Here is a 72,089-nt window from a genome sequence, read left to right as displayed (position 1 = left end):
AAGAGTGGAACTAGGGGTTCCATTGTAAACTAAAACAATGATAACTAATCTGAACAACAGTATACAAGGCATATTGACATTTGAGAGAGACATACAGCGAGGCATACAGTAATCACAGGTGTTGATTTTGGAGAGCTAGCTAAAACAGTCGGTGAGACAACAACAGCTAATCAGCTAGCACAACAACAGCAGGTAAAATGGCGTTGACTAGGCAGGGAGGGTCGGATTAACTACACACAGAGCCTGAGTGCGGCTGGGGCCGACAGATAAAACATAAACAAGCAGAATGGAGTACCGTGATTAATGGACAGTCCAGCATGCATCAGCTATGTAGCCAAGTGATCAGTGTCCAGGGGGCAGCGGTGGATGGGGCAGGGAAGCTAGACTGGCGAGTATTATCCAGGTTTAAAAACTGGCTGGCTGTGCAGAAGGTAAAAGCCGCTAGCAGTGGCTAACAATGACTAAATAGCTTGTAGCTAGTTAGCTGGTTAGCTTCTGGAGGTTCCGTATCACAATGGGTGAGGTAGGTTACCGGAAGGTTTAATCGAATTTAGAATCGAAAAGAGAATAAATATGGGTCCAGTGAGTGGTTGGGACGCGGCGATTCAGACAGTTAGCAGGCCTGTGCTAACAAGCTAACAGTTAGTAGGCCGGGGCTAAACAAGGTAGCAGTTAGCGGACCGGGGCTAAACAAGCTAGCAGTTAGCAGGCCGAATTAGCAAGCAAGCAGATAGCAAGGGCTAGAAAGTTAGCCTTTGGGGGACGTCGCGATGGGGTGAGTCTGTTTATGCCTCTTCATGCGGTGACATCGATAGACCGGTCTTGGGTCCGGATATTGCAGCCCAGGAGTATGCTTTGGTGGTAGCACAGGAGCTCTGGCCGGGCTAGCTTCAAGCTAAGTAGATGGAAACGCTAGCCAGGAGTAATCATCCGGGGTTGCGGTTAGCTAGTTAGCTAGTTGTGAAGATCCAGCTGAAAATGTTCCGTTTGCGGTGGGAATCCGGGGATAAAAATAATAGGTCTGTTATGCTCTGGTTAGAGTCGCGTTGTTCGAACTGGCGAGAGCTTTCCGAGCTAAAGGATTAGCTGATGACCGCTAGCAATGGTTTGCTGACTGATAGCTGGTAGTTAGCTGGCTAGCTTCAGTTGAGGGGTTCCGGATCCGAAGTAAATATAAATGCTTTAGAAAAAAAAAGCAGATCCACGCTACATTGGGTGAGGCGGGTTGCAGGAGAGTATTTAGATGTTGAGGTTTAGCAAAATGTTTTAAAATATATGCGAAGAAAAATATGTTAAAAAAAACGATATATACAAGGGACACGACACGACAACACGTCTGACTGATACGCCATCTTGGAAATCCGACGAGTTAGTTAGGATGATATCTATGAGGGTGCCCATGTTTACGGATTTGGGGTTGTACCTGGTAGGTTCATTGATCATTTGTGTGAGCTTGAGGGCATCAAGCTTAGACTGTAGAATGGCTGGGGTGTTAAGCATGTCCCAGCTTAGATCACCTAGCAGCACGAGCTCTGAAGATAGATGGGGGGCAATCAATTCACATATGGTGTCCAGGGCACCGCTGGGGGTAGAGGGTGGTCTATAGCAAGCGGCAAAGGTGAGAGACTTGTTTCTGGAAAGGTGAATTTTTAGAAGTAGAAGGTCCCCTTCATAGAGAACATCACAAAAGTTTTAGAACGTAGTTCCATTGTGGTCAGGGTGATAAACATTTGATGTGTCATAAAAACATATACAGCTGAAGTCAGAAGTTTACATACACCTTAGCCAAATACATGTAAACTCAGTTTTTCACAATTCCTAACATTTAATCCTAGTAAAAATTCGCTGTCTTAGGTCAGTTAGGATCACCACTTTATTTTAAGAATGTGAAATGTGAGAATAATAGTAGTGAGAATGATTTATTTCAGTTTGTATTCCTTTCATTAAATTTCCAGTGGGTCAGAAGTTTACATACACTCAATTAGTATTTGGTTCATTGTCTTTAAATATTTAAACTTGGGTCAAACGTTTCGGGTAGCCTTCCACAAGCTTCCCACAATAAGTTGGGTGAATTTCGGCCCTTTCCTCCTGACAGAGTTGGTGTAACTGAGTCAGATTTGTCGGCCACCTTGCTCTCACATGCTTTTTCAGTTCTGCCCACAAATATTCTATAGGATAAAGGTCAGGGCTTTGTGATGGCCACTCCAATACCTTGACTTTGTTGTCCTATTGTCTATTTGGAAGACCCATTTGCGACCAAGCTTTAACTTCCTGATTGATGTCTTGAGATGTTGCTCCAATATATCCACATAATTGTCCTTCCTCATGATGCAATCTATTTTGTGACGTGCACCAGTCCCTCCTGCAGCAAAACACCCCCACAACACGATGCTGCCACCCCCGTGCTTCATGGCTGGGATGGTGTTCTTCGGCTTGCAAGCCTCCCCCTTGTTCCTCCAAGCATAACAATGTTCATTATGGCCAAACAGTTCTATTTTTGTTTCATCAGACCAGAGGACATTTCTCCAAAAAAGTATGATCTTTGTCCCCATGTGCAGTTGCAAACCGTAGTCTGGCTTTTTATGGCGGTTTTGGAGCAGTGGCTTCTTCCTTGCTGAGTGGCCTTTCAGGTTATGTCGATATAGGACTCTTTTTACTGTGGATATAGATACTTTTGTACCTGTTTCCTACAGCATCTTCACAAGGTCCTTTGCTGTTGTTCTGGGATTGACTTGCACTTTTCGCACATTCATCTCAAAGCACATTCATCTCTAGGAGACAGAACGCGTCTCCTTCCTGAGCGTTATGACGGCTGGTCCCATGTTGTTTATACTTGTGTACCATTGTTTGTAGATAGAACGTGGTACCTTCAGGCATTTGGAAATTGCTCCCAAGGATGAACCAGACTTGTGGAGGTCTACACCAGACTTGTGGAGGTCTTGGCTGATTTCTTTTGATTTTCCCATGATGTCAAGCAAGGATTGCCTTGAAATACATCCACAGGTACACCTCCAATTGACCCAAATGATGTCAATTTGTCTATCAGAAGCTTCTAAAGCCATGATATTTTCTGCAATTTTCCAAGCTGTTTAAAGGCACAGTCAACTTAGTGTATGTAAACTTCTGTCCCACTGGAAATGTGATTCAGTGAAATAATCTGTCTGTAAACAATTGTTGGAAAAATGACTTGTATCATGCACAAAGTAGATGTCCTAACCGACTTGCCAAAACTATAGTTTGTTAACAAGATGTTTGTGGAGTGGTTGAAAAACAAGTTTTAATGACTCCAACCTAAGTGTTTGTGAACTTCCAACTTGAACTGTATAATTAACTGTAGGCCTAATTTAAGAAATTCTAAGTTAAAAAAATAACTTATTAGACAACTCGCACCACTGTAATTCCAATGTCTCCATGACCAATATCTCCTTCAGTTTTCTTCAACTCATAAAATTATGGCCCCTTTCTCAACAGTCCAAGTCTTTGTGTGAACTGCAATTAGGAACATGGCTTTGACCGATGCGTGCACTTATTGCACCCATTTCCTTTTCACTCAGTCAGACTGCACAAACTGTACAAACCGCACACACACCTTCTGTACACTAGGTCAGATTTGCCTGGCCTGCTTCTGATTCTCCCACACGTCTCACCCTCTCTGTATCTCCCTCTCCTCCCCTCTCTGGCCCAAGACTTCCTTCTCCCCTCGACTCACCCAATGTCTCCCCCTTTACCCTCTTGTCTTGTCTACTGCTTCCTCCTCCTTCTCCCCTCTCCCCAGTTTCCCATAATATGCCTTTCCCTCCTTCGTTCATTCTCTTCTATCTCCCTTTCTCTCTTTCCCTCCCATCCCTCCCTCATTCTCTCTCTCTCTCTCTCTCTCGCTCTCTCTCTCTCTCTCTCTCTCTCCACATAGTGGGCAGAGCTAATGGCTCCATGGAGACCAGGCAATGTCTCAATCATCATGTCGATATATCGGCTCAACATGTGATTCTGCCGTTCACTTGTCCTCAGTTCAGTACAGCATGCAGTCACATTCAGCCTGACGTAATGGCAGATGCGCGTGCAGGGGCCCAATGTGGACTAGACTGAGAATAGAACAATGCTTTTATTCTGCTTGGCTGTATCCACAGTCCTCCACTGCTTAGCCCCATTTCTCTCTTTCTCTCACTCCCTTGCTCCATCCCTCTTTCTCTCTCACTCTATCACTCTCATTATCTCTCTCTCCCCCTATCTCATCTTTCTCCCTCCCGCTCTCTCTCTCTTGCTCTCTCTTTTGGAGGGCCAGTGTGTTACTTTGTCTAATCATTGGAGGAGTGAAAAGGCCTGAGTTTTACAATGTGCTACTTGTAGTCCTCCTTTTCAGGAGGGAGGGAGGACAAAAGTGGATGTGGGGTTGACATACATTCAATGGCAGTTAACTGTAAGCAATGAGTTATTCAGCCTTCATAAGATTCATCATTGAGATGGTTGCCTTTGTGTGCCGGTTGAATACAGGGTGGGTTTAATTGTACCATCCCATACGGAAAAGTAATACATGTATATTGCTTGTGTTTTATATGGTGTGACGTACAGCAGGTCAGCCACCAGGGGGAGACTCGTCGAGGCCTGGTGACAGATGGTGTGCACATCACGAAGCGATGGCTCCATCTGCTGGACGTGCCAGGTCTCGACGGGTTCTCCGGCCAGGACTAATTGGGGCTGATTGGGAGTTGGTGAGTAATCAAGGGCTGCCAGAAGGGCAGCACACAGAGAGAGTATAGTTGGGGACGGTTAAAGAGGTAACAGGAGTGAGTGCAGTTTTGATCCCGACAGGATACAGCAAGACCTGGAGCCCAGAAGACGGTATCCCGGAGAGGGTCTCATGGGGGAGACCTATCCTTTACTTTTTGATGTATTATTTAAATTAACACCCTTGAATCCGAGCTAATTCTACTCTGTCCATGTCTGATCTGTGTAAACGTCTTGACCAAACCCCCTGGTCTGCCACAAGTGGTGGAGAATGCGGGCACAATGATAACGTGGTCAGATCAGGGTTGACGTTTACACAATATCAGCATGGACGAGTTGATAGCTCCGCACAACAGGAGGTTCAGGAACGAACGCTGGAGGAACAGCGACTACAAAACGTCCGCCTGATTGAGGAAATCAGGAAGCTGCAAGGAGGATCGTCTCCCGAATCACATCCCAGCCAGTTTTTAATCAAGCTAACGGAAGACAATGACATGGAAATCAAATCAAATGTTTATTTGTCACATACACATGGTTAGCAGATGTTAACGCGAGTGTAGCGAAATACTTGTGCTTCTAGTTCCGACCATGCAGTAATATCTAACAAGTAATCTAACCTAACAATTTCACAACAACTACCTTATACAAACAAGTGTAAAGGAATGAATAAGTAAGAATATGTACATAAAAATATATGAATGAGTGATGGCCGAACGGCATAGGCAAGATGCAGTAGACGGTATACAGTATATACACATGAGATGAGTAATGTAGGGTATGTAGACTTTATATAAAGTGGCATTGTTTAAAGTGGCTAGTGATACATTTATTTCATCAGTGGTAGGCTTGTAAACATTAAATAAAGTAGCATTTTTTAAAGTGGCTAGTGATACATTTTTTACATCAATTTTTCCGTTATTAAAGTGGCTAGAGTTGAGTCAGTATGTTGGCAGCAGCCACTCAATGTTAGTGATGGCTGTTTTTTTATTTTTATTATTATTTTCTTTAAATTATTTTTTAAATTGTACCCCTTTTTTCTCCCCAATTTCGTGGTATCCAATTGTTGTAGTAGCTACTATCTTGTCTCATTGCTGCAACTCCCGTACGGGCTCGGGAGAGACGAAGGTTGAATGTCATGCGTCCTCCGATACACAACCCATCAGCCGTACTGCTTCTTAACACAGCGCGCATCCAACCCGGAAGCCAGCCGCACCAATGTGAGGCTACACCGTGCACCTGGCAACCTTGGCTAGCGCGCACTGCGCCCGGCCCGCCACAGGAGTCGCTGGTGCGCGATGAGACAAGGAGATCCCTACCGACCAATCCCTCCCTAACCCGGACGACGCTAGGCCAATTGTGCGTCGCCCCACGGACCTCCCGGTCGCGGCCGGTTACGACAGAGCCTGGGCGCGAACCCAGGGACTCTGATGGCACAGCTGGCGCTGCAGTACAGCGCCCTTAACCACTGCGCCACCCGGGAGGCTAGTGATGGCTGTTTAACAGTCTGATGGCCTTGAGATAGAAGCTGTTTTTCAGTCTCTTGGTCCCCGCTTTGATGCACCGGTACTGACCTCGCCTTCTGGATGGTAGCAGGTGAACAGGCAGTGGCTCGGGTGGTTGTTGTCCTTGATTATCTTTTTGGTCTTCCTGTGACATCAGGTGCTGTAGGTGTCCTGGAGGGCAGGTAGTTTGCCCTCGGTGATGCGTTGTGCAGACCTCACCACCCTCTTGAGAGCCTTACGGTTATGGGCGGAGCAGTTGCCATACCAGGCGGTGATACAGCCCGACAGGATGCTCTCGATTGTGCATCTGTAAAAGTGTGTGAGTGTTTTTGGTGACAAGCCAAGTTTCCTGAAGTCCATGATCATCTCCATTGTTTTGTTGACATTGAGTGTGAGGTTATTTTCCTGACACCACACTCTGCGGGCCCTCACCTCCTCCCTGTAGGCTGTCTCGTCGTTGTTGGTAATCAAGCCTACCACTTTAGTGTCGCCTGCAAACTTGATGATTGAGTCCTGGGTGAACAGGGAGTACAGGAGAGGGCTGAGAACGCACCCTTGTGGGGCCCCAGTGTTGAGGATCAGCGGGGTGGAGATGTTGTTACCTACCCTCACCACCTGGGTGTGGCCCATCAGGAAGTCCAGGACCCAGTTGCACAGGGCGGGGTCGGGACCCAGGATCTTGAGCTTGATGACGTGTTTGGAGGGTACTATGCTGTTAAATGCTGAGCTGTAATCGATGAACAGCATTCTTACATAGGTATTCCTCTTGCCCAGATGGGTTAGGGAAGTGTGATTGTGATTTTGTCGTCTGTGGACCTATTGGGGCGGTAAGCAAATTGGAGTGGGTCTAGGGTGTCAGGTAGGGTGGAGGTGATATGGTCCTTGACTAGTCTCTCAAAGCACTTCACAATGACGGAAGTGAGTGCTACGGGGCGGTAGTCATTTAGCTCAGTTACCTTAGCTTCCTTGGTAACAGGAATGATGGTGGCCCTCTTGAAGCATGTGGGAACAGCAGACTGGGATAAGGATGGATTGAATATGTCCATAAACACACCAGCCAGCTGGTCTGCGCATGCTCTGAGGACGCGGCTGGGGATGCCTTCTGGGCCTGCAGCCTTGCGAGGGTTAACACGTTTAAATGTTTTACCCCTGTTGGTTGCAGTGCAGGAGAGCCCACAGGTTTTGGTAGCAGGTTTTTCTTTTGTAGTCCATGATTGACTGTAGACCCTACCACATACCTCTCGTGTCTGAGCCGTTGAATTGCAACTCTACTTGTCTCTATACTGATGCTTAGCTTGTTTGATTGCCTTGCGGAGGGAATAGCTACACTGTTTGTATTTGGTCATGTTTCCGGTCACCTTGCCCTGATTAAAAGCAGTGATTCGCACTTTCAGTTTTGCCCGAATGCTGCCATCAATCCACAGTTTCTGGTTGGGGGAATGTTTTAATAGATGCTGTGGGTACAACATCACCGATGCACTTGGTAATAAACTCGCTCACCGAATCAGCGTATTCAACAATCTTGTTGTTCGACGCTATGCGGAACATATCCCAGTCCACGTGATCGAAGCAATCATGAAGCGTGGAATCCGATTGGTTGGACAAGCGTTGAACAGACCTGTGCATGGGTGCTTCCTGTTTTAGTTTCTGTCTATAGGCTGGGAGCAACAAAATGGAGTCGTGGTCAGCTTTCCGAAAGGAGGGCGGGGGAGGGCCTTATATGCGTTGCGGAAGTTAGAATAACAATGATCCAGGGTTTTGCCAGCCCGGGTCGCGCAATCAATATGCTGATAGAATTTATGGAGCCTTGTTCTCAAATGAGCCTTGTTAAAATTCCCGGCTATAATAAATGCAGCCTCAGGATATGTGGTTTCCAGTTTACATCGAGTCGAATGAAGTTCTTTCAGGGCCGTCGATGTGTCTGCTTGGGGGGGAATATACACGACTGTGATTATTATCGAAGATAATTATTTTGGTAGATAATGCGGTAGGCATTTGATTGTGAGGAATTCTAAATCAGGTGAACAAAAGGAATTGAGTTCCTCTATGTTGTTATGATCACATCACGTATTGTTAAACATAAGGCATACACCCCCGCCCACACCAGAGAGATCCTTGTTTCTTTCGACGCGATGCATGAAGAAACCAGGTGGCTGTACCGACTCCGATAGCGTGAGCCATGTTTCCATGAAACAAAGAACATTACAGTCTCTGATGTCTCTCTGGAAGGCAACCCTTGCTCGGGTTTTGGTCTACCTTGTTGTCAAGAGAATGGGCATTGGCAAGTAGTATGCTCGGGAGCGGTGCTTGATGCTCCCGTCTACGGAGCATGACCAGAAGACCGCTCCGTCTGCCCCTTCTGCCGGCTGGGATCCAATCCATTGTCCTGGGTGGTGGGTCAAACAGAGGATCCACTTCGGGAAAGTCGTATTCCTGGTGGTAATGTTGGTGAGTTGACGTTGCTCTTATATCCAATAGTTCTTCCTGACTGTATGTAATTAAACCTAAGATTACCTGGGGTAACAATGTAAGAAATAACACACAAACAAACAAAATACTGCATAGTTTCCTAGGAACGCGAAGCGAGGCGAGGCGGCCATCTCTGTCGGCGCCGGAAGAAGCTAAAAGATACCTCTGTATGTTTGAACGGACAGCACTACGAGAACGATGGCCAAGGCCGAAGTAGGCCAGTCTGCTGGTCCCGTTCTTCTCTCGGAATGCCCAAAAGGGATATTGGGATCTTAACGACGAACAAGCGGCTAACTACGACAGACTCAAACAGGAGATACTCAGCCGCAACTGGTACAGCCTGGCCCATCGGGCTTCAACGGTTCCACGACTGAAGGTTTGTACCCGATGCATCCCCCCGAGCCCAGATGAGCGACCTACTGCGTATCACCAGGTCATGGCTCCTAACCGAACGTAGCCACCCTCTCTATCCTCGACAAAGTGGTCCTGGATCACTTCTTCTGGTCACTACCTCATAACATGAAGAGAGCAGCGAGTTTATGCGCACCACAGACCTTGGAGGGACTCCTGGAAGCAGTGGAGGCGCATCAGAACACTCAGGCCCTGCTGAGTCGGCGACCTGTTCGAGGGGATGGAAGGACAGCCCCACCGCTGTATCCCCTGAACCGACAGTCGGCAGGGCTAAAGGAGCGCAAACCCATGGCGAGACGGCTGGGGTAGGGTCAACCCTGTTGGGTGCACCACAAATCAATGGCACCCATGGTCCCGGAAAAGGTTTACGGACACGACACGGAAGCGCTATTAGACTCCGGAAGTATGGTTATGCTCGTAACCATGAGCCTGCTGAACCAGGAGACCGAACGGGGTAAGGAGATGTCCATTTCCTGTGTTCACGGTGACACAAAGCGGTATCCATCCATATGGACCAACATCGTGATGCCACAAGGGAGCTGGCAGATGATGGTGGGTGCAGTACCAGTGTTGCCGGTACATCTCCTAGTGGGACGGGATTGTCCGCTGTTCGCGGCCCTATGTGGGCATGAGTTGAGGAAAAAGATACGAGCCGGCCGAAGAAGAGAGCAGGGATGAGTCATCATCTGTGCGGCCCGGAAGCAACCGGTTAACCTACCTGTATCTATGGAGTCGGAGATGGCGCCAATTCAGTCTTTACTGTTTTAAGCCATTCCCACTTGTCCCTTTGTTGCTCCCGGTAAGCGCTTCATGACAGCAACTGTGGAGGGAAAACAACAAATATGGCATATATATTACATAGTACATTCAGGGGTTGGGTTTGGGGTCATGAATAAAACAAATAGAAAAGGAAAAACCTTCATGTAAAAAGCTTATCATATTCAGTTTAATAAGATATCCTTGACCATTAATGCCCTATTTGCAATGATTGATTTGTAAATTAAATTAAGGGTTAGTTCACGTTTTTACACCTTATAGTCAGTCAGATGGTTCCTTACCCTGAAAGTAGTCCATGGGCCAGGGAAAACTGTAATCCATGATTCAGAGTTGATTAAGTAGCCACTATTAACTTGAGGGGATTTGGCCACAAATATTTGACGACTAGCCCCCATCACCCCCATCGTTTCTTTGTTAGCCATCTGATTATAAGGTGTAAAAAAATGAACTATCCCTTTAACATCTTCAATTAATTGAATTGAAATTGATCCCAACCCTACTATGGCGTATACATTTTTTTATGGGATATTGTGAGATTTAGGTTGTTTTTCTACTTACCCAGAGTCAGATGAACTCATTAATACAATTTTTATGTCTCTGCGTGCAGTTTGGAGATTTTTGAAGTTAGTATATTGTTAGTTTAGCACAATTGTTGGAAGTCTCATGGCATAGTAGCTAGCAGATCACAACGATGTATCTGTCTCAATGGCACTGCCCATGCGCTCACAGACGCCATAATGACACAGATACAACGCTGCAATCTCTATTCGACAACAGGACAGAGAATGAGGAGGTGGATAGAATCTAATTTCTTATGGTTATCAGTAAAATGTATGAACTGGTAAAATATTGATTACTATGTATAGCTTTGTAAAACGATAAATTACCAACCTCCCAGCTTTGGAGTAGTTCAGGTGGATATATAGCGATTGTCCCATAGAATTAGAATCAGTAGAATGGACATTCCCATCCGAAACAGTGTTGGTTTGAGTGAACAGCAAGTAGCTTCTTTTCGCAAGTGATGTATCTCCGACAACACCTGTTATCCTTGTATGTGCATTCTGAGTTGGAGACCACCCAAGAATGATCCAACATGATTAGATCTTCTTCGAACTTGGAGCCCACATTCCATTGAGCCTATTTAAGCTACTCCCTCATCCCTAAGGCCGAGCCCATCCTAGCCATGATCTAGACAAAAAGCAGCTGCCCTTCCTCCCAGGAAAGGTCTGCCCTCTCAAAGACTTCTCCATCACGCTTGACAACTCCGTCCTCCAGACGCTCTTTGGGACAGTATCGTTCGAGCCTGGGTAAATTTCGATCTGCAAAATATAAATGATTCACTCAGATGCTGTAAAAAAAAGTAGAAAGTACTGTTAATACAGTAAGAGAGGATACAGTAGACGGCATCCGTCAAACGAGTGAGTTATGACCTATTTTATGGGTCACTTGGTTACGCCCATATATGTACATCCTCTCCTTCGGTTCCCACGGTATGAGTGAGTGCTTATGCCCGTATATGTACATCCTGTCCTTCCGTTCTCACGCTCTCGAGTGAGTGTTTATTTAACCAGATAGTGCATCTGTTTATGTTAAAGCTTAAAGCTGTCATGATGATTGGTGTGTAGTGACCTCGTTGAACTGTGGAATGTGTTTGAACATTTCAAAGAGTATGGCGGGGGGGCTTAGGTCCTGGCTGTTGTATATGAAAACAGTAATGTCTGGGGGTATTGGACAGCCACATTATAAGCGCTGTGAATACTACAAGCGACAAACCCCAGAACACTAAATACGAAATTAAATTAAACCCAGAACACTAAAGAGGGAATTCAACATGTCTCGTAGACAAATTGTAGGTGTACTGTGTTTCTCGTATCAAGAACACAATGACAAAACCATCGAAGACATTCTTTGGGAAGCCCCTGATTTTTTTATGGAGTGCTGGATACCCAAGGAAATATGAGTAGATGTACTTTAGCTCGTCTGGTATGCTCATGTCACTGGGCAGCTTGCGGCTGTGCTTCTCTTTGTAGTCTGTAATAGTTTGCAAGCCCTGCCACATCCGATGAGTGTCGGAGCCGGTGTAGTACGATTCAATCTTAGTCCTGTACTGACGCTTTGCCTATTTGATGGTTCGTTGGAGGATATAGCGGGATTTCTTGTAAGCTTCCGGGTTAGAGTCCCGCTCCTTGAAAGTGGCAGCTCTACCCTTTAGCTCAATGCAAATGTTGCCTGTAATCCATGACTTCTGTGCTTCCATATTTGTGGCAACAGTTTGGGGAAGGCCCTTTTCTGTTTCAGCATGACAATGCCTCCATGCACAAAGCGACGTTCATACAGAAATAGTTTGACGAGATCGGTGTGGAAGAACTTGACTGGCCTGCACAGAGCCCTGACCTCAACCCCATCGAAATCCTTATGGATGAATTGGAATTCCGACTGCCAGCCAGGCCTAATCGCCCAACATCTGTGCCAGACCTCACTAAGCTCTTACGGCTGAATGGAAGCATGGCCCCACAGCAATGTTCCAACAACTAGTGGAAAGCCTTCCCAGAAGGCTGGAGGCTGTTATAGGAGCAAAACTCAATTTTAATGCCCATGATTTTGGAATGAGATGTTCGACGTGGAGGTGTCCACATACTTTTGATCATGTAGTGTATGACCATTCTTGTCTATCAAAAAGCTTTTCCTGCATCGAGAGATAATACATCCAAAGGAGCTGTTGTTTCTGATGAAGAGTCTTAGATATGTAATATTGAACGGATAATTGTTGAACAAATCCACTTTGGGTTGTAAGTCTCGAGACGAGACAACCTTTTGGAAAACAGTTTAATTTCTGTGTTTATAACTGTGAGAACACTGGGTGGCATCCTTACCTTAATTTTATAAAAGTGAAATCAGTGCCGTATTTACATCTCCCAAATTAACCTTTGTGAACGGCTGTGTTAATCATTAAGAGCCATAGTGGACCTTTGATCCCGGGCTGTATCACAACCGGTGTAATCCGGCAGCGCACAATTTGCCCAGCATTGTCCGGGTTAGGGGAGGGTTTGGCCGGGGTAGGCCGTCATTGTAAAATAAGAATTTGTTCTTAACTGACTTACAAGGGTTAAATAAGGGTTAAATAGAATAGAAAGTGTACTCTGGCATAAGGGTCATGAGTTTGCCAGGCATCAATGCGGTTGTAATCAGAGAGTAGATGTTGGAAAGCCTTAGTTGCCTGTGGATTGTAGTTGGTCTTATTAGATTTGTCCCGCATGTCCAAAACGACATTCATGTCTGTCCCAAAACCCAGTTGGAATTCAGTTCACTCTAAAAAAAAACATGCTGTTAAGAGAATCAAAAAACATAGGAACATGAATTCTGAGCATACACATTAAAGGCACTTTTCTTTCCATTTTGGATACATCTAAGGAGAGTGATTTTGCCTTCTAGGTCTTAGCCTTTAGTAAGGATGGTGATTTTGAGTTTCTTATGTATTGTTATGATTATACCCTTTTTTTGTTTGGAGCTGATGAAAAAGCAGACAATTTGTACAAATGGTTCTCAATTGTATGTGCGTCCTTTTGGAGCAGGTGTGTTTCTTGGAACTTTGCTATATCAACTTGATATAGAAAAGCCATCAATATGGCTTCTTGCTAAAAAATCAAGACAGCTGTAACGTTTGATATGACTATTAAAGCCTTTCAAGTTCCATGAGAGAATACCTAGTTTTGCCATAAAATGTCATTGTTATCGTGATCCGTCCAGTGCGCAATGTTAATCAGCAGCATGGGACCCAGCTTCTCCTGCCCGAGAAGATTTCTCATGAAGGAAGTTGGGTTGCTCGCCTCCACACCAGTTTCAAGTCCTGTCACACACACATTGAATTTACGGGAATGATTTTCATGTGATTTCATTTTCTCTTTTAAGAGTTTGATTATTTCCCCTTCCAATTTAGCTTGCGCTGTTTGCAGGTCGTGGAATCATACCTCTGTCACATTGGCTGTCTTCTCAAGACTTTCCACTTTAGTTGAATAGGTATCCACTTTCACAGTGAGCACGAATCGAGGGTGGAGGTAATCTCCTCACAAACAATCTCTTGTATAGTCTGGTGTTGAGAGTCGCCGTTTTCCCACAGTGGAATTGTGGACGGACAAATTCTAGCTGCTGAAGCAAAATAGACCTGCTAGTTATTTTTTGTCACACAACGAATGTGCCACACCTTAAAATGATGGTTAGTATTGACAAGTTTTAGGAAATAAGTCTGTTAATTCAGAGTCATTTGCAAAAGATGGCCATGATAAGGCCACATATTGCAATGCTTGCCACTGGAACCGGAACCACATTTTTCCTTCCTCATTATTATTTCATTTATTATTATTGTATTTAGCATTTTTCAAGTCTTTTTGTGTTCCCCTTAAAAAAAAATCCCACAATGACATCACATTCAGCAAGTGTCATAATTGTTTTTTAATGATAATTGTTTTTTCATGATGTTAGTCTGTTTGTATCACTCATACATTTCCACATTGTTAGGCTAAATTACAGATGAAATATATAAAATAAAATAAAAAGTAAAATACGTTTAATATAGAAGTTAAAATCCTCTTCAAGTTCAACCATTATGCTAGCTCAATTTCAATCACCCACAGAGCTATGGCTAATTTAGGCTCCCAAATGTCCACCTTGTTAGGTTCCACCCTGTTAGGATTATGCATCTAACAGTGGTGAAGAATTATTGGATGTATTTCTTTGGTGCCTGAGCTTGATCAATATTTTTTTCTGAAAATCAAAGATGTACTTTTTCTGATAGAATGCATTTTTAAATGTTTAAATATACTTTTTTCCCCAAATGTTATGAGGTCCAAAAGGCACTGGAAAGTAGGAATGACCCAGCAGTTGTCTTTTCTTGCAAGTGTTTATTCTAAGAACAGCCACACACCAACCATGCAAGCAAGGGCTATTAATCTTGAGCTGACAGCTGTTTTGCATTGTTTTGCTATGGCTGTATTTATCAATCTAGCAAGAAAGCAAAAGAGCTCGCCAGCTTGTAGTCCTAAAACCTGGAAATTAGTTTCATATTGTCAGAGTGGGCGCAACTGGTCAAAGGAAGTCAGGTGCAGGAGAGCAGAGATGAGTGAACAGGCACACTTTAATCAGGCAGAGGAAAACAGCTGGACGCAACTGCGTCACAACACTCCGGCCCAAGGAAAGAGCAATAGCACACAAATCACCCAAATAGGTACAAAATAACAAAACCACGGGTTACAACATTACCCAGCGCAAAACCAGCCTGTAGCGCCACACACGCAACAAACGAACAATACCACACACAGACATGGGGGGGAACAGAGGTGTGTGGGAAAACAAGACAAAACAAATGGAAAATGACAGGTGGAGCGGCGATGGCTAGGAGACCGGTGACGTCAACCGCCAAACGCCGCCCGAACAGGTCTTCGGCGGAAGTCGTGACACATATAGTTCATTCAGCCATCCCTGTGGGAAAATTTAATGGCAAAAGAATGGGGTTTTGGAATAAACTCAGAAAAATCAAGTCCGAGATTAACACAGGCTTAGGAGATCTTGTATGTTTTGTTTTGTTTGAGATAATAGCAATCAGTTAACATGACCTTTATGAATTATGAAGCCTTTATGTGCTTGAAGTGCTTTTTTTAATAACATCAATTATTCAAAATTCACAAAACGTGACATTAGCTGATGAAGATTGTCTCATAGAACAAAACGTAATATATATCCTAAGCCTGCATTTACCACAGACCTTATTTTGGGCTTTTTTTTAATCCAAAAACACTACACAAATGCCTTTCATTTTCTCCATAGGCTTTGTCCAACTAACTATGGCGGAGTTAGTGTCTACACTATTTTTCAACCCATATGATCTCATACATAATAAAAGTATAATAAACCATATTCAAATATGATGATAACATAGTCAACTAACGACGTGAGTGAATAAGCCTTTTCATACTTTATAATATGTCGATATATAGTTACAATCAGTTTTAGGAACATCTACCAAAAATATTTCAACTCCTTTATTGCTTTACCCAAATATTAACATTAGGGATAGTCAAAATATGTGAAATATGTGAACGTCCAAATCAACATTTTGGTCATTTGAACAGCATGTGTCCATCCGAGGGGAGATGTGAAAGGAGATGGGCTGTGAAAAGAGTCCTTTATCTCGGTGCTACTGACGTGCTTTGTGTCTTTCTCCAGGGCCTGATTGATGCAGGGGTTTACAGGGGTCTATGATTTCTTAATCCAGCCCCATCTGTTTCAGAAGTAAAAACAAGTTTTTGACTTAAACAGAATATTACTTATTTACTTATTCTTTATCGTACAGCTATGAAAGTTATATATTTAAAACCACCAGCTCAAAAGAGTTCCTGAGTGGCGCAGTGGTCTAAGGCACTGCATCTCAGTGCTAGAGGTGTCACCACAGACCTGGTTTAATTCCAGGCTGTATCACAACCGGCCGTGATTGGGGGTCCCATAGGTCGGTGCACAATTGGCCCATCATTGTCCATGTTAGGGCTTGGCCGGGGTAGGCTATCATTGTACATGAGCTTTTGTTCTTAACTGACTTGCCTAGTTAAATAAAGGTAAAAAAAATAGGAATCCAGCGATGTCTGTGTCACGATCAAGTCCACTGAGAGCAGCTTTTCTAAGGACCGCCCCTTTGACGTGACATAGCAATGAGCTGAATTGTTTGTATTGTAATGATGCAACCAACCACTGGATAGAGCCAAAGAGGCATATATTCAGAGAAGCCTCAGTCTTTTTTTGTTCTGACTATTAAATGGTGGGAGATTAATAAAATAAGTAATGTAAACATATTATCAGTAATTACCAGTGCCAAAAATGGGCACTGTAGTCTTCCGAGGGGCTATTAAAAGGCGTCTGGGTCGACCCATCAGTCTTGTCATGTCATCTCTCTCTCTTCCCCCCTCCTTTTATCTCTCTGCCTCCCTCTCAGCTGATAGAGCTTATTGAGGCCAAATAGGTTTAGGAGCATCGCTATGGCAACAGGGAGTCGTAAGAGGCTTCACCAAGCACCTCATCAGGAGCTGTGATCCACTTTTTCCCTTTGAGACAGTGCCCCCAACATCCTGGAACAAGAAACAACAGGCCAGGCCTCCCGGGGGGAGAGAGAAAAGGGTGGGGGTTACTGTATAAGACCGATTAAGAGTGTGTGTGCTCAGATAATCCCCCTCCTGCTTGTGAAGTATCAGAGTCCCGTGCGACCAACAGAAATACGTCTTTCACCAACATCTCTCTCTCTCTACATCTGTCTTTTGGTCCAAGGACTTATCATATATTCACTGCACTGTGAATTCACTTCCTGCTATAGGTCCCGAGACTAACAAGGGTTCAGGTAAGCAGAGTTTATTCATTCAATGCTTTGTTTTAGTTCAAGGGGAAATTTTTAGTAGCACTATGGCCTACAATACTGTGTGTCAAGTGAGATTTCTGGTAGTCAGGGTGTTAAAAGTGGGAAATATAGTCACATAAATGTATTTGTTGGATGAATTTCCTGTCTGAGATAGAAGCACTATACATTAGACGAGAACATCTTTAACCTTAAATCTAATAACATCTACCTACAATTGCATGACAATTAAATAACAGGCAAGCCAATTAACTAGAAAATGTCATGTGTTTGAGCTAATTAGTACATTATTAGCCGTGTTTATAGCTGGTGCTGACATGCAACCTGTGTCCGGATCATGTTCACATTCTGAGAATGCCCACATTTTCAGACGGGTGTAGACGATTAAAAGAGGCATTGTCAACCGATTTTGATCAGATCTTATGAGTGTAAAGATCAGGACTAATGAGGCATGTAAGCAACGGGTAGATATGTTCTATGTGTTCTATTTCTATGCTTCTCATTTGTATGTTTCACTTTTTAGTATTTTACTTTTGGTTTTGTACACCAGCTTCAAACAACTGAAAATACAATATTTGTCATTATGGAAAATATATTTCACAGCAGTTTAGATGGTACAATGATTCTCTACGCAGTGATTACTTGTTTTGTCACACATTAAAATAAGGAGAACTATTCAAATTTTAGCAACTAGGAAATGGCAGAACAATTTCTGTATATTTTCCTTCAAATATAATTATTTGAGATTAATATTTCTGTCCCCACTACAACAAGAAAAATACTTATACATTTTATTGAAATACTGTAAAATTCCATTCATTCCTATGGAGGACTGCTCCTACTGGGGAGTGCCAATATGGTCAACCGGTGGCTTCAAAGCCTCTCAATGACCAATACATAGCATCAGTAATCCAGGGTTAATATATAGATTTGACTTAGTTACAGTTCATATAAGTAAATCAGTGAATTGAAATAAATTCATTAGGCCCTGATCTATGGATTGTACATACATATGGGAATACAGATATGCATCTGTTGGTCACACATACCTTAAAAAGAAAGTAGGTAGCTGCGTGGATCAGAAAACCAGTCATCTGGTGTGACCACCATTTGCCTCATGCAGCGCGACACATCTCCTTCACAAAGAGTTGATCAGGCTGTTGATTGTGGCCGTTGGTATGTTGTCCCACACTTCAATGGCTGTGCGAAGTTCCTGGTTATTGTTGGATAACATGCTGTTGGATAACATGCTGTCGTACATGTCGTACATCCAAAAAATGCTCAACGGGTGACATGTCTGGTGTGTATGCAGGCCATGGAAGAACTGGGGCATTTTCACCTTCCAGGAATTATGTATAGATCCTTGCGACATGGGGCCGGGCATGAATGGCACGACAAATCTCGTCACAGTAGATCTGTGCATTCAAATTGCCATCGATAAAATGCAATTGTATTTGTTGTCTGTCCATAGCTTATGGCTGCCCATACCATAACCCCACGGCCACCACTCTGTTCACAATGTTGACATCAGCAAACCACTCGCCCACACGAAAATGTCTGGGATATTTTATTTCAGCTCATGAAATATGGGACCAACACTTTACATGTTGCGTTTATATTTTTGTTCAGTGTACATAATTGGATTTATCTCATGACGTCTCTTTCCGTCCAATACGCCCCTGAAGCATATGTTTATAAACACACTCTTAATCTACATGATTTACAATACAAAACCAACACAAACATACAAAATATACATTGATATCAAAATCTCCCCCCAAAACTAGAAGAAAAAATCAAGCCAACACAGTGCACATACTTTTTTTGAAGTGGCACTGATGGCCAAATTCATTATCTTTCGATTAATTATGCGTATAACAAACAATACCTTATGTATTTTCATTGTACAAATGTATAACCCGACCTTCTCAGTTTTAATGGACATGGCAACCCTGAAGAGTTTTACATGAATTGGAAGTAAGCAACTTTGGTTGTGATTGATCCATGAAGTAGTGCACTATGTAGGGAACAGGGTGCCATTTGGAACACAAACACAATGATAGTGGATGTGAAGGGATATTATGGGCTTTGGCTTGTACAGACACCTGAATAACATGAGTGTGTGTGTGTGAGAGAGACAACTATTTCTGTGCTGTTCCCCTTTGGGGATATTTTTTTTAATCTGTGATAACAGCCTGTCTGGGGGAGACAGCCTCCAAAACTGTTGTAAAAAAAACCCGCCATTAGCTAACGAGGTACACACAGTACCTGTACCTCCCATGGGTTACATTGATGTGACCACAACCTAGGCTCAACAGACTATCTAGACATTCACCCAATCCATCCAGCGATATCAACAAATTACTAACAAACCTCACTTATACAAAATATAAGATTATAAAATGGATTAAGATTAAAATGATGCAATGTATTTTAGTAAAGTGCAATTTCCATTTAGTTTACCTGGTTTATCAAAGATACAGTATAGTGAGAAAAACATCATTGCACAAAAGCAACCCTTTCAGACAAACAATCCATACCACAACCTAGCAAACACAGTATACTTTTCTTTTGGTGCGGAGGCAAAGAATTACAGTGCATTCGGTAAGTATTCAAGCCCCTTGACTTTGTCAAAATGTTGTTACGTTACAGCCTTATTCTAAATTGGAAAAAAAAATGTTTTAACCTCATCAATCTACACACAATACTTCATAAATGACAAAGCAAAAACAGATTTTTAGACATTTTTGCTAATATATAAAAAAAAATAAAAAAAAACGGAAATATCACATATACAGTGCCTTGCGAAAGTATTCGGCCCCCTTGAACTTTGCGACCTTTTGCCACATTTCAGGCTTCAAACATAAAGATATAAAACTGTATTTTTTTGTGAAGAATCAACAATAAGTGGGACACAATCATGAAGTGGAACAACATTTATTGGATATTTCAAACTTTTTTAACAAGTCAAAAACTGAAAAATTGGGCGTGCAAAATTATTCAGCCCCTTTACTTTCAGTGCAGCAAACTCTCTCCAGAAGTTCAGTGAGGATCTCTGAATGATCCAATGTTGACCTAAATGACTAATGATGATAAATACAATCCACCTGTGTGTAATCAAGTCTCCGTATAAATGCACCTGCACTGTGATAGTCTCAGAGGTCCGTTAAAAGCGCAGAGAGCATCATGAAGAACAAGGAACACACCAGGCAGGTCCGAGATACTGTTGTGAAGAAGTTTAAAGCCGGATTTGGATACAAAAATATTTCCCAAGCTTTAAACATCCCAAGGAGCACTGTGCAAGCGATAATATTGAAATGGAAGGAGTATCAGACCACTGCAAATCTACCAAGACCTGGCCGTCCCTCTAAACTTTCAGCTCATACAAGGAGAAGACTGATCAGAGATGCAGCCAAAAGGCCCATGATCACTTTGGATGAACTGCAGAGATCTACAGCTGAGGTGGGAGACACTGTCCATAGGACAACAATCAGTTGTATATTGCACAAATCTGGCCTTTATGGAAGAGTGGCAAGAAGAAAGCCATTTCTTAAAGATATTCATGAAAAGTGTCGTTTAAAGTTTGCCACAAGCCACCTGGGAGACACACCAAACATGTGGAAGAAGGTGCTCTGGTCAGATGAAACCAAAATGTAACTTTTTGGCAACAATGCAAAACGTTATGTTTGGCGTAAAAGCAACACAGCTGAACACACCATCCCCACTGTCAAACATGGTGGTGGCAGCATCATGGTTTGGGCCTGCTTTTCTTCAGCAGGGACAGGGAAGATGGTTAAAATTGATGGGAAGATGGATGGAGCCAAATACAGGACCATTCTGGAAGAAAACCTGATGGAGTCTACAAAAGACCTGAGACTGGGATGGAGATTTGTCTTCCAACAAGACAATGATCCAAAACATAAAGCAAAATCTACAATGGAATGGTTCAAAATTAAACATATCCAGGTGTTAGAATGGCCAAGTCAAAGTCCAGACCTGAATCCAATCGAGAATCTGTGGAAAGAACTGAAAACTGCTGTTCACAAATGCTCTCCATCCAACCTCACTGAGCTCGAGCTGTTTTGCAAGGAGGAATGGGAAAAAATGTCAGTCACTTGATGTGCAAAACTGATAGAGACATACCCCAAGCGACTTACAGCTGTTCTCGCAGCAAAAGGTGGCGCTACAAAGTATTAACTTAAGGGGGCTGAATAATTTTGCACGCCCAATTTTTGTTAAAAACGTTTGAAATATCCAATAAATGTCGTTCCACTTCATGATTGTGTCCCACTTGTTGTTGATTCTTCACAAAAAAATACAGTTTTATATCTTTATGTTTGAAGCCTGAAATGTGGCAAAAGGTCGCAAAGTTCAAGGGGGCCGAATACTTTCGCAAGGCACTGTACATAAGTATTCAAACTCTTTAGACAGTACTTTGTTTAAGCAGCTTTGGCAGCGATTACAGTCTCAAGTCTTCTTGAGTATGACGTTACAAGCTAGGCATACCTGTATTTGGGGAGTTTCTTCCATTTTTCTTTGCATATCCTCACAAGCTCTGTCAGGTTGGATGGGGAGCATCGCTGCACAGCTATTATCAGGTCTCCAGAGATGTTCGATCGGGTTCAAGTCCGGACTCTGGCTGGGCCACTCAAGGACATTCAGAGAAATGTCCCGAAGCCACTCCTGCATTGTCTTGGCTGTGTGCTTAGGGTCGTTGTCCTGTTGAAAGGTGAACCTTCGCCCCAGTCTGAGGTCCTGAACGCTCCAGAGCAGGTTTTCATCAAGGATCTCTGTACTTTGCTCCGTTCGCCTTTCCCTCAATTCTGACAAAGTCTCCTAGTCCCTGCTGCTGAAAAACATCCCCACGGCATGATGCTGCCACCAACATGCTTCACCATAGGGATGGTGCCAGGTTTCCTCCAGACATGGCGCTTGGCATTTGCACCTAAGCGTCCAATCTTGGTTTCATCAGACCAGACCATCTTGTTTCTCATGGTCTGAGAGTCCTTTAGGTGCCTTTTGGCAAACTCCATGCAGGCTGTCGTGTGCCTTTTACTTAGGAGTGGTTTCCGTCTGGCCACTCTACCATAAAGGCCTGATTGGTGGTTGATTGGTGCCTGATTGTCCTTCTGGAAGGTTCTACCATCTCCACAGAGGAACTCTGGAGCTCTGTCAGAGTGACCCGATTGCTCAGTTTGGCCGGCCGGACAGCTCTAGGAAGAGTCTTGGTAATTCCAAACTTCTTCCATTTAAGAATTGAATTTACCACAGGTGGACTCCAACCAAGTTGTAGAAACATCACAAGGATGATCAATGGAAACAGGATGCACCTGAGCACAATTTCAAGTCTTATAGCAAAGAGTCTGAATACTTATTTATATAAGGCATTTCTGTTTTCACTTTGTCATTATGGGGTATCGTGGGTAGATTGATGACATTTACATTTAAAAAAAAAATCTATTTCAGAATAAGGCTTGTAACGTATCAAAATGTGGAAAAATTCAAGGGGTCTGAATACTTCCCAAATGCACTGTATGCCATGTACTGAATTACACCATGTTCTCTTCTTACGCTCTGGTTCCTCCCATGCAAGCACATGGTAAAAGGGGGACAAGGCAACTGCGGTGATGGCCTCGTGGTTCGGTTGGAGCAGCGAGCCGGACTACCGGAGTCCACGGCGGGACCCATCTGACGTGGTCACAGACACCTTGATGCTGGAGCTCAGCTGGCAGCTGAAGGAGGCAGAGAGGATGCAGCGTGAGAGGGACAACGAGTATCGGCGCCTTCAGACAGGCGTGGACTACACCTGGCTGGTCAACACGCCACGCAACACCTACAATGTGTCGACTGGCGAGAGGCTGGGCCTGGAGGACCTGTGCTCCAAGGTGCATCCGTCCTACTGTGGAACCGTCATACTGAGGTGAAAAACCCTTGTCTTGACCTTATTTGTTTCTTTACTTAACCCCATAATCTACACTGGCCTTCTGGTCAAGTTATCTATCCAACCCTTGACCCCCATTGATTCGATGGTGTTCTCATGATCGATTACCCTCTTACTCCTGTTTGGGTTGCGTCAATTCGAATCTGGTATCAGGATAAATATGATAATGAGTCACCGATTGTATACTATGTATTTTTTATTAGCTAAGCAATAAGAGGTAAATGCAATTTTCATATATAGGGGCTCTCTGTCCCACCTCGCAGGTCAAACAGAGAACTGACTTGTTCTTGACAAAGATATTATAAATATACCCTGACAGAAATAGTTCCTGCTTCCGAGCCGGCCTGTCAGAGTAGAGACTGGGCGTGGTTTAAACTCACCCAGCCTATCGTTGATTGTTGTCGTACGAGCTGGTACCAGCCCCCGGGCGCTCCAGTTGATAGATGTAACTTGCTGTGAAGAATATCTATGCGCTCATGCTCGATACTGTTATCTCGCACCTGGCTCCTGTTATCTAACAAAAGACTGTTTGTTCTCGCAACACTACGTTCTGAATGTGCCCCCCCAACTCATTGCACAGTTCCTGTCTTCATGTTATTCTGTATTTTTCCATCATGAGAAAGGCCCATGGCCCTGAAACTGTTAGCAATGTTTCAAGTCAGCTATGTTGCATAACACATACATACATCCACACAAGCCAACAGCAGATAATATTCAATCACATATGTGGTAACGGGCTATAGTGCATAACACAGAATCCTCATACTCCCTGAACCAACCCTCTGACCAAGGTTGTGTTCAGTAGGGCATGCAATGGAAAACTAAAGTGAGCATTTCTTATTTAAACAACTCTAGGTAGTCCCTTCCTGTTTTAGTCCATTTGATGCCAAATGAACACTACCCTGCTCAGCACAAAGCAGTTCAAATTAGGAAAGGTGAAGCTATCGATTGGTTGTCTCAGGTGTCTCGCACTAATCGTTAGTTGGTGCTAGTTGATCTATTTGTGGAAAGGTGGTACTGACCTAGGTGTTATCCGAGGGCTCAGTCAGGTGATAATTGAATATTAACCACAGGTACTGGAAGAAAGCCCATTGGGGAATGAGAGGTGGTTTCAGGTAAATCAACTCCCACTGGTTATGTACGTGCAGAGGATCATTATTCCTGGACCATTGTGAAAAACATACGACGTGCAGTATAATGTACAGTAGCTGTTGAGGTAGAGTTCAGATATTTGATGGTGATTTTCCTTCTGTGGAGAGAAAATGTACCCACATTAATATTGAAAAGGCAGAGAGAGAGAGAGAGAGTGAGTTGGTGGAGGGAACAGAAAACACTGGAGGCCAATCTGCCAAATCAACAGGAGTAAAGGGCTGGTGGGGGCTGGTCTATTTAAAGGCATCCTAAGAACTTATCAGCCTTGTCTTGAGGGGAGTAAGTGGCTATAGTTGGCAAGCCTTCCTGTCTCTCCCCCTGCCCTGCTGTTCATGCAGACAGAGGGGCCATCGTTAGCTATCTACCTGCTATACTGGCTGATGGGCAAGGGACTTGAGAGCACTGATGTCACAAAATCATGGGGAAAAGCAGAGACGCTCTTTCCGACATACAGGTCTGCCAAAATAAAGGATGCAAAGTATGTGGAAGCAGCACATGCTTTCAATACACATGCTTTCAAAACAGGTGTGGTTTTCTGAGCTTATTAAGCAATTAACATCCCATCATGCTTATGGTCATGTATAAAAATGCCCAGTTGACCATAATGTTGGCTTCCATGGCTAGAAGAAGAGATCTCAATGACTTTGAAAGATGGGTCGCAAAGTAACATAAGGGGTTTAAAGGGTGTGTGTTTGTGTGTGTGCGTGTGTCTCAGTCACCAGATCTCAACCCAATTGAACAAATTATGGGAGATTCTGGAGCGGTGCCTGAGAAAGCGTTTTCCACCACCATCAACAAAACACCAAATTATGGAAATTTTCATGGAAGAATGGTGTCGCATCCCTCAATAGAGTTCCAGACACTTCTATGCCAAGGCGCATTAAAGCTTATCTGGCGGCTCGTGGTGGCCTGACGCCTTTTAACACCCTACTAAAATGTTGGTGTTTCCTTTATTTTGGCAGTTAACTATATAACAGGCTTTTTTGGATTAAATGTTTTTCTAGTGCATTAGTGATAGCACATGTTGTGGTGGTACAGTGAGAATGGTATAAGCTGGTGAGTGGAATTGCCCGCGCTCATCCCCTTCCCGCGAGTTTCAAATGTACGCTCCTTTGGATGCGCACACAGTTTTTCCTCTGAAACCATAACCAGGCAAAGTGAAACAAAGCTATTGATTATAGCGGGTGGCTAAAGGTCTCTTGGTTTGTACCATTTTAAAATCCACAGATGAAACATCATTCAATCCAGATGCATGTGTATTGGGGGTGGTTGAGACCTGAAGACTTGTGTTGGCTCCTTGTATCAATGCCTAGGCTTTAGCTCAGTGGGCTTAAAAAGTATTGTGGTGTGCAAGATACCCGGATTTGAACCCTGGCCAGCAACATGAAGACCTGCGTTGGCTCCCTGAGTTAATTCCTTGGCTGGAGCTCAGGGGGCTAACCTAACAGTCATGTAGTGCAAAGGAAACGTGTTCGAAACCTGACCAGTCACACATAACTGAGGGTTCAGGGTTTCAAAATTCCTGGAACTTTCATTCAATTCCCTGGTTTCCCCGAAATCGGGAGGGAATAAGCAGGAAATCCGTAATTGTCCATCCAGGATTTCAGGAAAACCAGGGAGTATATGGAGAGTTCCAGGAATTTTGCACCCCCAGCTGAGACTGATGTGACTTCTCCCTCTTTCCTTGTTCCCTACCTGACGTCCAGGTTCCGCCAGGTGGTGACTGAGAACGAGCCAGAGAAGCAGGAGGTGTCGGCCCTTTTCCGCTCTGTCATCCTCGAGGCCCTGGACCTCCTGAGGGAGGAGCAGGAGGCACAGCGGCTCTCGCGCCAGTGGAACAACAAGCGGGCCATGAGCATGTCTCTCATGAACTTCAAGTCACGCATCAAAATCAACCCCTTTGGCAGCACCGTGGGCCTGACCTCGACCAGGGGAAAGGGGGAGCTGAAGACGGTGTCGGAAGACGTGGAGAAGGCGCTGGAAGAGAGGGCTGACAGGGCCCAGAGGGTTAGGAGCATGCCTGACTTCAGACACAAAGGGCTTTACACTACCAAGGCCATCTGAGCTGGAGATCCACAAGACAGTGTTGTGGTTCAGTGGGGGACGGAGAGAAGCTAGTGAGATGTAGCCTATAATAGTCCCCCCAGAACCTGCCCAGTCTGCTTTGCACAATAATGGGGAGAAATAGGAGACATCTCTGCCATCCTCTCCTTTGGCAGTATGGGGTGATCCCTATTGAATGCTTTTGACTGGGGAGCTATGCTTAGAATACTTCACAATGAGATTGTCAGACACCTTATCTGCTGTACTGTACTATTGAAATCTTTGTCTTGTAAATTATACATTTTCAGTGCCTTTTCAACTTAATACTTGGTAACTATTTATCCTTAAAACGAATTAACCAATGAGACTTACATCAAAAGCAATTAACAAGAAGTTATGTGACATTTTTAGAACTGTAAAAGGGAAATAGTACTAAAAACAGCTTTAGACCGTTTTATAGCTAAAAATGAAAATGTATCACTGACTGCTCTATTACACTATGTTCAATATGAAATTGTATCGATCTTTTAATTCTTTAGTTGGAATACAGCACATCTTGATTCACGTCTGTGTTGTCAGTCTTACTTCATTGCTATTGACTTATTTCTGTGCAAATATTTTGAAAGCCCATCACCTTCTTATGGCATTTTCTCAAGAGAGAAGCAGAAAATCCACATTTTCTAAGTGGTAAGTATATAGGCACTGTTTTATTGCATAGCAACTAATATCCAGGAGCCTGTGCTATTTGCTGTGTCCAAGAAAATTGACAAATCCTAGATACAGGACAAACTGTCTCACAACAGTTTCACAATGGCAGCAATAATTCACACACAAAGGGAATGGATGTTTTGTATCGGACATTGCACATCACTACTGTAGAGTATAACAGCAGCAGTTTATTGCTGTTGAGAAAAGAGCTGTTGTATTGAGTGGACTGTCACAAGTCAAGTTGCCTTCACAAAGTATAACGCTCATCCAAAATACATTTGATTTACATGGGATGACATCCAGTTACGGGTCTCAGATTTGTACATTCTATAGATGACTCTGATATAAATATGTCTTAAACACCAACCATTAAAGAAATAAAACTCCAGGGGATACAGTCAAGAGTTAGCTGCAGGACAGTTTTGTCCGTTCTTTAAAACATAGATCATCAAACAATGCAATGCCAGACTGGTGTTTTATTTGACAGATTACACTACAATGAAGCTTACACAAATCTTTGTTCATCACATCTGGGTTCAAATAGTATTTGATTTCAAATACTTTGAGCCTGCCTGGAGAGAAAAATGGACAGAGTTGGCACTTTTCCTTTGTTCCATTGTGCCAGGCATGCTTAAAGGGGGAAATATGCAGTTCAAAACAATAACAAAGCAGACACCCTGCCATTGATTAGGTACATAGCTCAGCTATGGGGCTGGAGAAATTGGATAACAAACTCATGGACAGAGCTATGAAAACAAGGACTGACCATCCATGACAGCCAAATGATGGTTAAAACTATGTTTAAAGGCTATATAGTGTTTGTTTACATTTAAAACAAGCTTATATTTTGGGTCCTGGTGGGGTACGACAGTTAGAATATAACTTTTATAGATACCTTCGAGAATAAACGAGTATATCATTCATTTAAATCTAAAAATTGATTTAGCAACAGCAGATTGCCCCTTTGATCAATCCCAAAGAAAACAAATACAATTTGAACTCGGGTAGGTTGTTCATCACTAAGATCTTTGCGGATGACAGTATTCCACCACAGCAACACTATCTTGCTTAGCAAACATACAGACAAAAAGTCAGCGACTGGCTCCTTCAATATTATAGTAAAAATGACAGTTCTAAAAATCAAAACAGAGACATCGGTTACAAATAGTCTGCAGAAAGGCGCCGGCAACCAAGTGACAGCATAAAGTCAAATTCCGAGACATGGCTTTTACTGACATTTTCAAACAACCTGGGCCATATCCCCAATCTCTTCCTGTGATAATAAACCTAAAAATGTATTTTCTTTTGGAGCTTTATCACATGGGTTCCTTCCCTGAGTTCTGTTCTGGAAAAAAGTGGAAGATTCTGGAACGCAACTAACGGTGACGGTCCATGCATTACAACGTGGAGTTGAGGAATTCAAGCAGTTCTGCGCGATTCTTGTCTCTCTGTCGAAAAAATAAACACACACACAAAATCAGTCAAAAGTTGACACCTACTCATTCAAGGGTTTTTCTTTATTTTTACTGTTTTCTACATTGTAGAATAATAGGGAAGACATCAAAACTAGTAGTAACCAAAAAAAAGTGTTAATAAAACAAAATATATTTCATATTTTCCAAAGTAGCCACCCTTTGCCTTGACAGCTTTGCACACTCTTGGCATTCTCTCAACCAGCTTCATGAGGTAGTTACCTGGGATGCATTATAATTAACAGGTGTGCCTTGTTAAAAGTTAATTTGTGGAATTGCTTTCCTTCTTAATGCATTTGAGCCAATCAGCTGTGTTGTGACAAGGTAGGGGTGGTATACAGAAGATAGCCCTATCTGGTAAAAGACCAAGTCCATATTATGGCAAGAATAGCTCAAATAAGCAAAGAGAAACGACAGTCCATCATTACTTTAAAGACATGAAGGTCAGTCAATCAGGAAAATGTCAAGAACTTTGAAAGTTTCTTGATGTGCAGTCGCAAAATACATCAAGCACTGATGAAACTGGCTCTCACGAGGACCGCCACAGGAAAGGAAGACCCAGAGTTACCTTCTCTTCAGAGGATAAGTTCATTAGAGTTACCAGCCACAGAAATTAGAGCCCAAATAAATGCTTCAGAGTTCAAGTAACAGATATCTCAACATCAACTGTTTAGAGGAGGCTGCGTGAAATCAGGTCTTCATAGTCAAATTTCTGCAAAGAAAACACTACTAAAGGACACCAAGAAGAAAAGAGACTTGCTTGGGCCAAGAAACATGAGCAATGGACATTAGACCGGTGGGAATCTGTTCTTTGGTTTGATGAGTCCAAATTTGACATTTTTGGTTCCAACCGCCATGTCTTTGTGAGATGCTGAGTAGGTGAACGGATGATCTCCGCATGCGTGGTTCCCACCATCAAGCACTGTCTGATGTATTTAGAATTCAAGGTTAACCAGCATAACTACCACAGCATTCTGCAGCGATATGCCATCCAATTTGGTTTGCACTTAGTAGAACTATTGCTTGTTTTTATCACAACAATGACCCAACCCACCTCTAGGCTGTGTAAGGACTACCAAGAAGGAGTGTTGGAATGCTGCATCAGATGACCTGGCCTTCACAATCAACCAACCTCCACCCAATTGAGATGGTTTGGGATGAGTTGGACCGCAGAGTGAAGGAAAAGCAGCCAACAAGTGCTCAGCATATGTGGGAACTCCTTCAAGACAGTTGGAAAAGCATTCCAGGTGAAGCTGGTTGAGAGAATGCCAAGAGTGTACAAAGCTGAAGTCGAGGCAAAGGGTGGCTACTTTGAAAAATGTAAAATTGATTTGTTTAACACTTTTCTGCTTGCTACATGATTCCATATGTGTTATTTAATAGTTGAGGTCTTCACCATTATTCTACAATGTAGAACATTTTTAAAATAAAGAACACTTGAATGAGTAGGTGTCCAAACTTTTGACTGCTATGTATGTATGCATGTATGCATGCATACATGTATGCACACACACACACACGTTTAGAAGACTAGCACCAAGAGCGAGTCGACTTAGAATCAGTGAAATCAACTAAGGTCGATAAACAACCTTCACATACCACAATCATTGCAAGTAAAAACCGTCATGGAATACTCACCAGCTTGTCTTTCTTTGACTTCTTCAATTTCATTTTTATCTTCTTTCCTGAAATCATGCTGAACTTGCTTTTTCTCTTTCTCTCTTTTAAATACTGAAAGACAATTCATTTCAAAATGACAGCTTTCAGACAGCTTTAAACTACAGGTATGGCTGTAGCGCACTTCCTTTAGGAAAAATAGCCCCATAAACATTTTCTACCTTGGATATCTGAATAGGTCCAGGTCCAGCGCTTTCCTCCTCCGTCTTCATTTTCTTGTCCTTCTTCCGTTTAAGCTTTTTCTCCCTTTTCCCTTTCTTTTAAAACAGAGTGAAAACAGAGCATATTTGAAATAACTTAAAATTACCATTTGATATCTAACAAGGTACAGACTACACCAACAAAATAATTAGCTACTGAAAACTAATGAATATTTACCTTTTTGAGTTGTTTTTCCTTTTTCCTTTTCTTAGAATTCTTTCTGGACTTGCTGTGGGAATCTAGAAAGGAGATTGCAAAATCTAACTGAGACACTATCAGGCTTTAACTGCTTTTTGTATATTTATATAAATACAAATAAAAAAATACACAAAAATATTTCAGATACATTTGCGTCTTAACTACGGTACATGTACTGGCACACTCACCACTGCTGCTCGAACTACTCCTACTGCCAGACGAGGAGCGGGATGAGGATGATGAAGAGGATCCCGATGATGAGGATGAGCTGGATGAGGAGGAAGATGATCTACTGCGGCTTTTCCTTTTAATTTTTTCTTTCCCTTCAATAGAAAAATACAGAAGCACAGTGTGTGTTATCCATTATTTCAAGGTAGGCACACACACACATGTGATATCAGCTGATAAGTGATCACCACAGACCATTAAATTACCTGTACTTGTTGTTCTTCTGTCATCTCTTCCTATGGCGGTCTCAGTACTTCTTCGGTCATCTCTTCTTGTGGCAGTCTCAGTACTTCTTCGGTCATCTCTTCTTGTGGCAGTCTCAGTACTTCTTCCGTCATATCTTCTTCTGGAAGTCTCAGTACTTCTTTTGTCATCTCTTCTTCTGGCAGTCTCTGTACTTCTTTTGTCATCTCTTCTAATGTCATCTCTTCTTGTGGAGGACTCAGTACTTCTTCTATCATCTCTTCTTGTGCTGGACTGACTTCTCACTTTGTCTACTTCGGCAGACTAACAAAAATAAAGTACGTATGTAAGTCTGTTTGCATTGTGAGGCCAAACCTCTATCATAAGCTCGTCTTGAGTTTATAAACCCAGAGCAGTAGATCAGTAGGCTAAATTAGTTAGCCTAGCCGTTCATGCAGATTGGAGTTAGAATAAAGTTGGCGATAACTCTCTCCGGTTGTCACCCATCAGATCGACACTGGTGAATTTCGGTAAGGTGGCTTACTAATTGCGCTGACAAGTTAGCTAGCTAGCTAACGTTAGCGCTCATATATAATAGCAAGTTGCATATAACGTTAACGGAAGTGAAGAAGGCTAGGGAGCTAGCTCGCTAGGTACTTACCATGGTGGCTGTTGTTTCGACGAAAAAAAAAGAGGTGAATGCAATAAAAGTTGTTGATTCTCAAAGCTATATTCTCTATACTACTATTCAGAAATTAATAGCAATGCTTCATCGACGGTACTTATTTGTAAATGTAACGTTAAGGCTGTAAGAGTTGACTGGTGGGCTAGTTTGCTGACAACACCATGGAGCCATTTTACATCCCACAATGCACCGTTAATTTATTAAAGGAACACCACAATATTTTTAAACCTCGATGCGGACACGTTATTTTCGGTTTGATTGCTTGGCAGCAAGGTAATAATTCAAACAGAAAGAGAGAAAATGTCTGTCTCTAATAGGATACACGAGTCCTGAATACACAAAATAATTCAGTGACATATGTGATGCTCCTCATACAGAATAAACCTGACATCTCATAGTTTATAAAAAATTTCTTATTAAAAGAAACTCATAATAAAACATGCAATTTGGGAGCGCGTTCCATAGCTAGGCGAGGAGACGCAACAACCAATGGTTGCGTGCCAAGTCATCGGACGTGTCATCCACTGACAAATCGCGGTCTATGTGGTCAAAGGATGAAGAATCATTATGCCATGTTCAAAATAACTGAGAACTCGGAAATGTCAGACTTCCGACTTCAGTGGTGCGGTGTTCAAATCTACTGGGAATTCGGGAAAATATCAGGTCAAATCATGACGTCAGTGATCTTCAGGTTGGAAAGTCGGAGCTCTAGAAAGAGGCCAGAGATCCCGAGTTGGAATTCCGAGTTGGATGACTGTTCAAATCGATTTTTCTCAATCGGAGCTCCCTTTTTTGAGTTCCCAGCTGTTTTGAACACACTGAAGTCAGAAGTCGGAAATAGCCGAGTTCCCAGTTCCGAGTTATCAGTTGTTTTGAACGATGCATTAGTTCACGACAACTGGAAACTATGAAAAAAACGAGCTCCGACTGGGAAATTCGTTTTGAATGGTCATCCGACTCTCTGGCATCTTTCTAGAGCTCCGATTGTCTTGATAGCACAATTAGTGTCTTGGCCCTTGAAAATGTACAACACGCCTTCTACGTTCTGATTGTGAAAAGAATGTTGATGGTGATAATGCAATGGAATCATGTCAAAGAACACAGACAGAGTCACTCTTATATTGTATAAAACCATATTCATAAATTACAGTATAAATATTTATACATTAACAAAAATGTAATACATATTAATTTTCTGTAACTTAAAAAAAAAAAAGTCATATCAAGCATTTAAAAAAAAAAAATATTGCCTGCTGGTGTTCTAAGCATTACATCTAAATCACACATAGGCTACTACATCAGCCAAATGTACTACTTATCTAGCTAGCTACACTACATGGCCAAAAGTAAGCTGTTATAGCAACAAAGGTGGGACCAACTCCATTTTAATGCCCATGATTTTGGAATGAGATGTTAGACAAGCATCATTTGGGCCATGTAGTGTATCTGTAGTCAGTTTCATCTTTACCTGCTACAATGGTCTAGTACAGGAACTATTGTTGACTATTTTCCTCCTGCATTCTCAGGTATCACTTTATTCAACAAAATGGTTGCGATATAGCCTGAGTGTACAAAACATTATAAATACCTGCTCTTTCCAAGACATAGACTGACCAGGTCAATGCTATGATCCCTTATTGATCTAACTTGTTAAATCCACTTCAAATCAGTGTAGATGAAGAAGAGGAGACAGGTTAAAGAAGGATTTTGTTTCATCCTTGAGGCAATTGAGACATGGATTGTGTATGTGTGCCATTTAGAGGATGAAGAGGCAAGACAAAATATTTAAGTGCCTTTGAACGGGGTATGGTAGTAGGTGCCAGGCACACTGGTTTGTGTTGGGAATTGCAACGCTGCTGGGGTTATCACACTCAACAGTCTCCCATGTGTATCAAGAATGGTCCACCACCTAAAGGACATCCAGCCAACTTGACACAACTGTGGGAAATGTTAATGCTACAGCATACAATGACATTCCAGATGATTCTGTGCTTCCAACTTTGTGGCAACATTTTGGGGAAGGCACATTCCTGTTTCAGCATGACAATACCGCCGTGCACAAAGCGAGGTCCATACAGAAGTGGTTTGTTGAGATTGGTGTGGAAGAACTTAACTGGTCTGCACAGAGCCCTGACTTCAACCCCATCAAACACCTTTGGGGTCAAGCATTGGAGTCAACATGGGCCAGCATACCTGTGGAACGCTTTCGATACCTTGTAGAGTCCATGACCCAACAAATTGAGACTATTCTGGGGGAAAAAGGGGGGGGGGGGTGCAACTCAATATGATGAAAGTGTTCTTAAGGTTTTGTACACTCAGTGTATAAAGAGATACTTGTGATCTGCATCACTAAGTAACAATTGTTAGTCCTAGGTGCAGGGATTTAGAGAAACTGACTATATCCATTATGTAACTAACTACACTTTGCATTAAGAGGTTACAATAATAAGTGAAAGAAATATAGAAAGCTCATGTATCCTAAATCTCTTAGTGGCTTGCTTTCTCATGCCCCATTTATTCAGAATCCATGTGACATGTAGACTATCCGGTTTTTAATTGGACATGTCAGATTTCAATTGACTTTCTGTGTTTGAAAAATGAAAATGAAAGACACTCAACTCCACTTTAGCTGTGAGGATACTGGGGTAGAAGAAGGGGAACCTTAGAGTATTTGGATGCACACAGGGAGTAGCTTAATGCAGAACCTATTCTTGCCCAGCTCCATTCCCCGTGAGACCTGGGCCCGTGTTTATCAAGCGTCTCAGGAGTGCTGATCTAGAAAGGTAAAACTGATCCAAGATCAGCACCCCACTCTGAGACACTTGATAAATACTGGCCCTTAGCTACTGCCTAAACTTTGCAGCCTGGTCTGGTATCAGATTATTTCCAGTAGGAGTAGTGAGCTCCAGTCACGCGGCCTAACTCTGCAGCAGGCTAAAGTAGCAGTTGATTTTATTCATTAAACAAGGCCTAGCACACAATATCGGCTATGTCAGTTGGATGGCGACATAAAAAGACACGTTGAGAAAAATATACAATGTATAGCCCTAACTAATGAGGCAAAACAAATGTCTGTTAACATTTTGATAGTGTCACAAAGCATGTGAGACAATTGGTGATATTGTCAGCTTGATATACTGTTTCTACTATTTCTATACAGTTTCTAATGGCTCATGGTCATCAAATTCAGTGTAAAAAAAGAATCCCTGAAAGTATCTTTCCTCCGATTGTGTGAAAGAACAGTTCATGTTTCAATGCAACTTATTCAGGATCATTTATATCAAAATGCTCCTTCATTTAAATCAATTTTCAGACTAACACATCCAAAGCACTGCAAGCATGTTGCTTGAAATGAGTTTCTGTAAACATTATTTGTTTAAGATAAGAAAATCCTTACAATATTATCTCAATTGCATTGAGACCTAATAATAGTAAAAAAAAAAAAAAAAATGTAACACACCCACCTCTTACACTTTAGTTGAAATTATAATGAGCTATGACTTGTTTCCCAAATGCTCTTCAGTGAACCTACTTCAATTGAAGATTAAAATATTTAGTACAAATCTATGGACAATGAGGACCTAGTTTGGACCTAGAAAAGTACAACATAGGCTAACATTTCCCTGCTGATCGAGTTGATTTAGAGATGTCTTAATAAGGTAGCATGAATCACGATATGATCTCAATTTGTCTCATATCAATCCAATTATTTATGCAGTAGTTGAAAATAACTGACAATTTCACAGCACTGGCCATCCTGGGTTGAATTCAATAGTACAACATAGATTCTCTCCTTTACGTCCTCTGCACTGATGGTCAAGAAATTAGACGGGTGACGAATGAAGTCCTGGTAGGGATTTACCAATTAGATGAAGGAGAGGTGACAAGGAGAGGAAGCCAGTTAAGACTATTGAGATAGAGTACACCCAATGTCTAATGTGTGGTTCATGATTCCTCACTTTCCCATCTCTAGCTCAGAGGGTTGTAGGTCGTGAATGTGCAGCAAAGAGTGGGAGCTTTACGCCTCTGCTTTTTGGTCTCCGTGAGCCAGGCTCTCCTCGCCCTCCTCCTCCTCCCCAGGAACCTAGAACACAGTCACATCTCAGTCAGCCACAGATCTCAGAATTTAGCCACAATTTAATCTATACCAAATCATATTTGTTATAAGATAGTCTTTTTTAAATTTACAAATCAAATATTTTATGTGTGTCTCCAGGTGGTCACGTTCAATGTAATACAAGACAGTATGCCACATTTGCCATGTGTGACTAATAACAATCTATATGTGGCTAATGCCACATTATGGGACTGGATATGTCAAATGTTACATGAGTGTCACACCAATAATGTAACATCCTGTACGTTATACCATATACCTCAGGCATTTGATTCAACTGTAAGCTAGTGATGGTCATTCATGGATCAGGATAATGTGTTGTATTTGTTTCTTTCAGATTATTACTGTTATGGGAAGTGAATGAGGACCCAAAAGCGAACTAACTTAAACAGAGCTTCTTTAATAACCAAACATAGGTAGGCTCAGATAGACCGGCAGATTCCGACAGGACAGGACAAGGTTACAGCAAACATGACGATAGTCTGGCTCAGGCATGAAACACAACAAACAAGAATCCGACAAGGACAGGAACAGAAACAGAGAGAGATATAGGGACCTAATCAGAGGGAAAAAGGGAACAGGTGGGAAACGGGGTGAATGGGTAGTTAGAGGAGACAAGGAACAGCTGGGGGAAAGCGGGGGAGAAAAGGTAACCTAACAACGACCAGCAGAGGGAGACAGGGTGAAGGGAAAGGACAGAGACAAGACACAACATGACAGTACATGACAGTACCCCCCCACTCACCGAGCGCCTCCTGGCGCACTCGAGGAGGAAACCTGGCGGCAACGGAGGAAATCCTCGATCAGCGCACGGTCCAGCACGTCCCGAGAGGGAACCCAACTCCTCTCCTCAGGACCGTACCCCTCCCAATCTACGAGGTACTGGTGACCACGGCCCCGAGGACGCATGTCCAAAATTCTACGGACCCTGTAGATGGGTGCGCCCTCGACAAGGATGGGGGGGGGGGGGGGGAGACGAGCGGGGGCGCGAAGGACGGGCTTGATGCAGGAGACATGGAAGACCGGGTGGACGCGACGAAGGTATCGCGGAAGAAGAAGTCGAACTGCGACAGGATTAATGACCCGAGAAATACGGAACGGACCAATGAACCGCGGGGTCAACTTGCGAGAAGCCGTCTTAAGGGGAAGGTTCTGAGTGGAGAGCCAAACTCTCTGACCGCGACAATATCTAGGACTCTTAGTTCTACGCTTATTAGCAGCCCTCACAGTCTGCGTCCTATAACGGCAAAGTGCAGACCTGACCCTCTTCCAGGTGCGCTCGCAACGTTGGACAAAAGCCTGAGCGGAGGGGACGCTGGACTCGGCGAACTGAGATGAGAACAGCGGAGGCTGGTACCCGAGGCTACTCTGAAAAGGAGATAGCCCGGTCGCAGACGAAGGAAGCGAGTTGTGGGCGTATTCTGCCCAGGGGAGCTGTTCTGACCAAGACGCAGGGTTACGAAAAGAAAGACTGCGTAAGATGCGACCAATAGTCTGATTGGCCCGTTCTGCTTGACCGTTAGACTGGGGGTGAAAGCCGGAAGAGAGACTGACGGAAGCCCCAATCAAACGGCAAAACTCCCTCCAAAATTGAGACGTGAATTGCGGACCTCTGTCCGAAACGACGTCTGACGGAAGGCCATGAATTCTGAAAACATTCTCGATGATGATTTGTGCCGTCTCTTTAGCAGAAGGAAGCTTAGCAAGGGGAATGAAATGAGCCGCCTTAGAGAACCTATCGACAACCGTAAGAATAACAGTCTTCCCCGCTGACGAAGGCAGTCCGGTGACAAAATCTAAGGCGATGTGAGACCACGGTCGAGAGGGAATAGGAAGCGGCCTGAGACAGCCGGCAGGAGGAGAGTTACCGGACTTAGTCTGCGCGCAGACCGAACAAGCAGCCACGAAACGACGCGTGTCATGCTCCCGGGTGGGCCACCAAAAACGCTGGCGAATGGAAGCAAGCGTACCCCGAACGCCAGGGTGGCCGGCTAACTTGGCAGAGTGAGCCCACTGAAGAACGGCCAGACGAGTAGGAACGGGAACGAAAAGAAGGTTCCTAGGACAAGCGCGCGGCGACGGAGTGTGAGTGAGCGCTTGTTTTACCTGCCTCTCAATTCCCCAGACAGTCAACCCGACAACACGCCCCTCAGGGAGAATCCCCTCGGGGTCAGTGGAGGCTACTGAAGAACTGAAGAGACGAGACAAAGCATCAGGCTTGGTGTTCTTAGAGCCCGGACGATAAGAAATCACGAACTCGAAACGAGCGAAAAACAGCGCCCAACGCGCCTGACGCGCATTAAGTCGTTTGGCAGAACGGATGTACTCAAGGTTCCTATGGTCAGTCCAAACGACAAAAGGAACGGTCGCCCCCTCCAACCACTGTCGCCATTCGCCTAGGGCTAACCGGATGGCGAGCAGTTCGCGGTTACCCACATCATAGTTACGTTCCGACGGCGACAGGCGATGAGAAAAATACGCGCATGGGTGGACCTTGTCGTCAGAGAGGGAGCGCTGAGAAAGGATGGCTCCCACGCCCACCTCTGACGCGTCAACCTCGACAACGAACTGTCTAGAGACGTCAGGTGTAACAAGGATAGGAGCGGATGTAAAACGATTCTTGAGGAGATCAAAAGCTCCCTGGGCGGAAACGGACCACTTAAAGCACGTCTTGACAGAAGTAAGGGCTGTGAGAGGAGCTGCCACCTGACCGAAATTACGGATGAAACGACGATAGAAGTTTGCGAAGCCGAGAAAGCGCTGCAGCTCGACGCGTGACTTAGGGACGGGCCAATCAATGACAGCTTGGACCTTAGCGGGATCCATCTTAATGCCTTCAGCGGAAATAACAGAACCGAGAAATGTGACGGAGGAGGCATGAAAAGTGCACTTCTCAGCCTTCACAAAAAGACAATTCTCTAAAAGGCGCTGGAGGACACGTCGAACGTGCTGAACATGAATCTGGAGTGACGGTGAAAAAAATCAGGATATCGTCAAGGTAAACGAAAACAAAGATGTTCAGCATGTCTCTCAGGACATCATTGACTAATGCCTGAAAGACAGCTGGAGCGTTAGCGAGGCCGAAAGGAAGAACCCGGTATTCAAAGTGCCCTAACGGAGTGTTAAACGCCGTCTTCCACTCGTCCCCCTCCCTGATGCGCACGAGATGGTAAGCGTTACGAAGGTCCAACTTAGTGAAAAACCTGGCTCCCTGCAGGATCTCGAAGGCTGAAGACATAAGAGGAAGCGGATAACGATTCTTCACTGTTATGTCATTCAGCCCTCGATAATCTATGCAGGGGCGCAGAGACCCGTCCTTCTTCTTGACAAAAAAAAACCCCGCTCCGGCGGGAGAGGAGGAGGGGACTATGGTACCGGCGTCAAGAGCTACAGACAAATAATCTTCGAGAGCCTTACGTTCGGGAGCCGACAGAGAGTATAGTCTACCCCGGGGGGGGGGGTGGTTCCCGGAAGGAGATCAATACTACAATCATACGACCGGTGTGGAGGAAGAGAGGTGGCCCTGGACCGACTGAACACCGTGCGCAGATCGTGATATTCCTCCGGCACCCCTGTCAAATCACCAGGCTCCTCCTGTGAAGAAGAGACAGAGGAAACAGGAGGGATAGCAGACATTAAACATTTCACATGACAAGAGACGTTCCAGGAGAGGATAGAATTACTAGACCAATTAATGGAAGGATTATGACAAACTAGCCAGGGATGGCCCAAAACAACAGGTGTAAAAGGTGAACGAAAAATTTAAAAAGAAATGGTTTCACTATGATTACCAGAAACAGTGAGGGTTAAAGGTAGCGTCTCACGCTGAATCCTGGGGAGAGGACTACCATCCAGGGCGAACAAGGCCGTGGGCTCCTTTAACTGTCTGAGAGGAATGTCATGTTCCCGAGCCCAGGTCTCGTCCATAAAACAGCCCTCCGCCCCAGAGTCTATTAAGGCACTGCAGGAAGCTGACGAACCGGTCCAGCGTAGATGGACCGACAAGGTAGTGCAGGATCTTGAAGGAGAGACAGGAGTAGTAGCGCTCACCAGTAGCCCTCCGCTTACTGACGAGCTCTGGCCTTTTACTGGACATGAAGTGACAAAATGACCAGCGGAACCGCAATAGAGACAGAGGCGGTTGGTGATTCTCCGTTCCCTCTCCTTAGTCGAGATGCGGATACCTCCCAGCTGCATGGGCTCAGCACCCGAGCCGGCAGAGGAAGATGGTAGTGATGCGGAGAGGGAGGCGACGGAGAGCGCGAGCTCCTTTCCACGAGCTCGGTGACGAAGATCAACCCGTCGCTCAATGCGAATAGTGAGTTCAATCAAGGAATCCACGCTGGAAGGAACCTCCCGGGAGAGAATCTCATCCTTTACCTCTGCGCGGAAACCCTCCAGAAGACGAGCGAGCAAGGCCGGCTCGTTCCAGCCACTGGAGACAGCAAGAGTGCGAAACTCAATAGAGTAGTCTGTTATGGATCGATTGCCTTGACATAGGGAAGACAGGGCCCTGGAAGCCTCCTCCCCAAAAACAGATCGATCAAAAACCCGTATCATCTCCTCCTTAAAGTCTTGATACTGGTTAGTACACTCAGCCCTTGCCTCCCAGATTGCCGTGCCCCACTCACGAGCCCGTCCAATAAGGAGAGATATGACGTAGGCGACACGAGCAGTGCTCCTGGAGTAAGTGTTGGGCTGGAGAGAAAACACAATATCACACTGGGTGAGGAACGAGCGGCATTCAGTGGGCTCCCCAGAGTAACACGGCGGGTTATTGATTCTGGGCTCCGGAGATTCGAAAGCCCTGGAAGTGGCCGGTGGATCGAGGCGGAGATGGTGAACCTGTTCTGTGAGGTTGGAGACTTGGGTGGCCAGGGTCTCAACGGCATGTCGAGCAGCAGACACTTCCTGCTCGTGTCTGCCTAGCATCGCTCCCTGGATCCCGACGGCTGAGTGGAGAGGATCCGAAGTCGCTGGGTCCATTCTTGGTCGGATTCTTCTGTTAAGGGAAGTGAATGAGGACCCAAAAGCGAACTAACTTAAACAGAGCTTATTTAATAACCAAACATAGGTAGGCTCAGATAGACCGGCAGATTCCGACAGGACAGGACAAGGTTACAGCAAACATGACGATAGTCTGGCTCAGGCATGAAACACAACAAACAAGAATCCGACAAGGACAGGAACAGAAACAGAGAGAGATATAGGGACCTAATCAGAGGGAAAAAGGGAACAGGTGGGAAACGGGGTGAATGGGTAGTTAGAGGAGACAAGGAACAGCTGGGGGAAAGCGGGGGAGAAAAGGTAACCTAACAACGACCAGCAGAGGGAGACAGGGTGAAGGGAAAGGACAGAGACAAGACACAACATGACAGTACATGACAATTACCTCCCAATAAATGGAATCATCAAAGCAGTTCTGATCTGGAGGCTGTCCCCAGAATGGAAGCTTCATTATCAGACCTGTACAAATAGAAAAGTTATTAACAGTATTATTAAATATGTTTCCCAGCGGGCATCGTATAAAACAAGCTGCATAGTTTTATAAAATATGAAAACTGTCTGTTCAAATGTGATGTAGATTTTTTTGAATGACAAAGAATGGCAGTCTCTCTCCACCCACCTGTAATAGTTCCTCCAACCAAAGCGAACCCAAGGGATGAGGCCAGGGCTGCACCCTGCATGGCAGCACTCCTGAGGGAAGAATGGCGGAGATGAGAAAATGACAGTACTTAGGTAATTATGGCAAGAGACCCTTATTTTGAGACTAATTATTGAGGCCAAGTTCACACCTTAACGGAAAAGTGAATTATTAGACGTTCAAAAACTACACTATCTGTATCTGATATTGACTACACATCGTCATTTACCAAAGGTCTTTAGAAAATCATTCCTTTTCAAATGCCTTTTATTTCTAAGACCTCTAATTAATTTATCCAATGCCTTTATAGATATACAGTATGAAGAATGCCATTGGATGAGCCCTACCCTTTCTTCTTGCCCAGAGCGACCGCCACAATGCCAGCAATACCCCCGAGGATGCCAGGCATGCCGTGCAGATTGTGGACACCACAGGTGTCCTGGATGCCCAGGTTGGATGCCAGGATTGGCTGAAACACAGAGATAAACAGTTGTGTAAATTCTATATTCTATAAATTCTATAAATTCTATATTCCCTAGTGCCCTCTCATTTCAACATATTTCTAGCCATCTGATGGCAGGTTAGTCAGTCATGGATGGATGGGTGATTGTTTTGACTAAAATGCATGTTTTTCCCCAGCAGGCAAAACTCGTTTAACAAACCAGAACCAGATTTTCCAGATTTGCCTTTGAGCAAGGCAGTTAACCCCCAACAAAAACAACTACTCCTCAGGGACTGATGATGTTGATCAAGACAGCCCTCTGCACCTCTCTGATTCAGAGGGCTTTGGTTAAGACACATTTTGGTTGAATGCATTCCGTTATGACTAGGTATCTCCCTTTCTATTGGTTCAGACTTGTGTGACCTTTGAACTCACAGTGAGGAACTTGAAGCCCAGGGTGGAGACGATGCCAGCCACGAACCCGATGATCATGGCACCAAAAGGGCCGATGTCCATGTCAGCGCAGGTTCCCACGGCAACACCTCCTGCCAGAGTGGCATTCTGGATGTGGACCTATGGAAAACACAGAAGCATCTTTTTTTATTTTATATTTTATTTAACCTTTATTAAACTTGGCAAGTCAGTTAAAAACAAATTCTTATTTACAATGGCGGCCTACCCCGGCCAAACTCTCCCCTAACCCGGACGACGCTGGGCCAATTGTGCGCCGCCCTATGGGACTCCCGATCACTGCCAGTTGTGCTACAGCCCGGGATTAAACCAGGGTCTGTAGTGAGCTATGCTATAGTAGGTGCTGTGTGAGATTTTATTGTCTCTTTCCCAAAGACACACAATACACGCGCACACACTCAATATTCTTGTTTGAACATAAACAAGTCAAAATCAATTGAAAGAAAGTAAACAATCTACAGATTTGCTGTGACCCTTTGTGGTTTGAATGAAGCATTGGAAGACTCGCCATGTCCAGTTTCCCTTTGTGCTCCACCAAGCTGGAGACGGCATAGGCAGAGAGTACGCAGGCAGCCAGAGAGAAGTAGGTGTTGGTCACCGCCATGAGCTGATCAGTGCCAGATTCAGCGATGGCAGAGTTGAAACTGGGCCAGAACATCCAGAGGAACACGGTACCTGGAGAAGATATTCAAGGAGGATTTTTATTTGTCTGCTACTTTAGTTAATTCTAAAATATATAAACAAAAAGTGATGTATTAAATATATTGAAACTACATTGAACAGAATTATGCCTGCTAGTGTCACTGTTTTTATAATACAGTGAGTTTTAGAAGTGATACACTGTATTTCCACTAGGTGGTGACTGAGACTATGATTTGGGGGAGCTTCCCCTTCCCCTTCCCCTGTGATAAAATGTACAGCGCAAACAGACACCAGGAGCCGTATGTATCAAGCGTCTCAGAGTAGGAATGGTAATCTAGGTTCAGGTCCCCCTGTCCATGCAATCCCATTAATTGTGATCTAAAAGTGGCGCGGCGAATAGCCTAGTGGTTAGAGCGTTGGGCCAGCAACCGAAAGTGTTGATGGATTGAAGTTTACAAGATAAGAAATCTGTTGTTCTCCCCCTGAACAAGGCACAGGAAGTTCCCCGGTAGGTTGTCATTGTAAATAAGAATTTGTTCTTAACTGACTTTCCTAGTAAAATAAATACAAATAAAAAATGATACTAAAATCAGTACTCCTACTCTGAGATGCTTGATACTTAGAACACCCTTATTGCTGAATTGTTATTTCTAGTGTTCCAAAGAACATTTTAAAAATATTTTGCGGCTCTATCTACTACTCTTTAATCTATAACAGTTGTTAGGGACTGTCTACACTAATCAATAAAATGCATAGATTATTATGATACATTTTTTAGTCCCCAATTTCATGATATCCAATTGGTAGTTGCAGGCTTGTCCCATTGCTGCAACTCCGTACGGAGAGGCAAAGGTCAAGAGCTATGCGTCCTCCGAAACACGACCCCTCCAAGCTGCACTGCATCTTGACACACTGCTTGCTTAACCCAGAAGCCAGCTGCACCAATGTGTCAGAGGAAACAACATACAACTGGCGACCGAAGTCCCCTAACCCGGACGACGCTGGGCCAATTGTGCGCTGCCTCATGGGTCTCCCGTTCACGGCCGGCTGCGACACAGCCCGGATCAAACCCGGGTCTGTAGTGACGCCTCTAGCACTGCGATGCAGTGCCTTTTACCGCTGTGCCACACGGGAGGCTAAAATGCATTGATCTTGATGACTGTCATGTGAGCTGCTCTTACCGATCATGGCGAAGAGGTCAGAGTGGTAAACAGAGCCATCGTTCTCATGGCTGTTCCTCAGAGCTGGCCGGTACAGCATGCGGGCCACTGCGAGACCGAAGTACGCCCCAAAGGCATGGATAATCATGGAGGCCCCAACATCATTGGCCTGTGAGTGGGACAAACCATATAAAGTAGTTAGTTCATGTTGTAAAAAAAAAGAACAGCCCTACTAACCTAACTTTCTCCTTAGTCTGCTAGTAACCTCAGTCACCTGTCAATCACCCATCCTTCACACCTCTGCACATTCCCAAGCAAATCTTGTGCACTGATAAGTTGGGTACAGGATTGGACTGATTCAAGAATATCAAATAAAATTGACCTAGATATATTTTTCCCTTTGTAGGTTCATCCCTAAGAATTTACGCCGTGGTTATATTTGTCTGAGCCCTTTTGGATTCAGGATGAATCTTGTCTGATCGCAGTTATCTTGGGCTGTCACTTCTCACCACTAGAGGGTCTCACTAGGGTTATGGGCCAGGTGTATAAGGTCCCAGGTAAACAGATAGTACACATATATGGGTCAACAGGAGATTCACACAGTCTTTGCTGCTACTCACAAGATTGCACACAATATTGCTTATTGAACTGTATTAACTAATATAATTTTCTAGTATAGTGTTTTTCATGTTCACAAGTTCTTAGATGAGTGGACAAGGTTGAAGTTAGTTTGTTGTGACAGACTGTTAGAATAAGGGTTAGTTCTGGGATCTGAGATTATGGTGAAGTGCACTGACCTCCAGGATTTCGGCCACCAGATGTTCGTTGATGCTGAAGATGGTGATCTCCAGGATGGTCATGATGAGGAGCTGGACAGGACTGGTTTTACCCAGCACTGCCCCAAATGAGATGAGAACGGTGGCTGTGCTGAAATCTGCATTGATCATCCTTATGGTAAGGAGGGAGAGGACGAGTAGGAGGGAGTGAAGAGAGAGAAAGAGAGAGCGAGAGATGTCTTGTTAACACTAGAACAGAACACTTCTCTATGATTGTCCTCTATCTTGTGCACGTACCACTAATGCTAGCTTCATTCATTCTACCCGTTCTGTTGCTGTATTAACCTTTTTGGGATAGGGGGCAGCATTTTCACTTTTGGATGAATAGCGTGCCCCGAGTGAACTGCCTCTTACTCTGTCCCAGATGCTAATATATGCATATTATTAGTAGTATTGGATAGAAAACACTCTGAAGTTTTGAAAATTGTTTGAATGATGTCTGTGAGTATAACAGAACTCATATGGCAGGTGAAAACCTGAGAAGAATCCAACCAGGAGGTGGGATATCTAAGGTTTGTAGTTTTTCAAAGCTTGGCCTACCGAATACACATTGAGATTTGGATGAGGTTGCACTTCCTAGGGCTTCCACTAGATTTCAACCATCTTTAGAAACTCATTTGAGTATTCTACTATAAAGGAGGGGCTCATGAGACCTCTTTGAGTCAGTGGTCTGGCAGAGAGCCTTGGTCTCATGACGCGCGCTCCCGACAGAGTTACTTCTCGTTCCAGTGCTTTTCTGAAGACAAAGGAATTCTCCGGTTGGAACATTATTGATGTTTTATGTTAATTTCATCCTGACGATTGATTCCATACATCGTTTGACATGTTTCTAAAGGACTGTAACGGAACTTTTTGAGTTTTTTTCTGGATGAAGTGCCTGCGCCTCATGAAGATGGATTACTGGGCTGAACACGCTAACAACAAGTGGCTATTTGGACATAAATGATGGAACTTTATGGAACAAATCAGTCATTTATTGTCGAACTGGGATTCCTGGGAGTGCCTTCTAATGAAGATCATCAAAGGTAATTAAAGGAGAAGTTTATCTTTTAACACTTGTATATTGTATCAATGTTTATTATGAGTATTTTTGCAAAATCACTGGAAGTTTTGGAATCAAAACATTACTGCACGTAAGGCGCCAATGTAAACTGAGATTTTTGGATATAAATATGCACATTATCGAACAAAACATACATGTATTGTGTAACATGATGTCCTATGAGTGTTATCTGATGAAGATCATCAAAGTTTAGTTATTCATTTTATCTATATTTCTGTGACTCCTATCTTTGGCTGGGAAAATGGCTGTGTGTTTTTTCGACTTGGCTATGACCTAACATAATCACAGGTTGTGCTTTAGCTGTAAAGCATTTTTGAAATCGGACACGATGGGTAGATTAACCTTATGTTTATCTTTCATTTGCTGTATTGGACTTGTTAATGTGTGAAAGTTACATATTTCTAAAAAAACTTTTAAATTACGCGTGCTGCCTTTTCAGCGGAATGTTGTCGAGGGGTTCCGCACTAGAAAGGTTAATGTGTCTAGAGTAGAAGGCTTCTCTACGACTGTCATCTAATGTGTACAGTTGAAGTCGGAAGTTTACATACACTTAGGTTGGGGTCATTAAAACTCGTTTTTCAACCACTCCACAAATGTCTTGTTAACAAACTATAGTTTTGGCAAGTCGATTAGGACATCTACTTTGTGCATGACATATGTAATTTTTCCCCAAATTGTTTACAGACAGATTATTTCACTAATAACTCACTGTATCACAATTCCATTGGGTCACAAGTTTACATACACTAAGTTGACTGTGCTTTTAAACAGCTTGGAACATTCCAGAAAATGATGCCGTGGCTTTAGAAGCTTCTGATATGCTAATTGATATCATTTGAGTCAATTTGAGGTTTACCTGTGGATGTATTTCAAGGACTACCTTCAATCCCAGTGCCTCTTTTCTTGACATCATGGGAAAATCAAAAGAAATCAGCCAAGACCTCCACAAGTCTGGTTCATCCTTGGGAGCAATTTCGAAATGCCTGAAGGTACCACATTCATCTGTACAAACAATAGTGCGCAAGTATAAACAACATGGGACCACGCAGCCATCATACCGCTCAGGAAGGAGGCGCGTTCTGTCTCCCAGAGATGAACGTACTTTGGTGCGAAATGTGCAAATCAATCCCAGAGTAACAGCAAAGGACTTTGTGAAGATGCTGGAGGAAACAGGTCCAAAAGTATCTATATCCACAGTAAAACGAGTCCTATATCGACATAACCTGAAAGGCCACTCAGCAAGGAAGAAGCCACTGCTCCAAAATCGCTATAAAAAAGCCAGACTATGGTTTGCAACTGCACATGGGGACAAAGATCGTACTTTTTGGAGAAATGTCCTCTGGTCTGATGAAACAAAAATATAACTGTTTGGCCATAATGAACATTGTTATGCTTGGAGGAAAAAGGGGGAGGCTTGCAAGCCGAAGAACACCATCCCAACTGTGAAGCACGGGGGTTGCAGCATCATATTGTGTGGGTGCTTTGCTGCAGGAGGGCCTGGTGCACTTCACAAATTTGATGGCATCATGAGGAAAGAAAATGATGTCGATATATTGAAGTAACATCTCAAGACATCAGTCAGGAAGTTAAAGCTTGGTCGCAAATGGGTCTTCCAAATGGACAATGACCCCAAGCATACTTCCAATGTTGTGGCAAAATGGCTTAAGGACAACAAAGTCAAGGTATTGGAGTGGCCATCACCAAAGCCCTGACCTCAATCCTATAGAACATTTGTGGGCAGAACTGAAAAAGCTTGTGCGAACAAGGAGGCCTACAAACCGGACTCAGTTACAACCAGCTCTGTCAGGAGGAATGGGCCGTAATTCACCCAACTTAATGGGGAAGGTTGTGGAAGGCTACCCAAAACGTTTGACCCAAGTTAAACAATTTAAAGGCAATGCTACCAAATAACAAGTGAGTGTATGTAAACTTCTGACCCACTGGGAATGAGATGAAAGAAATAAAAGCTGAAATAAATCATTCTTTCTATTATTATTCTGACATTTCACATTCTTAAAATAAAGTGGTGATCCTAACTGACCTAAAACAGAATTTTTACTAGGATTAAATGTCAGGAATTGTGAAACACTGAGTTTAAATGTATTTGGCTATGGTGTATGTAAACTTCAGACTTCAACTGTACGTACATGTGCTATTACTGCAAGCTGATTATTGGTTTTGACGGTTTTGGTAATGTCTATGTTCTATTTACTTGAAGATGTCTTCTATCATGGGTACTATGATGATACTGCTAGCTTTATTTATTATTATTATTTACTTGAAGATGGAGACTTTGATCTTGCCGTCGTCCAGGTCCCAGAGGCCTTGCATGATCAGACCCCACTGCAGAGCGAAGGCGGCCAGGAGCAGGTTGAGGCCCACGCTGCTGAAGCCATATCTCTTCAGAAAGGTCATCAGGAAGCCAAAGCCAATGAAGATCATAACGTGGACATCCTGGAACACTGGGGAACAAATGGCAGGTCAGAGGTCAGCTCAGTGGAGTTTGATTCATAAAAAAAAGTGACTTCCAAAATGGCAGAGATCTTAACATTTTAAATTCACATGAAATCCAAAAACATGTTGGTGGTAGTGTTAACATAATATCATTGCATTTTTTCTCTATAAAACAGGCCCCATATGATTTATTCACTTTGAATGAATAGTGAATGAAAACTATAACAAATGAATAAAACCCTGGGAGGGCTTGCTATGTGAGTATAATCCTCTATTACAACACGTCAAAGACATTCAAATCAGTTGACAGTCTAGCTATTGATCAAAACCTAGGGCTATTAGTAGTGTGTAAATATTCCATTCATTATGTTGCTTTGCCTTTGGCTGCTCAAATGATTCACAGAGCACCCGCATTGGATTGTGCAGCAACATTAGTAACCCCTATCCCCATGAGGGGGTCAATGGAAATCCTGAGGAGGGAAGACCAATTAGATTAGTCTGTGAATGGGATACTGAGAACTCAGGCTCCCAATAACCCAGTTTGATGTGTCATGTCAGTAGCCTTACACTGTTCCATTCACTGGGATCACATGATCTTAACCAAGTCTTCTAAACTTAATAGATGGATCCCTGTGCTCGCACTTTATGCATGTTTAGATTGATGTATACAAGAGGACAGACTTTATTTATAAGGACTTTAGCTCACTGTGTGTGCGGACAGCAGGATGTGAGCACTATCCGAGTTTCTGCAGATAAGGATCAGGCTACTGGCCCAAGAGACTGACCAAATGTGTGTATGTGTGTGCGTACGTACGTAGGTGCGTGGAGCTTAAAACGGTTTGTCCACCGCTGCTGGAGGAACAATCCTAATTCTCCAAGCTCCACTCCCACTCCCACCCACACACTCTACTCCCACTCTCGCTCGACACTCAGAAAAGGTTCTCTTCCCTGAAATGCCTGACCGCAGGAAGCCAGACTCCCAATTCCCAAAAGTGACCAGTCATTGTGCGATGGATGACGGGTCCTCATCTGGAAAGTACATCAAGGTGTGGCCGTTTGCAGAATGTGGAAACAATAGTCCTTGTTTCCCCAGGTCTGGTTAGCATTGTGGTGGGAAGTTAGCATTGTGGTTGTCAGGGAAGCTGGGTAGGGTAGCATAGTGGTAGGAGTGGTGGACTAGCAACCGGAAGGTTGCAAGTTCAAACCCCTGAGCTGACAAGGTACAAATCTGCCATTCTGCTCCTGAACAGGCAGTTAACCCACTGTTCCTAGGCCGTCATTGAAAATAATAATTTTTATCTTAACTGACTTAAATAAAGGTAAAAAAATATATTTAAAAAAGGGACTTAGGCAAACAGTCACCACCCAGACTGTCCTGGGTAAGTAATGGAATACAGGGTGTGGGGTTGGTGGTTGGGGGGCTTAGGTGCAGCATAGACTAGCCCGATAGGTCCGTTGTCTTTTTTTGTCTGTGACTATATATGACTACTCTATGTACTCTATGTAAGCTGTGTATGACTCTCCAAAAAACATGTCTACCAGCATGCCATTCCAGTGCCATACACATCTCTTTCTCTGTATGTGTCTCTGTGCCATACCAGGCCTTACTATAAGTAAAAACCGATGCTACATTTTAGGCAGTTGTAGAGGGATTGTTGTAACTGGCAATTCATTTAAGAGTTGAGTTTGTTCGGAGGCTCCCTCTTTCTGCCACACAGTGATAGAGACAGAATAAACAGGAAGGTTAGCTCTTCTAAACAGATTTTGTCTCAAATTAGAAGTCCATGAATTCCTCACTCATTATCGCGTTTACATGTGACTGTCTCTTTCTACCCAGGAGTGCATTGTATTGCTATGGATGAGATTCAGCGCACTGGACCATGATTATAATCAGGTTTAGTATTACTTATGCAATGCCTCCGAGACGTCATAGGATACATTATAACCCCTCTGGCACTGGCCAGAACACCCGCGCCTATCCGGTAACAAACAAATAACTAAAATCTATTCAATATTTTCCCTGATATCAAAGTCTGAACAATGTAAAATATGTAAGATAAGATATAAGATATATACAGTCTTGGCCAAAAGTATTGAGAATGACACACATATACATTTCCACAAAGTTTGCTGCTTCAGTGTCTTTAGATATTTTTGCCAGATGTTACTATGGAATACTGAAGTATAATTACAAGCATTTCATAAGTGTCTAAGGCTTTTATTGACAATTACATGAAGTTGATGCAAAGAGTCAATATTTGCAGTGTTGACCCTTCTTTTTTAAGACCTCTGCAATCCGCCTTGGCATACTGTCAATTCACTTCTTGGCCACATCCTGACTGATGGCAGCCCATTCTTGCATAATCAATGCTTGGAGTTTGTCAGAATTTGTGGGTTTTTGTTTGTCCACCTGCCTCTTGAGGGTTGACCTCAAGTTCTCAATGGGATTGAGGTCTGGGGAGTTTCCTGGCCATGGACCCAAAATATCGATGTTTTGTTCCCCGAGCCACTTAGTTATCACTTTTGCCTTATGGCAAGGTGCTCCATCATGCTGGAAAGGGCATTGTTCATCACCAAACTGTTCCTGGATGGTTGGGATAAGTTGCTCTCGGAGGATGTGTTGGTACCATTCTTTATTCATGGCTGTGTTCTTAGGCAAAATTGTGAGTGAGCCCACTCCCTTGGCAGAGAAGCAACCCCACACATGAATGGTCTCAGGATGCTTTACTGTTGGCACGACACAGGACTGATGGTAGTGCTCACCTTGTCTTCTCCGGACATGCTTTATTCTGTATGCCCCAAACAATCAGAAAGGGGATTCATCAGAGAAAATGACTTTACATCAGTCCTCAGCAGTCCAATCCCTGTACCTTTTGCAGAATATCTGTCTGTCCCTGATGTTTTTCCTGGAGATAAGAGGCTTCTTTGCTGCCCTTCTTGACACCAGGCCATCCTCCAAAAGTCCTTGCCTCACTTGTGCATGCAGATGCACTCACACCTGCCTGCTGTCATTCCTGAGCAAGCTCTGTACTGATGATGCCCCGATCCTGCAGATAAATCAACTTTAGGAGACGGTCCTGGCGCTTGCTGGACTTTCTTGGGTGCCCTGAAGCCTTCTTCACAACAATTGAACCGCTCTCCTTGAAGTTCTTGGTGATCCGATAAATGGTTGATTTAGGTGCAATCTTACTGGCAGCAATATCCTTGCCTGTGAAGCCCTTTTTGTGCAAAGCAATGATGACCGCACGTGTTTCCTTGCAGGTAACCATGATTGACAGAGTAAGAACAATGATTCCAAGCACCACCCTCCTTTTGAAGTCTCCTTTTGAAGTCCAGTCTGTTATTCAAACTCAATCAGCATGACAGAGTGATCTCCAGCCTTGTCCTCGTCAACACTCACACCTGTGTTAACGAGAGAATCCCTGACATGATGTCAGCTGGTCCTTTTGTGGCAGGGCTGAAATGCAGTGGAATTTTTTTGTTGTGGGGGGGGGGGGGGGGGGGATTCAGTTAATTTGCATGGCAAAGAGTGACTTTGCAATGAATTGCAATTCATCTGATCACTCTTCATAACATTCTGGAGTATATGCAAATTGCCATCATACAAACTGACTCAGCAGACTTTTTGAAAATTTATATTTGTGTCATTCTCAAAACTTTTGGCCACGACTGTACAAGATAAGATAGCCATGTGTTGACTGAACAGATCAGCATTTTTGTTGTTAATACATTGCATGCAATATTTTCTGTTCTTTAGCATTGATTGAGGGTACTGATTGGGAATGTGCAAATCAAGCAACGTGCAAAACATTACCTCACAATGAGTGGGATGATGCAAGGGAATGGACAATAGGGTAACAAAAACTAGAATACATGATGTATCGTGTATTATTGCTGGGAACGAACTAACCTGATAAATTCCTTCCGGTGTCAGCACCCTACTATACCAACTGAGACGTAGAGTACTGAACTTGAAGCTTCGGAACATAGCAGCAAAACAAGTCTCAGCTTTTATCTTGTCCATATTGGATATCTCCCTTCTTCGGCCTACCACTACACATTCATCTTACCCAACATTGTCATCTAAAATCTCCAACCTTGCAAAACCAAATAAATAATACAGAGATATGCACTATTGTTATGTACTGTAGAAGGTAGTTTAGTGTTAGCATACAGTTAGGCACCACACTGGACCAAGATAGACTTCAACACTCCGTACCCCAGGTGGCAGCACCAACCATGTCCAAGTGCTGTGCTAAAAGGACGTTTTGGGTGGCCGTGAGGCCTTTCGTTTGTTCTTTATCTTTAGTTTTGGCATTAGTGCTGAGCGATTTACCAATATTTCTTATTTTTTGGGGGTTATTAAGGAATATCAAAGAGTAAAGTCATCAAATTAAAATGAATATGCACAGCTGGAAGCAACAGGGGGAGGGAAGATGTCCTGGAGCCCTGTCACCATGGGTGACACGCTCAACTAGATTTCCTTGGTGATTTACATGGGACTGGTAAAGGTATCAAGATTAGTTGACAACTGGAGCAAGATCCCCACTCTATCAGCTCGAGTTCCCCACCTCCATCATGAGTGAAAACTGATTCTTGGCCATCAACCGTACTCTTAACATGAGTGATCCACAAATGGATCAGGAGAATGACCAGAAAAAGGTGACTGCAGGGTATGATCGTCTTGCAAGAGTCAAGCCCCTTTATCATGACATGGTGGAGGCATGCAAAATGTACTTCCAGCCTGCTCATAATCTATATATAGATGAGCGCTTGGTTGCCTCAAATGCTCGAATTGGCTTGCAGACCAAATGGGGTTACAAGCTCTTTGTGCTAGCCGATGGGGCATGGGTGAGGAAGAATGTCCCCATTCCTGTTTCTGTGAAGGACTTCAATGCCAGCATGGGGGTTGTTGACCTATCTGATCCTCTGATAGGCTATTACCAGGTCTTCCACAAGACCAGGAAGTAGTATATAACTTTTTTTCTACCACTTTGTGGACATTGCTACAGTAAAGGCTTTCATTCTCCACAAGCACATGGTCAAACCAAAAGGTCAAACCCATCTCACCCAGTTGGCCTTCTGAGAGTAGCTGGTATTGGAAATTGCTGAATTGCGGGCCCAAAGCAACCTCACCACCATCACAAGACCCTCCACTCAAAGTGAGCGCCACTATCCAACACACCTGCCAAAAGACAAAAGGAAGAACTGCAAGCATTGCACAAAACACAAAGAGAAAAAAAGGGTGTTTCCTGGCAGAGAGGGACTTCGTCAAAGACTATGCAAGACATGCACAAGCTATGATGAAAGTGAAATCCAATCATCTGGGATGTAACATGAACACGAATGTCATTTGTAAATCATTCAGCTAATTTCTATTTTTTTTTTATTGGAGGACACATGTGTAACCAAGTTTGTGTTTGATAAGACATTTTTGTATCTTCTTTAATGTCCAGTGGCTACTTTGAAGAATCTGAATATAAAGTATATTTTGATTTGTTTAACACTTTTTTTGTTATTACATGATTCCATATGTGTTATTTCATAGTGTTGATGTCTTCACTATTATTCTACAATGTAGAAAATAGTACAAATAATTAAAAACCCTTTAAACTTTTGACTGGTACTGTACATCTATTTATTTTATGTTGTTTTTGTAAACAGTTCATTTGTATGTGGGACCAATAGCCTAGGCTAAACATTCAGGCATTTTGGAGAGGTTGAAAAAACAGTGGATATGTTTGAGAGAGGTTGGTGTTGTAGAAATGTCGTTTTTATAGTGAACAATAAATATTTTGGCACATCCCGTGTGCAAAAGCAGTGCAATTACCACATTCTGACACTTTGGAGAGGTTGAAATGACACTAGAATGCACCCTGGATACCCCACAACACCACCACAATGTTCGAGTGAGGTTGATATGGTAGAAATTGTGTTTTTATACTGAACAAATAGCATTTAGGGATTACAAATATGTAATAGCACTGGAATAATCTAATTTACAAGTCGGAAGTTGAAGTCGGAAGTTTACATACACCTTAGGCAAATACATTTAAACTCCTAGTAAAGATTCCCTGTCTTAGGTCAGTTAGGATCACCACTTTAAATTAAGGATGTAAAATGTCAGAATAATAGCAGAGAGAATTATTTATTTCAGCTTTTATTTCTTTCATCACATTCCCAGTGGGTCAGAATTTTACATGCACTCAATTAGTATTTCGTAGCATTGCCTTTAAATTGTTTAACTTGGATCAAACGTTTCGGGTAGCCTTCCACAACCTTCCCACAATAAGTTGGGTGAATTTTGGCCCATTCCTCCTGACAGAGCTGTTGTAACTGAGTCAGGTGTGTCGGCCTCCTTGCTCGCACACACTTTTCCAGTTCTGCCCACAAATGTTCTATAGGATTGAGGTCAGGGCTTTGTGATGGCCACTCCAATACCTTGACTTTGTTGTCCTTAATTAAGCCATTTTGCCACAACTTTGGAAGTGTGCTTGGGCTCATTGTCCATTTGGAAGACCCATTTGCGACCAAGCTTTAACTTCCTGACTGATGTCTTGAGATGTAGCTTCAATATATCCACATACTTTTCTTTCCTCATGATGCCATCTATTTTGTGAAGTGCACCAGGCCCTCCTGCAGCAAAGCACCCCCACAACATGATGCTGCCACCCCCGTGCTTCACGGTTGGGATGGCGTTCTTCGGCTTGCAAGCCTCCCCCTTGTTCCTCCAAACATAACGATTGCGATTGTGGCCAAACAGTTCTATTTTTGTTTCATCAGACCAGAGGACATTTCTCCAAAAAGTACGATCTTTGTCCCCATGTGCAGTTGCAAACCATAGTCTGGCTTTTTTATTGAGGTTTTGGAGCAGTGGCTTCTTCCTTGCTGAGCGGCCTTTCAGGTTATGTCGATATAGGACTCGTTTTACTGTGGATATATATACTTTTTGGGCCTGTTTCCTCCAGCATCTTTACAAGGTCCTTTGCTGTTGCTCTGGGATTGATTTGCACTTTTCGCATCAAACTACGTTCATCTCTAGGAGACAGAACGCATCTCCTTCCTGAGCGGTATGACGGCTGCGTGGTCCCATGTTGTTTATACTTGCGTACTGTTGTTTGTACAGATGAACATAGTACCTTCAAGCGTTTGGAAATTGCTCCCGAGGTTGAACCAGACTTGTGGAGGTCTACAATATATTTTCTGAGGTATTGGCTGATTTCTTTAGATTTTCCCATGATGTCAGGTGAGAGGCACTGAGTTTGAAGGTAGGTCTTGAGATACATCCACAGGTACACACAAAAATTATGTCAATTAGCCTATCAGAAGCTTCTAAAGCCATGACATAATTTTCTGGAATTTTCCAAACTGTTTAAAGGCACAGTCAACTTAGTGTAAGTGAACTTCTGACCCACTGGAATTGTGATACAGTGAATCATAAGTGAAATAATCTGTCTGTAAACAATTGTTGGAAAAATCACTTTTACAAAATTACAAAGTAGATGTCCTAACTGACTTGCAAAAACTATAGTTTGTTAACAAGAAATGTGTGGAGTGGTTGAAAAACGAGTTTTAATGACTCCAACCTAAGTATATGTAAACTTCCGACTTCAACTGTATGCCACTTTGGAGAGGTTTAGGGACACTTGGAAACGTCCCGTGACCACACCTGACACCACTTACTAAAACATCTGCCCATTTCTAGTTGTTAGGTCTATCAATCCCTTTTTATTTCTGATATTGTTCACATGTTGTGAACAGCTCTAATCATCAATAATTCCCTTATAGCTTGTCAATTAAAATATATATATTTATTTTTTTACGGTTTTGTGTGTGCTTGATCTTGTGTATTCTGAACTATGTAAATTGTCTTCAGTTTATTTCCTCATAATCTCCCAGATATCTTCTTTCCAAATATACAATGTTTTTGCATGTCAGAATCATGTAATTACACATGAATAGCAGTTACTTTTGGGTATGTCTTTTTAGCAAAAAAATATATGATGTCATTATTTAATAATGCATTTAATATATATATATTTTTTAAATTGAAACTAAAATCAAAAACTGTGATTAGCTTTTTATAATCAAACCGAAACCGATGTCACGCCCTGGTCTTAGTATTTTGTGTTTTCTTTATTATTTTGGTTAGGCCAGGGTGTGACATGGGTTTTTGTATGTGGTGTGTTTTGTCCTGGGGTTTTGTTAGGTATTGGGTTTGTGGCTTAGTGGGGGTTTCTAGGTAAGTCTATGGCTGTCTGGAGTGGTTCTCAATCAGAGGCAGGTGTTTATCGTTGTCTCTGATTGGGAACCATATTTAGGCAGCCATATTCTTTGAGTATTTTGTGGGTGATTGTTCCTGTCTTTGTTGTCACCAGATAGGCTGTTTAGGTTTTCTCACGTTTATTGTTTTTTTTTGTTAGTTTATTCATGTATAGTTTTCTTTATTAAAGAATCATGAATAACCACCACGCTGCATTTTGGTCCGCCTCTCCTTCACCTCAAGAAAACCGTTACAACCGAACTTACCTCAAAAAGCACTAATCGCTCAGCACTATTGGGCATGCCTGTTTGTAGTTTTTCTTTTTGCATATATTTGTTTTTGGCACCATCTGAACAAAATAACCCACTTGGGCTCGCCAACCCAAAAGAGTCAAGACTGAGCTGACCCTGGATCTAAAGTTAGTTTACTGTCTTCCTGGCCCGGGTCGCATACACTACTTCTCACATTTTTGCACACATCCAGTCAGGTTACAAAAACATTAGGCAAGCTGTCACGGATCCACGGAATTTTCATCACGCACACCTGTCCCCTATTCCCACTGATTAGTACTTGTATAAGTGTGCCCTTTGGTTTCCATGGGGCTGTCGTTTATTGTTACAATGTCCGTTGGTGCATGTGAGTACCTGTGCTGTGTGTTTTGGGCTTTCGTGCCCTTGTGGATTGTGCAGATGATTACGGGTCTCGCCCCGTGTGTTAATCATTGTGCGTTTGTGTATTTATTTGAGATACTTGTCGCTCTTTTGTCTTGGGTTTCAACCCTGTGTTTTTGTTACGTGTTTGTTTGGTCTTCGTCCCCGTGCCTTTACACGGCACGCCGTAATTTGGGCTAAATAGAAAACCCTATTACGCATTCCTGCATCTGTCTCCCGAATCCATTTTGCTAACGCGACACAAGCCTAAAAACCGTAGACTTAGCAAGTACAATGTTAACAGTAGGCTGTCTAGTCGGTTCCGTGACACTCTGCAGTGGCCTTTAGAGGAACCCCTTGGATGGTCTCATAGGAATGGGCATTTTAGCAATGCAGGATACAGAAGCTAGTGGCTGAGGTTCATTTCTATTAACAATGCTCTAAGGCTGCTTGCCCTGCATTCTTGATCAGCCTCGACCCCATCCATCTTATATCACCTGAATACTTGATACCTTTGAGACACCATACCAGTTGAAGGCTCTGAGAGAAGGGTGTTGTGGGAGGTAGAGAGAAGGTCCATTTGGAACCTAGCCTCTCAGATGGGCTCTATGTCCAACATGTTAGGTCATCTTCCATCCATGGTAGTTGTAGTGTGCTAACCAGGATTTCAGGTTGATAGTCTGAAATTAGGTTTCAGGCCAGCAGCCAAAATATTTTCAATAATGTTAAATGCTGACGTGTTTGGAGGTCACCATAGCTCTGACAAATGACCTGGCTTAAACGTAATTGAAGGGAATTAAGCTTGCGTTTTATCAACCTTCTGTCCGCATTTCCGTAATCCCGTATGGGGAATCCTCATTCTGTCTCCCAGGCATGATAACCAGAATGGATCATGCAGATTTTGACAAATCTCAAACCTCCAAGGCACCAGTGTCTTTGAGTTTCATTTAGCATCATACTGAATCTAACTGCAATTGGTCAGTGGTGTAAAGTAACTTGAAATACTACTTAAGTCGTTTTTGGGGGGTATCTGTGCTTTAATATTGATATGTTTTACTACTTTTACTTTTACTCTACTACATTCCTAAAGAAGATATGTAATTTTTACTCACATACATTTTCCCTGACACACAAAAACATTTAGAATGCTCAGGCAGGACAGCAATATGGTCCAATTCACTCACCTATCAATATAACATGGTCATCCCTACTGCCTCTGATCTGACTCACTAAACACAAATACTGTGTTTGTAAATTATGTCTGAGTGTTGGAGTGTGCCCCTGGCAGTTCGTAAATACATTTAAAAAACACAAATTGTGCCTCCTGGTTTGCTTAATATAAGGAGAATTGAGTATGAGAACGTAGTTCTTTTTCCACCACTGTACTAAAAAAAAGAAATGTCCCTTTTTCAGGACCCTGTCTTTCAAAGATAATTTGTAAAAATCCAAATAACTTAATTAACAGATCTTCATTGTAAAGGGTTTAAACACTGTTTCCCATGCTTGTTCAAAAAACAAACAATTAATGCACCTGTGGAACGACCATTAAGACACTAACAGCTTACAGACGGTAGGCAATTAAGGTCACAGTTATGAAACACACTAAAAAGACACTGAAAGACACTAAAGAGGCCTTTCTACTAACTCTGAAAAACACCAAAAGAAAGATGTCCAGGGTCCCTGCTCATCTGCGTGAACGTGCCTTAGACATGCTGCAAGGAGGCATGAGGACTGCAGATGTGGCCAGGGCAAGAAATTGCAATGTCCGTACTGTGAGACGCCTAAGACAGCGCTACAGGGAGACAGGATGGACAGCTGATCGTCCTCGCAGTGGCAGACCACGTGTAACAACACTTGCACAGGATCGGTACATCCGAACATCACACCTGCGGGACAGGTACAGGATGACAACTCACAGCAAGAACTGGCAAATTTGGTGCAGTCCATGAGGAGGAGATGCACGCAGTACTTAATGCAGCTGGTGGCCACACCAGATACTGACTGTTACTTTTGATTTTGACTCCCCTTTTGTTCAGGGACATATTATTCCATTTCTGTTTTGTCACATGTCTGTGGAACTTGTTCAGTTTATGTCTCAGTTGTTGAATCTTGTTGTGTTTCTTACAAATATTTACACATGTTAAGTTTGCTGAAAATAAACACAGTTGACAGTGAGAGGGTTTCTTTTTTTGCTGAGTTTACATTTAAAACCAGATACTTTTTCCTCAAGTGGTATTTTACTGGGTGACTTTCACTTTTAATTGAGTCATTTTCTATGAAGGTATCTATACTTTTATTCTGGTATGACAATTGGGGAGCTTTTTACACCAGTGCAATTGGTGAAGTTGCTTTTTGTGAACTGTAATTACAAATTACAAATTCGGCCTGACTTTGATGAAAGGAGTAGACTATGGCTGTAAAACAACTCTGTGTAACAAATCTTAAGGTCCCCATTCTTTGAGGAAAACAAGTACTTCACAGAGCCACAGAAACCATTGGTTCCTCTCAATATTTTTTTTTAGCAATGATTTTGTCCATTGATGGTAAAGCCCAGCAACAACAGGCTCCTATTTTTCAAAATTGCATTCCTCCTCTTATTTCCTCTGCTATGAACCTGTAATTGTGGAGCTTTGGTAATGCACAATATAGACGACCCTGCATTGCACACATCAGACCCCTGATATTTTCTCGTAGTCTACTCCAATAGTTTTTGTTAGGGGGGGGGGGGGTGCAACTTGTGGTTGTTCAGCTGAATGAGCATGTTATGGGGCGTTAATTAGCCAGTCTGTTGAGTAAATTGACCATTTTGGGGGGTCAATTATGATAGTTATGAATGGAATTTGCAAATGTAACAGCTTTCTTAAGAAAAGAAAGTCAATGTCGCCTTTATACACATCTCCAGCTGTATAACCCATTAAACAACATTAAAAACAACCAATAGTTCTAAAGGTTTTAGGATGTCTTTGGATATGCAAAATTCTTGGAATGGAAAAGGATCGGCCCAAATGCTAAGCACTACGCTAATCTCTTCGGGTCACACCTGCCCTGCCCATTTCTGGGCAAACCTCTATACTGTAAGTCTGCAAGTATTTATGCTGTTTTAAAATTGGTAGAAAATACACTTTCTGGGATTCCAAGAACCACCCGAAGAACACCAGACTAACATCTAAATTATTTTTTGTACAAAAGGTAAAGTAGTAGGGGTGGGGCTTTGGCACTTTTCATAGATAGACTTATCTATCTCCAAACACAAATCCACGTACATTTTTAACTCAATCGTATGTCTCACTAAAACACATGACTGCAACTCCCTTAAGTGCACTTGCAAGTTCTATTGTAAGTATGTGGATGCCATTCAGTCCTGGCATTCATCTTCCCATTTGCACAATCCATCTGGAGGCTAGCCACAGTGAACCTGTCCAGTATGAGAGAGAGTGGTGCCCCTATGACAGCTCGAGCATCTGGCCCATTCCCTAAAGAGTATTTCTAGGTGTGAGGATGCTGGAATGGGCACGTGCACAACAACCTCACACCATGCTTTCCCACGACATCTCTCTCTCTGATTGTTCACAGGAGTATCTGAATAATACTCAATAATACCATCTCCAATGATCCATAGCTTATCCCTCAAAGCTACTGCACAATTATTAAGAGAATAAGGGTCAAATCTTTGAGACTCAACTTCAATAGCCCTTCATCCATAGCAACTGGGGTTGGCATTAAGGAGTCAATACAATACAATCCATGATTCAGCCAAGCTCCCACAACCAGGCTGACACACTGACAGCCCACACATACAATATGTGGCACCACACTGAGGAAGCCTGCTCCCAGACCTGTTCCTGTCTTGCCAACTCCTATGGTCATTGTCATTCCAAGACCACACAAACTGATCTGGGACCAGGCTAACATGAAGGAGCCTTCAGGTGTCACTTACTGGGATAAAGGGTCAGAGGATCCTTCTTCTCCTCATGGTGTGTGGTGTTGTGGGCTCCGTGCCCCCCGTGTTTCCCATCATCGTAGTCCACAAACACACCGAACAGGATGATGGTGATAATCTCCAGAGTCAGAGCTAGGATAGGAAACTTAAGCCTCATGTTGGTGGAGTATGCAGGCATGCCAATATTAACTAACTGTGTGTGTCTCTCTCTCTCTCTCTCTCTCTCTGTTTATCTCAGGCTGACCCTCTGTCTCTGACACACGCTCACTTTTTCTCTCTCTCCCTATCTATCTTTTGGGGCTTGTGGTAATAGTCTGACGGGTGGAGAGCAACTGGTGTCTGGTTTTAAATTGGTGCAGGTTTCGTGGGGACCAATGGCAGGGCAGAAAAGTCAGGCCCGCATGGTTACTCCCCTTTCTTCACTTTGCTCATGGGGATGGGTTTCCTCACTGTTGGGTGTTTACTCTTATTAAAAGAGGGGGAAAAAACAAGACTTTGGCAAAACACACAGTAATGACCCCCGGCCAGTGACAGAGACATGAGATGAATGGCTAATGAGCTTTTTTCAACTAATTTGTCACTGTCAGAGTCATTCTGGTGTGTTTGGGTGATACACTACATGACCAAAAGTATATGGACACCTGCTCGTCGAACATCTCATTTCAAAATCATGGGCATTAATATGGAGTGGTTCCCTCTTTCCTACTATAACAGCCTCCACTCTTTTGGGAAGGCTTTCCACTAGATGTTGGAACATTGCTGCGGGGACTTGCTTCCATTCAGCCACAAGAGAATTAGTGAGGTCTGCCACAGATGTTAGGCGATTAGGCTCACAATCGGCGTTCCAATTCATCACAAAGGTGTTCGATGGGGTTGAGGTCAGGGCTCTGTGCCTGTGCCAGTCAAGTTCTTCCCACACCTATCTTGACAAACCATTTCTGTATGGACCTCGCTTTGTGCACGGGGGCATTGTCATGCCTGCACAAAGTTGGAATTACAGAATCGTCTAACATGTCATTGTATGCTGTAGCATTAAGATTTTCCTTCACTGGAACCTATCCCGAACCATGAAAAACAGCCACAGACCATTATTCCTCTTCCGTCAAACTTTACAGTTGGCACTATGCATTTGGGCAGGTAGCATTCTCCTGGCATTTAGCAAACTCAGATTCGTCCTTTGACTGCCAGATGGTAAAGCGTGATTCATTTCCACTGCTCCAGTCCAATGGCGGAAAGCTTTATACCACTCCAGCTGACGCTTGCCATTGCGCATGGTGATCTTAGGCTTGTGTGCAGCTGCTTGTCCATGGAAACCAAATGCATGAAGCTCACAACTAACAGTTGTTGTGCTGGCGTTGCTTCCAGAGGCAGTTTGGAAGTTGGTAGTGAGTGTCACAAACAAGGACAGACAATTTTTTACGCTTCAGCGGTCCCGTTCTGTGAGCTTGTGTGGCCTACCATTTCTCAGCTGAGCCGTTGTTGTTCCTAGACGTTTCCACTTTACAATATCAGCACTTACAGTTGACCGGAGCAGCTCTAGCAGGGCAGAAATTTGACAAATTGACTTGTTGGATAGGTGCCACATTGAAACTCACTGAGCTCTTCAGTAAGTATCACACCCTGATCTGTTTCACCTGTCTTTGTGCTTGTCTCCACCCTCCTGCAGGTGTCGCCAATCTTCCCCATTATCCCCAGTGTATTTATACCTGTTTTCTCTGTTTGTCTGTTGCCATTTCGGCTTGTCTTGTCAGGTCTTTCCAGCGTGTTTTCCGGTCTCCCTGCTATCTCAAGTTCTGTTTCCTAGTTTCCCCGGTTCTGACCATTATGCCTGCCCTGACCCCGAGCCTGCCTGTCATTCTGTTCCTGCCTGACTCTGACCTGTTTTCGAAACTCTGCCTGTCCTGACCCCGAGCCTCCCTGCTGTTCTGTACCTTATTGACTCTGTCCTGGATTATGGACCTCTGCCTGCCTTTGACCTGTCTTTTGCCTGCCCCCTGTTTGGGTCAATAAACATGTGACTCTAGCTGTCTGCATCTGAGTCTTCTCCTGAGTTCTGATTGTAAAGGCCATTCGACAACCAATGTTAGTCTATGGAAATTGCATGATTGTGTGCTCGATTTTATGCACCTGTCAGCAACGGGTGTGGCTGAAAAAGCCAAATTCACTCATTTGAAGGGGTGTCCACATACTTTTGTATAGATTGTGTATCTAAACCAATGTGTTTATCCCCGGATCACAAGTGCAATTGCAATGTCATGTTATGTTGAGGCATAATCCAGTCAAATGGTAGACAAAAAAATGCTCATCATGTGCTGTGCAAATATACACTTTAATATGAATCCAAATGTATTTATTTAAATACACATGTTGTAGCACATGGCCAGTGTCAATGCAGTGTGGATTTGATTGAAATCCATTCAAAGACACTCCTCCTACTGTGTGCCATTATTACAACTAATCAGAGTAGACATTTACAGGTATAATTCTTAATAACTTGTTATAAGCATATATGAGCCTTTATAATGTCTTATAAGGAGTATAATGTCATGTCTCTATGTAGTAAATGTTCTGCACAGCATGCCTGTTATTTTATCAGGATCATTATGAAATAAAAAAATAAAAAAATGTTTAAGGGAGTAATATGACAAGTATTGCCTAAAAATACATTACATATGCCAGTGTTAAAGTGAATTATCCAACTTTGCTTCTCTCACAATGCAGCCTTCCCATAGCCAACCTCCCACACTCAACATTTTAAGGAGTCATTTGACCATTCTTGCCTAATAAGTTAATGCATTACACCTGCCAGTGTTAAGAAAGTGCATTACCAAATTTGGATTCCACACAGTATCTCTTCCAATGCAGCCTTTCCCGTAGCCAGCCTTCCTCCCACATTCAAGCTGTTCCACTTAAGTTTGTACCCCCACTTTATCCCTCTGTGACTGGTTCCCACAGTAAAGGTCCTATTTGTGCTAACAACCTGAGGCTTTCTACCAAATTACCACTGGGCATGGGTCCGTCAGTAGGCCTAAAGAGTCTTATGAATGAGCGGCATATGTATTCAAACTCTGCCAGCTACGCTTTTCTGTTGTTCTTGGAGCTCAACCCAGTGGACCTGTTCCCAGACCTGTTGGAAATCGCTTCCACATGTTGAGGGATATTATTACCCCCTCCTCTGTCAAGTTCTTCTATGGTTGGAGAACAGAAAGAGAGAGCAGCCATCTTGGTTTCCACCTGTTTGTCAGAGTAATATGCCACATTGGTAAAAGAGAGGCTCTAAATTGTAATGTTTAGAAATGAGTGCTACAGTAGAAAGGGACAAACATTTAAAGAGGAAAATGTAATTAGTGACAATGAAATATTACCATATGCATTCATTATATTGATCAATCACTTTTGTGATTTTGTGTCTGAAAATGTTGAATGGAGCCAATGCTTTTTCAATGGGGGGGGTCCCACTTTAAACGACATGCAGCTTATAAAGCCTTCATAAAGCCTTCCTAAACACTACATAAATCCGTTACAAACCATCTATAACCATATGTCATACTTTATAAAGGGCTCATAAATGTGTCATAACCACCAATGTCAAATGTGACATAACCCTGTCACACCCTGATCTGTTTCACCTGTGCTTATGCTTGTCTCCACCTCCCTCCAGGAGTCACCCATCTGCCCCATTATCCCCTGGGTATTTATACCTGTGTTTTCTGTCTGTCTGTGCCAGTTCACCTTGTTTTGTCAAGTCAACCAGCGTGTTACTCTGTGCTCCTGCTTTTTCCTCTTTCTGTTTTTTTGCTAGTCCTCCTGGTTTTGACCCTTGCCTGCCTTGACTATAATGCCTGCCCTGACCTCGAGCCTGCCTGCCACTCTGTGCCTCCTGGACTCTGACCTTGTTATGTTCTTTTGCCTGTCCACGACCATTCTCTTGCCTGCCCCCTTGGATACTAATAAATATCAGAGACTCAAACTTTCTGCCTCCCTTGTCTGCATCTGGGTCTCGCCCTGTGCCCTTATAAACCAATTATGTCAAATATGCCATAAACCTGTGCTTTATAAAGGGTGGTATAAGCACCGCTTAATAAAGGGTAGGGCCTTTTAAAATATTTTTTCATTTTTTGCCTACTTCAGTCTTTTTCCCAAATTCCAATTTCTTGGTTTTGTTTTTCCAGGTTTCAGATTTCCCCACCCAAATTCTGGATTACCCCAGTTTTTTTCACACTTTCTTAATAGAAAAACAACTCAACTGGATTTTCTTTGTACACAACAATGCTTATGCACATCAGCGGATGGCTTTTGAGGTCTGGGAAAAATGTAAGAAACTTTTATTTTTCAGTATAGTTGCCCTTTAATTCCATAAGCATGCCCTGCACTGTTGTTTGGTTAGCAGGTTTTCTGTAGTGCTTTAAGCACACATGTGATGTGAACTTTTCATGTTCAAAATTGTGCACTCTCCTCAAACAATAGCATGGTATTATTTCACTGTAATAGCTACTGTAAATTGGACAGTGCAGTTAGATTAACAAGAATTGAAGCTTTCTGCCAATATCAGATATGTCTATGTCCTGGGAAATGTTCTTGTTACTTACAACCGATTACGAATTAATTTAGCCTACGTTAGCTAATCCGTCCCGTGGAAGGGACACCGATCCCGAATAAGTTTTAAGTGGAAGAAGTTTGGAACCACCAAGACACTTGCTAGAGCTGGCCGCTCGGCCAAACTGAGCAACCGGGGGAGAAGGGCCATGGTTAGGCAGGTGACCAAGAACCCGATGGTCACTCTGACAGAGCTCCAGAGTTCCTCTGTGGAGATGGTTGTTCTCCTGGATAGTTCTCCATCTCTGCAGTACTCTACCAATCAGGACTTTATGGTAGAGTTGCCAGACATTAGACACTCCTCAGTAAAAGGCAAATGACAGCCCGCTTGGAGTTTGCCAAAAGGCATCTAATGGACTCTCAGACCATGAGAAACAACTCTCTGTTCTGATGAAACCAAAATGTTACTATTTTTTTCCAATTATTTTTATTTTACCCCATTTTTCTCACCAATTTCATAGTATCCAATGATTTGTAATTACTATCTTGTCTCCCGTACGGGCTCGGAGAGACGAAGGTCGAAAGTCAGAGAGATCCTCGATGAAAACATTTTCCAGAGCACTCAGGACCTCATACTTGTGGTATGGATCTGCTATTTACTTTATTACCGGAACCCCCAACAGAAGTAGTAGTCAGCTAGCCACTCCTAGCGGTCATCAGCTAACCTTTATCCTGGACAACTCCTGCCAGTCTGCACAGCGTGATTCAACCCAGAGCATACCAGCGAGATTCAACCCAGAGCTCTGAACCTTTTAGCCGAGATCATCGCAGCTAGCTAGCTGCTATCCGAGTGGCTAACGTCTCTGTTCCGAAGCAAGCACCAATTAGCCTGGAGCTAGCCTAGCTAGCTAAAGAGGTCTATTAGCCACTCCTTGGGCTACAATACCTATTTTGCCAATTGGCCTGGACGCTTTTACTACAAGGAGCCCTGCCGATCCATCACAACTGGTCTGCCGACGTAACCGCCCAAGGGGGCTACAACTGACTTCCTTCGCGCCGTCCCCCTAAGGCACTTCTGCTAGCCAGCTACCTCCGGCCCGCTAGCTGTCTCAATCGTCATGTCTCCAGCCCGCCTAGCTACTCACTAGACTCCATGATCACTCGGCTACGCATGCCTCTCCCTATTGTCAATATGCCTTGTCCATTGCTGTTTTGGTTAGTGATTATTGCCTTATTTCACTGTAGAGCCTCCAGCCCTGTTCAATATGCCTTAGCTAACCCTTTTGTTCCACCTCCCACACATGCGGTGACCTCACCTGGTTTAAATGGTGTGTACCCCTCTCATCGTCACTCAATGCCCAGTGCAACCAGTGCTCCCGACCAACCGGGCTACTTGCGGTTGTGTCCCGCCACCCACCACCCACCACCCACCAACAACTCTTTTACGTTACTGCTACTCTCTGTTCATCATATAAGCATAGTCACTTTAACCATATGTACATACTACCTCAATCAGCCTGACTAACCGGTGTCTGTATGTAGCCTCGCTACTGTTGTAGCCTAGCTACTGTATATAGCCTCGATACTGTTATTTTTCACTGTCTTTTTACTGTTGTTTTATTTCTCTACTTACCTATTGTTCACCTAATACTTTTTTTGCACTATTGGTTAGAGCCTGTAAGTAAGCATTTCACTGTAAGGTCTACCTACACCTGTTGTATTCGGCGCACGTGACAATTAAACTTTGATCGTCACTCAATGCCCAGTGCAACCAGTGCTCCCGACCAACTGGGCTACTTGCGGTTGTGTCCCGCCACCCACCACCCACCACCCACCAACCCCTCTTTTACATTACTGCTACTCTCTGTTCATCATATAAGCATAGTCACTTTAACCATATGTACATACTACCTCAATCAGCCTGACTAACCGGTGTCTGTATGTAGCATCGCTACTGTTGTAGCCTAGCTACTGTATATAGCCTCGATACTGTTATTTTTCACTGTCTTTTTACTGTTGTTTTATTTCTCTACTTACCTATTGTTCACCTAATACTTTTTTTGCACTATTGGTTAGAGCCTGTAAGTAAGCATTTCACTGTAAGGTCTACCTACACCTGTTGTACGTGACAAATAAACTTTGATTTGATTTACCTCCACTGTATTCACATCTTACCATACCCTTGTCTGTACATTATGCCTTGAATCTATTCTTCCATGTGTCGGGTTCACCTAGGGGTCATGAAAAGGGTGGACCAAAATGTTTGATGTATTAGAATAATTGATTATGCTTATATTTTATTAATAGAAGGGGAGGGGTTATAAGACTACTCCCTCCTTACATTTATAGGGTCCTAGACTACAGATTAACAATATATATATTCATTTTATAGTTTTAGAATTGTTCCACAGTTGTTATTTTTCTTTGTCTCTCTCTCTATCTCTTATAATGTCTGAATGAGACAGAACTCTGCAGGGGAGTGTGGGAGATAATAGACATTCCACAATAAATCAGCTTTGGGGAGTGGACGTTACTGCTAAATTTAAGATAACACTAAAAGCCATTGTTTATGTAGGGTTTTGGCCTCAGGAGTAAAAAGGTAATGACGTAGTCAGTGACATCACTAAGGTGGGACTTCGGTTTAATAAAACAACTTGAGACCTTTTGTTTGATGCAGAATTTGCTCAGAAAAATGCTTGCTGTGTTCCTGTTTGTCAACTTCTGTCTGCAATTGTATTAACAAAGCTTTTTGAATGATTTAATTAAATACACTGCTCAAAAAATAAAGGGAACACTAAAATAACACATCCTAGATCTGAATGAATGAAATATTCTTATTAAATATTTTTTTCTTTACATAGTTGAATGTGCTGACAACAAAATCCCACAAAAAAATATCGATGTAAATCAAATTTATCAACCCATGGAGGTCTGGATTTTGAGTCACACTCAAAATTAAAGTGGAAAAACACACTACAGGCTGATCCAACTTTGATGTAATGTCCTTAAAATAAGTCAAAATGAGGCTCAGTAGTGTGTGGCCTCCACGTGCCTGTATGACCCCCCTACAATGCCTGGGCATGCTCCTGATGAGGTGGCGGATGGTCTCCTGAGAGATCTCCTCCCAGACCTGGACTAAAGCATCCGCCAACTCCTCGACAGTCTGTGGTGCAACGTGGCGTTGGTGGATGGAGCGAGACATAATGTCCCAGATGTGCTCAATTGGATTCAGGTCTGGGGAACGGGCGGGCCAGTCCATAGCATCAATGCCTTCCTCTTGCAGGAACTGCTGACACACTCCAGCCACATGAGGTCTAGCATTGTCTTGCATTAGGAGGAACCCAGGGCCAACCGCACCAGCATATGGTCTCACAAGGGGTCTGAGGATCTCATCTCGGTACCTAATGGCAGTCAGGCTACCTCTGGAGAGCACATGGAGGCCCCCCAAAGAAATGCCACCCCACCCCACACCATGACTGACCCACCGCCAAACTGGTCATGCTGGAGGATGTTGCAGTGACTCTGTCACGTCTGTCACATGTGCTCAGTGTGAACTTGCTTTCATCTGTGAAGAACACAGGGTGCCAGTGGCGAATTTGCCAATCTTGGTGTTCTCTTGAAAATGCCAAACGTCCTGCAAGGTGTTGGGCTGTAAGCATTTTGCAGGGCTCTGGCAGTGCTCCTCCTGCTCCTGCTTGCACAAAGGCAGAGGTAGCGGTCCTGCTGCTGGGTTGTTGCCTTCTTACGGCCTCCTCCACGTCTCCTGATGTACTGGCCTGTCTCCTGGTAGCGCCTCCATGCTCTGGACACTACGCTGTCAGACACAGCAAACCTTCTTGCCACAGCTCGCATTGATGTCCCATCCTGGATGAGCTTCACTACCTGAGCCACTTGTGTGGGTTGTAGACTCCGTCTCATGCTACCACTAGAGTGAAAGCACCGCCAGCATTCAAAAGTGATGAAAACATCAGCCAGGAAGCATAGGAACTGAGAAGTGGTCTGTGGTCACCACCTGCAGAACCACTCCTTTATTGGGGGTGTCTTGTTAATTGCCTATAATTTCCACCTGTTGTCTATTCCATTTGCACAACAGCATGTGAAATTCATTGTCAATCAGTGTTGCTTCCTAAGTGGACAGTTTGATTTCACAGAAGTGTGATTGACTTGGAGTTACATTGTGTTGTTTAAGTGTTCCCTTTATTTTTTTGAGCAGTGTATATTGTCATAATGCAAATTTCACCAACAAACCAATGATTGACAAGGAAAGACGTAAGAAACAAACCCTGACACGTGCCCAGAAACCTGCTCCTTTTACTCTCTGTTCCGAACGCACTAGACGACCAGTTCTTATAGCCTTTTGCCGTACCCTTATCCTACTCCTCCTCTGTTCCTCTGGTGATGTAGAGATTAATCCAGGCCCTGCAGTGCCTAGCTCCACTCCCATTCCCCAGGCGCTCTCATTTGTTGACTTCTGTAACCGTAAAAGCCTTGGTTTCATTATGTTAACATTAGAAGCCTCCTCCCTAAGTTTCTTTTATTCACTGCTTTAGCACACTCTGCCAGCCCAAATGTCCTAGCCGTGTCTGAATCCTGGCTTAGGAAGGCCACACAAAACCCTGAAATGTCCATCCCTAGCTAACATTTTCCAACAAGATAGAACTGCCAAAGGGGGCGGAGTTAACCTGCAGAGTTCGGTCATACTATCCAGGTCTGTGCCCAAACAATTTGAGTGTCTATTTTTAAAAATCTTTCCAGAAACAAGTCTCTCACTGTTGCCCCTTGTTATAGACCACTGTTGTGACGTATTAGTTAATGTGACTACGGCTGCTCATCGAATGATTAAAGGTTTATAATTGCATGATTAAATCAATCATTATTAACTCATTAACCTGGGGCACCATGAGAAAATTAGTTTTACTGAGTTACTATTTCACCAATTTAACTCAAAGAATATCAGAATATCGATTTTACAACAGTCGCTAGTTAATGAATTTCCTCTACAGTCTCATTCTGAACGTCGCATAATTCGGGAATCTGCACAAACCCGAGTCCCACCAATGAGTTCGTACCGCACCAATTTTAGTTGATTATTTATTTACTAGAAATGTAAAATGATAATAAAAGATACACATACACAAAAACAGTCTAGGCTATTGATTAGAACGTAGTATAACCGGCCAACACACTATGACACGTGTTACCCAAAATGGGGATTTAAAAGCGAGAGAAAAAGAGAAAGTACACGAGAGAAATATACATTTGGGTGCATTTATCAGCTATGCTTATTTTAACCCTAGCCTTGCCCCGAACTGCCGCTCTTATGGGTCAGAATATAATTATGTAATTACGTGTTGAAGGTATCCGCTGTGGGTCTCTGCGTGGACCGTTTCGTCTTCTCGGATGGCGCACTTCTCTGGTGCAACTCTCTGGTTGTCCTCACAATGTCCGTGTCCTTGGCTTAATAGTCTGATTTCTCACTCTCGTTCTGAAAGGGGTCTTCTGAGGACAGCCAGCATAGGGATGAAACAGTGTAGATGCGATTCGATGGGGAGCGGAGGCCGGGTGGCCCGGCTTGAATTCACCCGCTTAGACGCAGCTACTCCTCCGTAGCATGGATAGAATAAGGTTTGTTTGTCTTCAACCTCGTGTTGTGTCTTGGGTTCGTTGACTACTCAGACCTTTGCTGCAGCTCGGGTCACTTAGTCTGATATGTTAATTCTTAACTCACATGTCTTACACCCTCGGGTCAGAAGTGGGCGTGACCGCCTTTAGGGCAATTCTCTGGGTGTACCAAGTAAAGAAGCAAGGTCTAGATTTTACTCAAATCCAATTTTAGACAAATAATTTCATCTTTACCAAAACATTCTCTTTGATTTGGACATTTTCCAGACAACTTACAATGTATAAACATCAAGCATATACTAGGAAAACTCTTAAAGTTACAATGTTTTCATAATAAAGTATTTTATTTATTTATACTTTTAATAACAAAACAAAAATTACATACATTTTCATATTCCATCTATCATCATTACCACCATTGTGGTTGACGGAAACCATTGTTCCAAAGTCCATTTATTGCATGTATAATGATCTGAGGCCGGTT

At 43.2% G+C, this 72,089-nt stretch overlaps 3 protein-coding genes across 3 annotated transcripts; 1 reads left to right on the top strand and 2 right to left on the bottom strand.

Annotated features, from left to right (window-relative positions):
• Window positions 1-16,803: 16,803 nt before the first annotated feature.
• LOC110522021 (protein RD3) lies at window positions 16,804-26,977 on the top strand. The gene is made up of 3 exons (XM_021600082.3): window positions 16,804-17,262; window positions 22,871-23,197; window positions 26,077-26,977. The coding sequence occupies exons 2-3, from the start codon at window positions 22,905-22,907 to the stop codon at window positions 26,432-26,434; spliced, it is 651 nt and encodes a 216-aa protein (XP_021455757.2). The 5' UTR covers window positions 16,804-17,262; window positions 22,871-22,904; the 3' UTR covers window positions 26,435-26,977.
• A 605-nt stretch (window positions 26,978-27,582) lies between these two features.
• LOC110522020 (uncharacterized) lies at window positions 27,583-32,630 on the bottom strand. Its single transcript, XM_021600081.3, has 7 exons — window positions 31,742-32,630; window positions 31,104-31,404; window positions 30,858-30,992; window positions 30,649-30,710; window positions 30,432-30,527; window positions 30,232-30,324; window positions 27,583-28,569 (listed from the first exon to the last, which is right to left on the bottom strand). The coding sequence occupies exons 1-7, from the start codon at window positions 31,742-31,744 to the stop codon at window positions 28,519-28,521; spliced, it is 741 nt and encodes a 246-aa protein (XP_021455756.2). The 5' UTR covers window positions 31,745-32,630; the 3' UTR covers window positions 27,583-28,518.
• A 2,825-nt stretch (window positions 32,631-35,455) lies between these two features.
• LOC100136711 (Rhag) lies at window positions 35,456-61,763 on the bottom strand. Its single transcript, NM_001124674.2, is given in 10 exon segments — window positions 35,456-35,849; window positions 41,275-41,348; window positions 41,509-41,579; window positions 41,874-41,995; window positions 42,404-42,541; window positions 42,948-43,114; window positions 44,263-44,410; window positions 45,039-45,189; window positions 48,419-48,602; window positions 61,445-61,763. Coding segments are annotated over 10 exon segments (1,302 nt in total). The 5' UTR covers window positions 61,626-61,763; the 3' UTR covers window positions 35,456-35,783.
• Between the last annotated feature and the right edge of the window lie 10,326 nt (window positions 61,764-72,089).

Source organism: Oncorhynchus mykiss, chromosome 4 (genome assembly GCF_057628025.1).
Source record: "Oncorhynchus mykiss isolate SJ-2025 chromosome 4, ASM5762802v1, whole genome shotgun sequence".
In the NCBI taxonomy this organism is placed as follows: domain Eukaryota; kingdom Metazoa; phylum Chordata; class Actinopteri; order Salmoniformes; family Salmonidae; genus Oncorhynchus; species Oncorhynchus mykiss.
Note: the sequence above shows the minus strand (reverse complement) of the source record. Positions and strands in the feature narration are given on the sequence as shown.

Coding starts and splice junctions, on each gene's coding strand:
- LOC110522021 (XM_021600082.3), top strand. CDS start 22,905: ATGGCCTCGTGGTTCGGTTGGAGCAGCGAGCCGGACTACCGGAGTCCA. Junction 23,198..26,076: donor TGTGGAACCGTCATACTGAG/GTGAAAAACCCT, acceptor CCTGACGTCCAG/GTTCCGCCAGGTGGTGACTG.
- LOC110522020 (XM_021600081.3), bottom strand. Junction 30,993..31,103: donor CAGAAGAACAACAAGTACAG/GTAATTTAATGG, acceptor TTTCTATTGAAG/GGAAAGAAAAAATTAAAAGG. Junction 30,711..30,857: donor GAGTAGTTCGAGCAGCAGTG/GTGAGTGTGCCA, acceptor TCTCCTTTCTAG/ATTCCCACAGCAAGTCCAGA.